The sequence below is a fragment of the Diadema antillarum genome, unplaced genomic scaffold (assembly GCF_040938485.1).
Source record: "Diadema antillarum isolate AM-2024a unplaced genomic scaffold, OU_Dant_1.0 scf00000180, whole genome shotgun sequence".
Lineage (NCBI taxonomy): Eukaryota > Metazoa > Echinodermata > Echinoidea > Diadematoida > Diadematidae > Diadema > Diadema antillarum.
Genome location: NW_027271069.1, coordinates 1,822,191 through 1,894,279, shown reverse-complemented (window position 1 = coordinate 1,894,279; position 72,089 = coordinate 1,822,191). Strand labels below are relative to the sequence as shown.

The 72,089-nt window shown below is 39.7% G+C and overlaps 1 protein-coding gene across 1 annotated transcript; it reads left to right on the top strand.

Moving 5' to 3' along the window:
• Nucleotides 1-18,031: 18,031 nt before the first annotated feature.
• On the top strand, nucleotides 18,032-67,982 carry LOC139723013 (phosphatidate phosphatase LPIN2-like). Its single transcript, XM_071634290.1, has 18 exons — nucleotides 18,032-18,470; nucleotides 37,546-37,796; nucleotides 41,044-41,136; nucleotides 45,477-46,300; nucleotides 46,912-47,044; nucleotides 49,014-49,073; nucleotides 50,639-50,859; nucleotides 56,634-56,870; nucleotides 57,655-57,725; nucleotides 58,070-58,233; nucleotides 58,706-58,807; nucleotides 60,092-60,144; nucleotides 60,562-60,703; nucleotides 61,844-61,992; nucleotides 62,641-62,880; nucleotides 64,371-64,485; nucleotides 64,972-65,075; nucleotides 65,984-67,982. Exons 2-18 carry the CDS (start codon nucleotides 37,617-37,619, stop codon nucleotides 66,147-66,149), a joined length of 3,054 nt encoding a protein of 1,017 aa, XP_071490391.1. The 5' UTR covers nucleotides 18,032-18,470; nucleotides 37,546-37,616; the 3' UTR covers nucleotides 66,150-67,982.
• The last annotated feature ends 4,107 nt before the right edge of the window (nucleotides 67,983-72,089 follow it).

Below are 72,089 nucleotides of genomic sequence, written 5' to 3'. Positions count from 1 at the left end.
TTAACTATTACTATTACTACTATTACTACTACTACTACTACTACTACATGTACTACTAAACTATTACTATTACTACCACTACTACTACTACTACTGCTACTATTACTACTACTACTACTACTACTACTACTAGTACTACTACTACTTCTAGTACTACTACTACTACTACTACTATACTACCACGCTATTACTACTACTATAGTACTACATACTACTACTACTATGACAACTAAAGACAACATAAAGTGGTCAACCTGCCCAATGTGCTGTCTAACACTTCCGTGAAAATAATAACTATAATCTTCTGGCAAGTTTTGCGGAAGCAACTTAGCGACAATGTTATAGATATTCTAAGGTGTAACAGAAATCCACCCCCCCCCCCGAAAAAAAAAGAAAAAGAAAAAAAGTCTAAACAATCTTATCCCTTGCAGATTAATTCATTCTTTTTGCCGTAACCAAAGAGGATAATCCCCTGCGATACAACTAAAAGAACAAAATAATACAATGTCGGGTAAGGAAGCTCCTATTTATAATAATAATAATAATAATAATAATAATAATAATAATAATAATAATAATAATAATAATAATAATAATAGTGATAATGATAATAATAATAATAATAAGGTCATATTTACCCAGGGTAGCCTCTTCAGTGTTGCCACTGCTCTACCAGAGGGCCCTGCCATTATTATTACCCCAGAGTTGCCAGGTACCCATTTATACACCTGGGTCGAGAGGGACATGGTGGGTAAAACATCTTGTCTAAGGACATAAGCGCTGGGCGGGATTCGAACTCGGGTCCTCCGATCGGGAGTCGGGAGTCTTATCCACTATGCCACAGCGCCCCCCCCCCCCCCCCCCCCATAGTAGAGGCCTATTCCCACACGTGCCCCTTTGATTGCAGAAAGGGAGAAAGGGAGAAGATTATGAAAAGTGTTCGACAAAAGCGGATTGCCAGCAAGTGAAAAGGGTGAATTTGAACGGATAATAACTCATTCCATCTCTCGAAGGAAGATGTGGAAAAGAGTTTCGAATAAAAACATATCCGAGAAACCAAAAAGACAGTGAGAAGAGCAACGCACGCATTTTATATATAACATACTTTATTTCCTTTGCAAATTAAAGCATGATTGTGATGAATATTCCTATATAGGATACTATACCTGCCCACAGGCAGGTAAGCATAAGGAAAGAAATACAGTGGACCCGGTCCATCACACCACAATTGACAGTTACACAAATATATACATGTATACAAGTACATTTACACACAAACATGATACATGAACAGCTGTTTCAGGACGAGAAGAAAAAAAACACTAAAATGAACTTATATCAGCATACATTAACCTAAGAAACACACACACACAAATAACTCTAATCATTCGTTCAATTATACGAATCTACCGAAATTCACTTTAATTTGCAATTAAATTGCATTAAATCCACCCAACATAATCATAATTATTTCACACCCAATATTATAAAAAAGCAGGAAAATATACATAATGATAAATACATATGCTTTTGAAAATATAAATCCTGCAAATATACATAATTAACAATACAAAGAGGGAAAATCAAAATGGACATAACCGGCCCGTAAATAATTACTGTATATAAACATAATAACATGATTATACATAATCATAATATTCCTCTCACCTCTATGGTATAATTCATAGTGATGGCGATGATGATAGCGATGATAATGATGATGGTCTTATATGATGATGATGATGATCTTATACCTTGGAACGTTTGTCCCTTGCACTTCTCACAGTGAGTCATGTTCAGTAATCTGATCTAATCTCTGGGCAAGAAAGGTATGTCGCCCTCTATTGTCAATGATTTTATTTAAATTCCGTGCAAATCAACCACTATGACGTATATGACTAGTGTGTGTGGTTTGCCTATAGGGTCTTTGCCAACACACCATAGCACATATTATTAACGCAAGCTAGACTTACTCTTGGTCATGAGTATACGAAACCGGTCATATATTTATAATAATAAATCGTTCCAGAGGTTCATTAATAATAAATGAAGGCCAAGTTACTCTGGAGCATATCGAGTCAACGAATGCCCTACGAATCCGAAAATTAGAAGATACGTTTGCATTCGTTGCTAATAGCAGAATAGTTCGAGTCATCCATGTTTAACGGTGTTTTTTTTTTTTTTTTTTTTTTTTTTTTTTGGTATTCATAAGCTAACCGTATGGGGGTTGTAGAACGATTCCTGACGTTGTGTTGTAGGATCCACTTCTTGCGGTAAATTTACATGTCGCAGTCACTATCATGCTTTCAAAAACGAAAATATGATAATATTGTTCACAAAAAAAGAATCACTGATATCACTGAATCATCACTAAGCCTCTTTCTCAAATACCAAGCACCTGCTCGACTGATATAATTTCGTATACAATCATGGCCAAGTGCACAATACCGTATGTCCCCCCCCCCCAAAAAAAAAAAAAAAATACAACGGGACCTTCCGCAATGATATCTTCGAAAATAGTTAATCAATCCAAATACAAATTCAGGGTATGAAACTACATGTATAACTTACTGCCCACATCTGATACAGAAAACCCCATTCGATTTGCTTCAGTGATCAAAGAGAAATGAGGAATTTTGTAGAGGGTGACAGGAATCTCTTTCTTCACACATAAGAGCATCGAAGTGCTAAAATTAGAAGAATCAGACTCATGACATGCTTTACAACAAGACACATTTCTCTGTAACCGCGTAACCGAATTGAATGGGGTTTTCTGCAAAATAGAGCTAAGATGTTATATTTCAAGACCCTGAAGTAGCATTTAGACAGTTTAATCATATTGGGTATTATCAATGCAAAAATCTGATTGTATTTTTTTTTTTGGCCATACTGTATAGGGGAAGGTGGATTTAAGACGAACTCATAACTTCAGATGCACTTCATTTTCAACAACATTATCATGATTGAATAGAGGGATTTAGAGACATTATTGTTCTTTGGTGTATAATTTTGTGGCAGCACATATACACAGCGGTGCTGATTTAATCAGACAATATATTTTATCATGCAAATAAAACCCAGTATCTTTTTTTTTTCTTACTTTTGTGCGAAAACAAGTACACTGTATGTACATAAACAACACAACTTTAAACAAGAAAATGAATAAATATGACCTTAATGAATTGGAAATAGAAGGAAATACTGATCAGAACATATAGCTTGCTTTTACGTAGACCCGCATCATGATTATTTTCTCGTATTATGAGCGTAGCCCAATACAACTGTAAACAGATCCTTTTGTTTATGAGTATCAAAATTCACTTCCGGATTTATGCTTTGTAATTTCGGAATTGTATGTATTTTATGTGCATTTTTTCGTGAAAATATGAATACAGATTTATTTGAAATTGAAATATTATTAAAAATTGAATTTGATAATTAGCAGCACATGCAAAATTAATAATTGAGTATATGAATATAAGAACGACCCAAGTCCAATTTTTGGCCAAATTCAGTTTGACATGGGAAATTGTAGCTTATGCATAGACTCATCTTGTGTATAAATGATAAGTCCTAATTATCCCCGGAAGTGCCTGAAATAAATGAGTTAAATATTATATGAATGTAAGGATGAAGGACTTGGGTCATTCTTACATTCATATTATAGCGCCCTCTCTCGTCCTTCTCTCATCTCTATAGCAGAATATCATGTATATGAATCAAAGAACGACCCAAGTCCATATGAATCAAAGAACGACCCAAGTCCATCACACAAGATGGCCTCTCCACAATTAATGTTAATGTTAATTGTCATAATAATATATGTTCTAGTTTGTATATACAATGTTGCCATCCCATCACAGTTAAATAGAATATTATTGGACAAACAAAAAAGATATGAAGTTTTTTTTTTAGTTTACTCGAAATGGTCTTCCATGGACTTGGGTCGTTCTTATATTCATATACTCAATTGAGCAATTAGAAGTCGTACAGTCTTAAATACCCGTTCGCGGTGCTCTTCTTACCCCCACTTTCCCCATCACATGCAGGGATCGAGGTGTTATGACAATAAATTATCATACTCCGTAACCATTTATCACTTTAATTCTCCACCTTGAGTCCAGGTCCGTGTTCCATGATTTGCCCATGCAAACACATTACCATTCATCATTGACTCGATAACCCATACAAAGAATTTGTAAGTATCACGATCTCTTTGAAAAGATATAATAATGCTTCATAATATGAACATACAGTAACTGAACGGCGCATGTGACTATTAATGATTATGGCTATTATGTACGTATAAGAAATAGTATCGTATAGAGTATTGTGTTTGGTAAGTTGTAATTTTTGTTCTTATAGTTCGTGTTATGGTATAATTAAATTTTGTTTGTTAAGCGCATTGAAATTCTTTTCAAGTCTGAAATGCGCTATATAAGAATTTGTTATAATAATAATAATGATAATAATAATGATAATAATAATAATAATAATAATAATTATTATTATTATTATTATTATTATTAAGATATATTATTATTATTATCATTATTAGTATTAAGATAATACATTATTTTCAACGTAGCGAGATGTTAGTGAGTGCAAGCGCAAAGACTCTGAGCACACAGGCGCTAAAGTAACGAGATAGCATACTGAATGATTTCGAGGTAAAAAGATTTAATACATATTAAAGGTAAAAGATAACTGGGATCAGTGTTTCCCCAAATACCGCGCGAGAATAGAAAACGAATATATCTAATATTCCTATAGGCCTTACAGGAATTAGACCTATAAACAACTGTATGGATTATGATAATCACACTTTCGATCGTCGGTGTTGTCTACATTCAGCAACGAACTCGGATTTTTTTGCTTTTGTCAGGTACAGTTATGGAAAGGTGTCTCTTAATTTCCACCATGATCCTGCATGTATCTATCCCAGTTTGTTTGATTGTTTTTGTTTGTTTGTTTTTACCAAAACAGCCCTTAATACAGAGGTATATGCCTACATAGCTGTTTCCAGTTGGCCTGTCCATTTCCCCTATCAAATGTCTTTGCAGTATGCATATATTAGAATGAAATAACACTGATCAGTTCTGGTAAACTATCTAGACATTCTAGAGGTGGGAGTTCCGAAAAGCGCCAGGGTGAGTGTGAAAATGCACAGTGTAGGCCTATCACATGACTCCCTCATGGATACGTTGCGCTCCTTAGAAACCGTGACGGATCTCTTCCTTGTACCTACGACCTACAAAAAATGTAGGCCTTTCCAGCTGGAGCATTCTGCTCCATGAGGACGACCGGGGGGTCCCTTGATCATCCCAAGGAGGTACAGTACTAGGCGAGCATCCCAGCACCATGGCCATTGGGCAGTTGAGAGTCTTCCATGGATCTATCTATACCCGCGTGAGCTCTACCGCACGTGTTCGTCGGACAATGGACGGGATCAATAATCCCATTCTCATGGCGCGCTCCTACCCCAGCCTCCCCCGAGCAGCGATTTGACACACGATAGTTATTGTACATACACATAATGTATAGTAGCAATCACATACGAGTAGTCACACATTAGTACACACACCCTTCTTTATATTGTTCCTGGAAATGCATTTGCTGATTATACTGTATAGTGCTAGTAATTGCGATCTAATATGGAAACCACAATCTCAACAATAATGCAAATTGATCAGGAATGGGAAATAATGATTGCGGAGAAAGCGGGACGAAATAATTAACTGGAAAGAGACTCGACTATATATCTGATATTGTTGAGTTGACTTTGATTGACAAACTTATGTCTAGCAGAATCTATACCAGTGAATAGATGAAAGTTATATTTGAAATCATTATACCCATGAAGACAAACATGCCACAATAAAGATGATTTATAATGAATGTTACCACCAAACAGTGATTGCATCATATAGACAAGGAAACATGAACAGCGGGCTCTATCACTGGAACCTCCTATTTGATTCTTTGTCACCCGACAGTTAAATTCAATGTATTTTTGTTTTCGTCTCATTTCAATGTACATGGATAACACAAGCGTCAAAATAATGATATTATTTCTTTATATAACATCACATGAACAGTAGGAATTGAATGCATTACGATTTCATTAAAGACTCGATGGAAATGGAAATTGATTATTGAAGACGACTTCTATTATTGGAGACGTCTCGAATTGGAAATAATTTGGTAAGATATCTATTATCTTAGGTGTGGTAGGCCAGTATAGATTTGGTTGAGATGGAGATTTAGGTTTTAGCTTTTTGCGAGATCATTAGAAATCACTTGTATGAGATTAAAGAGCATACAATAATTATAAGAGGATTTTTTGTTTGTTTATTTGATGAGAATCGGTTCTGAAATAGCTGAGATATATAAAAACGAAGAAAAACAAAGCGATTCTATCAAGGTGGGTCCAATACCCTTTAGGGTTGCTTTGTTATAGATCTTAGTCATTTCAAAGCCAGTATTTTCTTCAAATAAACCTTGAATTCCTCATCAAAACTTTAATCATCCTCATTCATATTTCAGAAGAAGTTTCTCATCATCTCATCCCCCCCCCCAAAAAGAAAATAAAATGAAACAAAATGAAAAATTTTGGAAACCTGAAGCTCCATCTCAACCAAATTATAGATTTCTTAAATAACTCTGTAGATGACAAAGTGTATGCTAACTATTTATTATACCCATCAGGGTGGGCAGCATTTTTCTGCAACTGTATACAAGGTAAAACAGTCTCCTTTTGGGAAGATTTTTTTTGGCGTTTTTCACTCTCTGATGACTTTCTACTCTGTAAATGTAAGCGAGCTAAATTTTCACTCTTTTTCTCGACCTAAATGCGATTAGCTCGAAAAAGACTGTAAATTCAGTCTTTTTAGACGGTATGTATACCTTTTCGCTCCCACCATCGAGGGAAACTTTTCTTCCGATTTCGAGCGAAACGTGTACGAGTGATATTCCACTCTTTTTAGAGCTAATGCCGGGTCCCTGGGGTCTTCCACGAGCTGACTTGTACCATGAAATTCTTTTCGCTCTTTGAAAAGGAGCTGTTTGTTGTGACGTTTCTCTGATGAGAATTCTCATTTCACTCGGTCTGGAGAGTGAATAATGGAGCATGCGCGTATCGCACAGGTTGACGGGTTTCTCACTTTGATTTTGTATCGATGTCGCCAGCAACTCCTTGCGACATACCTTCGTACACGTAATTACAGTGTATGTACTGTACGTAAACAGTGCAGTGCCGTCCGTCACAATAACGTACAACATATCGCCATCATGCACGTCTGGCCGGCATAGGAGAGGACGACTCGGTTCAATCAAGATATGGGAGCAACGAACAAAACTAAGCCATATAAGGTATTCATAATTCTGTAAGAAATTTCTGTGCCAGCTCAGACGAGCGCTGGACTACACTAGACCAATATTTCTAGTCTATTCTAACTCTAAATCGCAATAAAGTCTGCGTAGTACCGTACTTTATCCCTACAGCCGGCTACGTGGGCCTGTCATGATCCTGGACGCGATTGATAGACCCATGCTAGTAACATGTAGTATGATGTACTCTATCTACCGCCAGTACCGGAATATGGTAATTCAAAACAGACTGTGGGCTTTTTCAGAGGGATAGAATAGACCCCATGTGGGATAGACGAAGCTTTCAAGAATACAGGGGTAGGGTCTAGGGCCATAGGCCTACAGTTGAGTGTCTTGTCTCAGTAGTTTTCAAGGGGACTACCTTACCGGACCTATGGCCTAAGGGCCCAGGACGGGCTCCCGCGTGCATATTTTACATTCTAGGTAGCTGTATGTAGGCCTATCTGTGGATGCATGGAACGGGTAACCGGGGTAGGCCTACTGTAGGCTTCCGCTTGTGTGTGAAGCTGCTGTGTGTGTATGTGTGTGTGTGTGTGTGTGTGTGTGTCAATGTGCTCGTGTGTTCAAAACATTTTAGTTTTTTTTGTATTGTTTTGTTGGCCATTTCTTGGCAAATTTGGTTCTGACTGCTCTGATACAGATCTAGATAATCTATAACGTTAGACATATCATCTAGAGGGTAAGTTGTTAATTATACAGGTATGTCAATTATCAGATGCTTATTGGAATACGGTACATTTTCTGATTGCATATGATACAGAATATAGGATACTTTTATGCTTTCAAGTAATTTTCGTTTTACAGGAGGCCCTTATTTTTAGAAAATCACTATACTCGGTACTCTATCGTTTTATCATTATTAGATCTAGTTGCTATTGCATAATGCTTTCTCGTCATATAATTATCTTTGTATTTATTTTGTATTATTCTATGACTTTACTTGTATTTTCAAATTTTTCAACAGTATGAATTGAATTATTTGTGTATTTATTTCGTATTATGTTTTATGACTTTACTTATATTTTCAATTTGTTCAACAGTATGAATTGACAAAATACTCTGTATGATGTGCTACTTTTTTTTTGATGAAAATAAAGTATAATTGGAATTGAAAATGAAGGAGGAATAATGCAAACTCCTAGACAAAACACCCACTTTTCCCAATTTTGTCTCACTGACTGAATCCGTATTGCTGATTGAAACCATTTGACAACCCACTTCATTTAGGGTAGTGATGTACAATAAAGACTGATTTAATATATTCTCATGTTTCACCTCAGCTTTGATTTCATACAGGTCTACTGACGTGCCGCAACACAGATCAGTATGGAGTTTGAATTGATCAATCCTGGAAATGGCTCAAAATTCCTTTCAAGCTGGGGATCTGACATTGCTGAAGAATCTTCCACAGCAGGTAGCCCAGTCTGGATGAGGGCCTCATCTAGCTGATTATGCCATGGATCTAGGTGAGTGTAGCCTCATAGCAAATTAAAATGATATGATTTAGTCACTAACATCACAACAAAAACAACTAAGATATTGGACCACTTTCACTTAACAAGAGAAAGAGGATTCTGAAAATCAGTTTCCCACCCTTACCCATATATAAGATTCTACTTGTTCTTCTCTTGCAGAATGTGACCTGAGCTGTTCAACTTCTATCTATTCTGTTGGATGAAGCACATGATATTCATCTGGGTTCATGTACATGAAAAAATGCTCTTAACAAGAAATGTGCACAAAAACAGAGAATACCCCACATGATTTAATTACAAGGAACACTGTACACTGACCCTGTTGCCTATCTGTCCTTTCTACTGTACTAATTCTGTTCATGTGCAGATTAGTAATTTCGTCCATTGGCCATGTTAATGATCTTATGAATGCCTTTCTTTCCATCTCTCTCTCTCAAATTATTGTGCTTCCGAGATTGACTGTTGCCCATTACAATAGAATGTTTGGCAGGCTTTGAAAGCATTTGAATTTTATGTGAATTTTAGGAGACCAAGGAGCCTCGGTGCTGTTGACAAATCTTCTACCAACATCCTGCATCAAGACGGGGAGGAAAGAGTAAGGAGCCAACAACTGACAGTGCTCTCCTGCATCTCTTTAAAGAAAGATTTGTGAGTTCATTTACTGTCTTCCCTGTGACATTAATACCTGTTAAATTTAACCTGTTGATCTAAGTAATAAGAAACGTATGGTTCTTTAACAATATCCAATCATTTTTATAGATGTTTTGAAGTATACTGTCTCAAAGGCACATTGATGACTGTACATCGTTAGCACATTCTTTATTTTTACAATTATGTTCTAGTCACACCTTTCTATGCCTTGAAATCATGGCATCATACGTCAGAGTGTAAATGCATCTTTATTTATACATTTTTTTGGTGGTGGTGGTAGAGACGATTATAATATTCAAAGTTTGTTTTTAAGACATGGGAATATGTCCATTAAATTTCCCAGACTGTGTTTCAAATTTAGATTACACAAGTAATGTTTATTATCATCCAGCAATGTACGCTTTCTTGTGATGATCCTCTGTCATACACTTAGACGAGAAAGAGAAAAAATACATTTCAAAACTCTGGAGTTGCACATTCACATGTTTTCATTTATATTATTGTACTCTATTATTTACTTTGGTACAGATAATGATGCAGCAGCACAAGAAGAGGACCAAGAGTTTAGCCAGCCCTTCTTGCTGTTTTTTTGCTGGTCAAGTATGGGCGGGAGCACCAACGGTATTTAATTTTTGTTGATGATACGACCCTTCTTGGAGAGGAAGACATATTTCAAGCATTGGATCACCTGTTCACAAAGTCTTGTTCACTTTCATTATGGAATTCCCAACAATAGACTTGTCGATCACAGACTCTTGACATTTTTACATCCTTAATCTATGAATCCCTGCTGATATCAAGCCACCGGTGAGAACGTGCCTCTGCTAGATCGGCCAGATAATGGAGGTCAACAAAGGCACGTATCATGTATGTCTTGTGAATTTGTTACTTGGATTTTCTCTTTTCCAGTTGTCTTGACAATTCACAAAATGTGTGATGACAAACATGTATTTGAATGTATCAGAATATGTATTCTGAAAGTGGTTTTCAATCTTGATCACTGAATGTTTGGATAGATGATCTCAATGCTTTACAAAATGTACAATTTTGATACACTTGTACAGTATGCTGTTGTATTTTTGTACACATGAATTTTAGGATATTGCATTCTTTGAATAATGTTCACATATGGATTTATATGTTATTAGCAATTCAAAATCTAACGTTTCCTTCATATAACCTACTCAGACATTCAGATTTCCTTTGCAAATTCCAGCAAATTGGCAAAGTTCTTCAAGTAGGATGATATGATTGACTTGGGCAAATGATTTTTTGTATACAAGGGGGAAAAAGGAATATTCATGTACTCTTTGCCGTAGGATAATCATACAAAATAATGGTTCAATAAATTTAGACAGTCACTGGTAACTTTCTAGACAAGAACTAATAAAATTCTCAATTCTGTATTTCCCACTAAGCTAACCAAAGAAAAATGAAATAGATGAATAAAAATAAAATAAAACAGTTTAAAAAGTTCAAAAACCTGTACATTGTGTACATGAATTATTCTAATTGCTAAGTTCAAAGATGATATAGCCCTATGCTTCAATGGAGGAATGGTGGCAATTTGACACGTTACTGTTGCTGTAAAATTAATTGTCTTGTTCGTGAATGTGCATTTTATGCAATTCAGTCGTGTCTATCAGAGAGATAGTATGATCCAAAACATACACATATTTCAGCTCTTTCAAATCAGGGGTTGCATGAGGCTTTTGAAACACCCGCCAAATTTTAGTGTCTGTACACCACCCCCCATTATAATTAGAGTTTTTGCTAACTATTGTATCATTGTCAGGAAGAAATTTACCCATGTCTCTTCGACAGTTGTCTCTATTTCTCAGCGACTCATTCATGTGTACATGCACTTGTATTCCAAGTTGGGTTTTCAATACTGCACATGTATAGACAAAATTGATCTGCTTTTAAGTGTGTTCATAAATATACCGCATCCTATTTGCATTTCAGGTTTTAATGTCATCAGATCTGATTTGTTATTCTCTTAGTTTGGAATTGCTCTCAAAAACAGAATGTTATTAATTTTTTAAAATATTGTACAATATTTCACATGTTCAATTGTCTAATATTTGGCGAAATTAGATGAAATACATGTAGTTACATATTTGTTCAAAAGGCCACTTTTGGAAATATATTCACATTGTTTATGGATGTTTTATTTTCAGGAACTTATAGGAACTGTAAATGCTTGAAGCCACTCTGCATAATACATAATTAGTATTTGTTGTTAACAATATCCCTGACATACCAACAAGTTGTCGTACAAGCGTCAGACAAGCTTTAACTATATCAGTTTGTCAAGATTAAACTTTGTTAAAATGATATGCTTAGAATCCTGAATATGTAAAAAAAAAAGCAAAAAAAAATAAAAAAAATACACACACACGAAAAAATGGATGCGAAACAGTACATGCAGTGTATTATTCATGTACATGTGCTTAGAATCCTGAATATGTAAAAACAAAAAAGCAAAAAAAAAATACACATACACGAAATAATGGATGCGAAATAGTACATGCAGTGTATTATTCATGTACATGACTGTGTTCGTGACAGAGTGTATGTATATTTGCATGTACAGTACCTGTACGTTGGAATATATGCATATGTGTGTGTGTGTGTGTGTGTGTGAATGCGTGTATGTGTGTGTGTGTGTGCGTGTGTGTGTGTGTGTGAATGCGTGTATGTGTGTGTGTGTGTGTGTGCGTGTGTGTGTGTGTGTGTGCACGCTTGGACGTATGTAAATACCAGTGCAACAAATAAAAACAAAAATCCCCTGGAACCAAGACTAGTATCCCTCTTTCAAAGAGCGAAAATTCACTCTGAAAAGAGTGAGGATTTCCCCTGTAAATCAAAATGATTTCCCTACCCCTGGAACCAAGACTAGCACCCGTCGCTCGAAGAGCTAAAATTCACTCTGAAAAGAGTGAGGATTTCCACCTGTAAATCGGAATCATTTCACTCGAATGAGGAGCTAAAAGTCACTCTTAAAAGATGTAGATTTCGCTCTTAAAAGACGAAATATTTTCACTCTCTGGTAGAGTGAAAATTTTTCGCTCCAAATTTCACTCCAAATGGACTGGTCCCTAATCACGCTCCCCAAGGAGCGGAAAAGAGAGCTAAAATTAGCTCCGTAGCATTTACAGAGTACGTTAGAAATGCAGCTGTACTGCGATGCGGCAACTGCATGCTTGCATGTTTGGTAATTTTCTATCGAAAAAAAAGATAGTGGATCGAGAGGGGGGGGGGGGGGGGGATCCGAGGAGTGTGTAAAAAGGCACTGGGATTTCTTGAGGTCAGCGCATAGGACTTTCATTTCGTTTATTTCATTTCCAACAATGCAAAACATTTTCATATATACAAGAAATAACATAATATCAATACAATGTAATAACAAAGAAAAATACACGAAGTTAACAATATATACGACTTAAAGGGATGATGTGCAGTTTTGGCTTCGCGTTTCCATTTTTTTTTTTGTGAGATAATGAGAAACCTTTAATGAAATATGAAAGAGCATACAATTTATTTCAAGAGGAATTCACAGTATATTTGCTGAAAAATCGGTTTTGAAATGGCTGAGATATCGAGAAACAATTTTTAGTCCTACGGATATAAAAGAAGTGGCAGACACTTGTTGTTATTAACACCCCAGTGTGTCACTTTGATTCTTGGATATCAGCCGATTCAAAACCGATTTTCATCGAAAAGATTTTTGAAATCCTATAGTATTGTATGCTCTTTAATATTTCACATGTGGTTTCCAACTATTGCCAAAAGTTAAACTATGAATAACCAGGCACCTCAACCAAATCAAAATTATAGGCCTATATTATACCCATCCCTTTAACTGGGTTCATGAGGACCATCTCTTCTCTTTAACAGCAACAAAATCAACAATAACAATAACAGCAACGAATGAGTTTATTATCAATCTTATCGACAAAATTAAAAAGAAAATCTTTGCTCAACATGTTTATAGGGTATGTAGTTCTGGTCGAGGTGAGGATTTAGCTTTTAACATTTTGCGAGATATTCTGAAACCACTCTATGAGATTGATGTCAACGAGCATGCAATTCAAGGGGTATTAAAAATCTATCTGATGAAAATCAGTTTTGAAATAGCTAAGATATCCAAAAACGAGGTAAAACAACGAGAGCTTAATAAAAGGCGTGGCCTGTAGTCTTTTATATGATCACGTTTTGGGATATCTCAGCCATTTGAAAACCAATTTTCATCAAATAAACGTTGAATCCTTCTTAAAATTACATGCTCTTTCATATATTTCATAAGAATGTAAAAAACATGAATCCCCACCTCAACCAGTACTGTACAACCCCTTTAAACTCGAGCATTATGTGAAGGTCATGCTTTGGCCTTTCTTTTTTTTTCTCATTTTCTTAAAGGGGGAATACCTATCATGGCCAATGAAAAGTCAGTGTGAAAAAAAATAGATATTTTTAGGGTCCTATCATGCCTATAGCAACCCTTGCACAGCAATGGAAATTTTGTCAAAATTGGATGAAAACTAAGGAAGTTAATGATATTGTGAAGTTTCTGTATCTTTTTTTTTTTTTTTTTTTTTTTTTTTTGCAAAACAATAATCACTGTTCTTAGACAAAATGCAAATGAGTGAGTTACCGGGGTACTGATGTCATCCCCTCACAATTTTCCATACAGTTTGTAGGCCTACATAAAATTTTGAAATTTCCATTTTGTGTGTGTGTGTGTGTGTGTGTGTGTGTGTTCAGACGGAATTTTGTCCCATTAAATCCTGATTATACACTGTGTCTGACTTATTGTGATTTTGAAGAAATAATAGTCAGCCAAGAATAAAGTTCCACATTGGAGTAGAAAATGACCTTTCGTCATTGACTGTATGGCAATGTGAGGGGATGACATTATCAGCTATGAGGCCTATACATGATTTATAGCTCACTCATCCATAATCATATTGACTGTTCAGAACCAACTGTTTCATAAAAGTTAGTGAAACTTCAAAATTGATTTCATAACTTCCCTATCTTTCAATTGAGCTTTCATTTTGCTTGTTTGTTTACCCTTGCAGAAGATTACTAAAAATCTTGATTAGGCCCATCACAACCATTTTGATGGAGTATGGGCCAGGAGAGATTCAATGAGGTATAAAGTGCTTGGTGTCAAACCATCATAGACCTGTAACAACCGCCTTACGGGTTGTATTAGGTCCGTGATTTAAGCATGACAAAAATTTAATATGAATGAATATTATATCCAACGTAAATTACAATAGGAAAATTGCTGCAAACGTATAACAGATATTTCTGGCTTACACAATATTCACTTAGAATGAATAAAATAACAAAACAACACCACACCCCGGCAACACACACACGCACACACTACACAGACTGCAAAGGCCTACTCACAGAGACTCCAACTCTCCCACTTTCGACGGGAGATCTCCCGCCGAAAGCCCATTTTTGCACAATCTCCCGTTCTCCCGCTTGAAATGATTTCTTACTTAATTTCATTGTATAATTATGTTGAAAAATAAGCCTTAGAGAGGGCGAGAGAGCATCTAGAACCCGAGACCGCAAGACACTTTGTGATGTGCGCTTCGCGCACAGCAAGTACTCAGTAGGCCCTACCAGTTGGAGTCTCCTGTTTGCTAGGGGTTTCAAGGCAGGAGAAGGTGCTTGGGGTTGGAGTCTCTGTACTCACTGTGCGACCTATCGTCAAGACCGATTATTGCATTACAAAAAAAAAACAAAAACAAAAAATAACTAGAGATTGTAATTTGTCATCACTGACAAATTAAGGTGATCCGATTTTTTTTTTAATCAATGATTCGAGTCCTGATCGTAATAGGCATGACAATACAAGTTTCATCTGTGTTTAGAGACATTGGCCGTGTGAGGTTTGGATTCTCATTTAGAAAAGGGAGTCATATCTGCCATCTTTGGTACCAATTCTGTATACACTGAATAACGAAGATACAGCAACGAATACATATGACCTTTGACCCACCTTTACACTCCCAAGATGGCATCTGAGGAAAAAGTGGTTATTTTGTGAAATGATTCTTGCGACATCGTCTATATTCGTGTGCAAAATATGGCAAAGATAGGACAGGTGTTCACCAAGATGCAAAATGCAAAGTCTTAGGTACAACATAAAATCTGGGAGAAATTCACCGAAGGGTAAGTGAGAGCTAGTGCTCGATAAAGAAAAGCATGTCGATTTTCACATTAAAAAAAAATCCCTCCCATAGAGATAACACGTCATAACGAAAATACAGAAAGAAGTACATATGACCTTTGACCTCACTTTGCACACCCAAGATGGCGTCTGAGCAAAATGTGGTTATTTTGTGAAATGATCCTTGTTACATGGTCTTTGTGTGTGCAAAATATGGGAAAGATAGGACATGTATTCACCAAGATACAGGATGAAACATTTATGACCTTTGACCCTAATTTACATACCCAAGATGGTGTCTGATCAAGTAGTTGTTATTTTATGAAATAATGTACGTGACATGAACTAAACATGTGCAAAATATGGGATTGATAGCCATTGTTGTTGTTCATCTATTGCACAGAAAGTAGTAGAAAGAAAGAAAAATAAAGAAAAAAATATGTTATTTTATAGAAATTTGAAGGAGAAGCATAAAAAAATCAGAAAAAGATAAAGTTAGGAAGGGAGATTAAGACTAACTAAAGAAAAAGAAGAAAAAAAGTGTTTAAAAAAATGAAAAAAAAATATTGGCAGGGGTGAGCCTCGAACCAGGGACCTTAGGATTACGAGTCGGATGCGCTATGCAATGACCTATTTCATGCTCCATAGGCCCTGTGTATTAAGCAAAATGACGCTGCATCGAAGCCACGTGCCATTTTCAACCAAGTTTTTCGACGTGATGCCGACGTCGTATGAAAAAATGAAGGGCACAGTTACGATAGCCCAAAGTCTCAGCTACAACATACTAAAATCTGGGAAAAATTCACCGAAGCATAAGTGAGCTAGTGCTCGAAAAAGAGAGTCATGTCAATTTTCACTGCCAGAAAAACTGCTCTCCCATAGAGATAACACGTAAACTGGTCAAATTCTACAAGGATACATTCAATCCATTTTTACGAGGCGATGACGTCATCCAATCAAAATGTTGTTTTCACATTAATGAAAGAACATTTCATAAGCTACAACATACTGAAATATGGGAGAAAATTGGCAGAGGATAAGTGAGATACGCTCGAGTAAACTTGTAATTTGATGACGTCATTTTGAAAATTTACTTTTTTTACTTTATTAAGAAATTTGATATCTTTTAATCATTTTGTCAGCATTGCCTACCCATGAAATGACATGTACAACTCATCAGCTTTCAATATATGTAAAGAAAATGGGGGGTCACCGTCCATCCTGACGAGTAAAATCGGATTTAAAATTGGCAGTTTTTTGGCATAGTTACACTGTATATCGCCATTGACGCGCGCGCGGAATTTCAACTTTGACGGCCCCGTATGACGTCATATTGAGTCGGATTGACTTGAAACGTGGTATAAATATTCCTTGACATTTCAGACATGCGATCAAAGTGAAAAAACTGGAAATTTCAATTGCATATGAGCTGTGCGTGCGTATATGCGCGCGCGCGTACGCGTCCGTCCGATTTTTTCAATTTTTCAAAAAATGCTCCAAATGGTCTGAAACGTGTGCAAAAAAATTTTGAGCTCGATTGGAGCATACAAATATTTCAACGCGCGCGTACGCGCACGTTTTAAGAGAAAATATGAATTTTGAGAACATGAGTAGAATGCGCATAACTTTAAATATATGTGACGTAAATTTCATTGAAAAATTCTATTTTATTAATGAGATATGATTGAGAATGTGTTTTCATATAATGACGTCATAGTGACGTCACGGTCGACTGATCACAATGATACATTAGATTTGCCGTCTTTGGGACATGATGCATACATGATATAATTTTGAAATTGACAGGCAGCGGACTTTCTGAGCTAACCTCTGCACAACTTTTGAGGAGAAATAAAGAAGAAGAAAAACAAAGAATCCGTACAGATACAGAAGGTGATCCGAGAGGATACTCGGATCACCTAACAACATGGGCAAGGTTGGTACAATTGTACGGGTATTATGAGGATTGTAACCATGTACTCTTTCTTGTTCGCGCGCTGGCCTTGAATTACTAGTACATAGTACCAGTAACTTGCGAAGTCAGACCAGGGAGGTGGACCTCCCTGGGCAGATCATGTGGGTTAGTAGCTCCATGGTCAGACCATAGAGTTACAGAGAGCTCCGTGGTCAGACCGTTCGGTCGACGGTACAACATACAGTACTAGACAGCAGACTAGGCGAACAGCTCTCCTCTGCGAAAAGTAAAGCCCGCGGCCGCCCTCTGGAGCTAGCTAGCTCCGATCGATTGTAACACTAGCATAGCACTACAGCTAGCAAGTGTCGATTCAAGAGGACAGTACATGAGTATGAGTTCGTTTACAACTGCGTGCCAGTGCTATCCCTATGCTGCTGAATTCTACAGAAAGCAAGTATAAACAAAGCTGGTAAATATTCAGTGGTAGAAAGTTGACAGCGGACGTGACAGCGGTGTTAGTATTAGTTGGCGACAGATTTCTAGAATCCTACACTCATCTCGTCGGTCGTAGTAATTTCCTGATTTCTTAATACCAAACTGTACATTGTTGACGGCCGAGGGCGAGGGTAGGGTGGTGTCCGCGGCTTTCCGGCCCCATCGCAAGATTATCAGGAGAGAAGCCATATATCGAGCTAGCCGGCCGGCTTCACGTGAATGAACGCAAGACCTGCCCGCGCTTCGCTGTATGAAGAAGAACTCCTTCTATCGCCATCGCTAGAGCAGAAAGAGACCTGTCTGCATCGCGTTTATCTGGCCGACAACTGACGATATTAAACGGAAACGGGTAAGTTCCAGTTCCAGTGTTTTTTAATGAATGCCTATAACGTTAGGTATGGGTACAAGTTATGTATCATCTCATTTGATACGTAACAGTTAGACATCATGCCTGGTGTTGCGTTTTTGCGACCCTTGATTATTTTGTTCTGCACATCGTCTGACTTGCTTTCACAAGATGCAATTTACTAGTATAGGTTTGATTTTGATATTGATTATTTATCACACGCTAGAATTCTAGATGTTCAAAACCACAACTCACATTGTCATTAGCACGTTAGAACTCGTAGAAGCAGACGCCGACATTCTCACCAGTTTGAAGTACCAATTGATACCATCCTCCATACAGTGACTCCAGACTGGATTGTTGTAGTGGAAGTCCACAGGAATTCGTTCTTTCCCGCACAATGAAAGCATGGAATGAACTCCCCCTTCTGAATTCTGTAATCACACAAACTGATCCAGCTAAAATCACTTTTAAAGAGATGTTACTCAATGAAATCATTCAACATCCACCCTATGGCACCTCCAGTTTAAACTCCAGTGGGAGTATTCAGGATGAAGGAGGATCTCAACCGAAAAGGAAGAGTTGTACAGAACTTGTATCAGACAGTAGATCCTAACAAAAACCCTGGAGTCAGTGGGGTACTGGTGCGAGTGGTGGTACTAGATCCATTAAAACGTTAATCATGTCAGTAAAGACGATATACAAATTACAATCAAGAATGCAAAGGATCCAAGAAGCTAAAAAGCGGCTGGTAGATCTAGTTTCGGTTGAGATGATGGGGCTCAGCAGGTTCCCCAATGTTTTTTTATTATGACTTTTTACTAACATTTGAAATATATGAGACAGCTCTTAGGGAGTCTTATGAAATATGAAAATATTGTAACGCTATCAAATAGTGTCTACTCTACAGTATATTCTAACATTAGGCCTACACTAACCAGTTTATTTGGTGAAAATTAGTTTCGAAATGGCGGATCCTGAGATATTAAAAATTAAGTGATCATGATAAAACTATAATAAATGGTGGAACCCATCTTTTTTAGGATCACTTTGTTCTTGGATATTTCAGCCATTTCAAAACTGATTTTTCATGAAATAAACGTTGAATTCCTCTTAGAATTGTTGTACACGTTCTTCGACATTTCATAAAGTTGTTCTACATACTGCAAATGTCTTGCAAAAAGTTAAAAGCTAAATCCTCATCACGACCAATTGTAAGTACTACAACCATCCCTGCTACAGACAGCAGCAGGTAAGTCCTACACAATGTAAATTTTAGTTTCACTGCAAACTACTGTCTGTAACGGCCTGATGTGGTGAGTGTCAAGAAACCAGAAACCAATAATTCTGTGATAACTAAAAATGGGGACAGACAGTTTAAGTTAAATACAATTTCACAGTGTGAAAAACGATCTTGGTCGACAGGGAACCACAAATGGGTTTTATCACTAAATTGCAGCCCCCAGTTCTTCCTTTCAAAAGCGACCACAATCAACTTGTTGATTTACTTGTATTCTTTTACTCTTGTCTTGTTTAGTTTCATTTGTACTGCACCAACGGCCGCTGGCACTGTTGGGCTATAGACATGCAGTCCCTCATGCATGTTACATAGTTGCAGAACTTAAAAGCTAAATCCTCACCTCAAGTCTCAACCAGAACTGTACACACCCTTTAAAAATCCAATTTATTTTAGTGTTAGAAGTAACAGTATTGAGATTAGTCACAAATTTTGTTTCTGCTGGCAGTGTGTTCACTAGATTGGGATTGTTCTTGGGTAAAAGTGAATGATGATTTACAATCCTTTGGTCTGAATGATCTTGTGATTTAAGGGTTGGTTTACCGGTAGTCTGGTTACTGATCCACTTTTAGCATTCCGTAAATATGATGATTTTTATTTGACAGGATGAAAGAATGAGTTTCTTTGTAGATTACAGTGTAGATTCAGAGAGGGCTACGTTGTATGTGATGTTTTGTTCAAAAAGTTCTAGTAGTTGCAGAATCATTCGTATCATATGGTTTGGATAATCCGATAGCATGAAACTGACCAAGTGAGGAATGGAAAAAAAGAGTAATTGACTTCGAATTTCATAGGGATTAGTAAATAGTATCTTGGTCTCAATATCTCATTTCAGTACTTTGGAAATTTTCTTCATGTTGAAATTTTCCCGCATTTTGTGCAACCAGAAACTAGTGCAAAAATAAAAGCATATGAATATTTTTGCTCACTGTATGTTTCTGTAGTTTAAATATCTTGATTCCGCGGAATTAAAAACATGCGGAAATTATCATACCCGGCCGAGTGTGAAAAATTACTCAGTCACTCATTTTCTTGAGATGTGCAAAGTTCAAGAATTGATTTATTAACCCACATCACATGACTGCTTGCAGTCAAATTTGGAAGGACTATAAACTTTATCTCATTGAGGATGAACTGATTTTGCTACAACATCAATTTCTCATAGACGCTTGCCTGAGTATACTCGGGACTTGTCGTCAACGAGTTAAGAAAGAAACATATTGGGCCTACCTACTGTATGCCATGATTAATAGGACTATCCAATTATGTAGTTATCACTCACAGTGTCACTACTGGCTAGTTTAAATTTTGGGTGGCACTGGCTCATGTGTACATTACAATGTGAAAATAAAACTACTGCACTTAAATAACCTAATTAAAAAAAGTCAGAGCTTATTCATGCAGAGGCTCCTCCAAAAATAATTGTAATATTTCCAGAATTAAGACTGAAAAGAAGTAATACCGTCATCGAAGTATACTTGCATGTACATGTGTACACAGTATCCTTTCATCCTTGCAAATGTTGTGATCTGACTATTAAAAAATACGTAAGTAAACAACAAGCACATTGAAAATAGTACTACGGATGGGAAATATTGTAATTTTTCTCATCAAGATAATGATTTCTTAAATTATTATTTGGTCATTATGGTTTTAATTGCACATTCAACCACTGGCAATGTTTTCTTTGCCGGAAAATCTGTCAATAAAGTACAACTATTGTACATTTATGCACTTACTAGTGAAGCAGGAAATTGCTATGATGATGTTTTGTTATTGTAATCTGCCAAATGATACACTTGTGTATTACAGTACAATATCTACCTAACTACAACTGTACATACTGTAAAACATGATATATTCGCGGCATGAAATTTTCGCGAATTGGAGCCGACGGCCTTTTTCGTGGCATGAAATTTTCGCGAAGTGCCACTGGCGTTCGATGCATATAGTGTAAACAAGAACTTTAGCGTGCATTTTAATTTCGCGAATCTTGGCGCTCGCGAAATTCGTGAAATTAAAGTGCACGCGAAAATTTCTCGTTTTACAGTATATCTGTTCAAACAAAAAGTGCACTTTTTGCATTGTGGAATCACACTTTGAACTGTGTCTACAATAAGTTCGTGCAGATCTTGTCAACTGTTAATAAATGTTGATACTCAGTAGTTCACAATGGACCCATGTTTTCGTCATGGAGCGTCGCAGTATTTACACAAAATTCTGCCGAGCAGGAATGGAGAACCTTTGCTTTTATTGATGTGGCTCAGTGCCAGTACATCATATGCAACTGCATCAAAGGCACGTTTTCTACTCACGTGCAGCCTGCATAATGGTGCATAGTAGCGCCATACCCAAAGTCCAGTGATTCCTAATGGCATTCTGTGTGAGAGGTCACACATGGTGGGCAGTGCCTGTTTCCCGCCATCTGATTGGCTGTGCATTGGTGGGCCCACCACTACTCCAGAGAAGAGCTTCATGAACACACCCATCACAACAAACAGGATTACAATGATAATAGCTTTGTACGTCAAGGGGGGGGGGGGGGGGGGGATCTACTATCAGTTGAATACCTGCATTGTCATGGAATTTAGCAGGGTTTCACACACAGTCTACTGTCAGGTCTTGTGTTGTATACATGTGTAAAAGCCTGTGGAAATAATCTGGGAGAAGCAAGGGGATTGTGCTGTGTGTAGATGCTGGTTGGTCATCACTATACACTGTAGGTTAAATACGGCATGGAGCTGTACATATCCATGAGTACAGTAATCAATACATGTAGTAGGCCTACATCTTGTAAACATTTGTTTACAATTTTGTAATGTTCAGATTATGTCTTTTTTGTCTGTCTAAAAAAACACACACACACAAAAGGAAAACAGAATGTAGAGTGTGATATTCCTTGTGCTACAATTGTAGGCACCAATTTTAATGAATTTCAGACTGACACCATCATCTCCATTTATTTCACACCTGACATCATTCATGAAAGTTCTCTTTTTTTCTGTTCAGGTTTTAGTAGGATGTTCATGTTTTTGATGGTAATGGACAGTTAAAAGTATTTCTGGAAGCTTAGGCCCTATATAATACACAAAATAAGATCTGTGATCGAGTATAAGCCATCAATTGTCTGGAAACTTTCAAATCAACCAGTACGGTATTACTGCGATAGAAAGATCAATGCTACCCATAAGCCAATTATGCCCCCATTAGAAACACCTGTGGAGGAAACTTGTGTATCAATTCAAAATCAGGTTGTATGACCACACCAGAAAGGGATTTGAGTGGGGAAAAAAGATTGAATTATGAGAAATGATACCAATACGCCAAAAATACAAGTATCATGTAGGACTGCAGAGATTTATGAGTTACAAGAAGTACAGTGTATTCACTCACACTGTTGATTTTTTTTTTTTGGATTTGATTTCATAACAAGGGCAGTCAATATTCCTTTGCTGATCTTCAAGAAATTTTACACAAATTTATTACATGGGGTGGTTTGAAAGGTAGCCACAATATCTCTGTGCAAAGAAAAATGTGAATACATATTTAGCGATCAATCTAAAATCGTACACATATTAATAGGACTACACCAGAATACATACGTGTAATACAATTGTACATCTTGTATTATTAGTGTGTGCTCACGTTTACTAACTTGTGCAGTGCCCTGATATTATGTACTGTATAGGGTGCATATAACAGTACAGTGATATGTATTGTCTACTTGATTCCATAGATAAAGAGATACGCTTATTGGACTGAGACCATCCTTTATTGTGACTATTGATTAGAATACCTGGGTACCTAGATGGGTCATTGAGGGGTTACAGTGAGCAGGCTGTTACATAATGTGGATAACCTGTGAATTTCCCACTTGATCTTTATCACAGGAAATGTAGGAAAGCATTTGATAGCTTGCTGCTTTTGTATAGTACATTGTTCGAGCCAGCAGGTTGGCCTATTTTAATATGTATCTTTAAAGGCAAAAGTATCGTAAACTAAAGGTATAATAGATATATACCTTGTAAAGTATAAAACGCTGTATGATACGCCATATATTTCGCGAGTCTAAATTTTTGAGAATCGGGAATTCCAGACGTTTTCGCAAATGGTTCGATTCGCGATCTTGGAGTCCTGTACTAAATGCAGAACTGTAGGCCCTACACGCGTACGTCATATTAATTCTGCCTGTTAATCATTTGAAACTTCTTGTATTAAATTGTGGGTCTTATACACTTCAAAAGCCAGGTTTGTTTGGGACTGTGAATTGGTAAACCTATAGGTTTCAAATAGCTATTAAAGGGACTGTACAGTACTGGTTGAGGTAGGGATTCATGTTTTGAACATTCCTAAGTGAGATAATGAAAAGCCTCAATATGAAATATGAAAGAGCATGTTTTAAGAAGGATTCAACGTTTATTTGATGAAAATTGGTTTTCAAATGGCTGAGATATCCAAAAAAGTGCTAATAATAAAAGGCGACATGCCCCAACTTTATTAGTATCTCTTTGTTTCACCTTGTTTTTGGATATCTCAGCCATTTCAAAACCGATTTTCGTCTAATAAACTTTTGATACCCCTTAGAACCGCATGCTCTGTGACATCTCATAGAGGGGTTTCTGAATATCTCACAAAACTTTAAACGCTAAATCTTCGCCTCGACCAGAACTGTACACACCCTTTAATGTTTAGATCTCATCAAACGTTCATGTGCTGATGAAACATCAAGCAGGATAGTGGTTATTCCACGATGCACTTCGTACTGTACTGCAAAATACTTAGTACAATGTATTTTGGGGACTCCCAAAAGCAAATCAATTTGATTAATATTTTTAAATCCTCTTCCCATGTTTTCAAAGGGTTTTCCCTCATTCCACAATTTTACTGACCATCATTCAATACGGCATCTTATTGATCATATCATCACCTTTGGCCAGTTGTTTACTTTTGAGTTTCTCAATCCATGGTTCATTCCATTGACTAATGAGAAGCTTTTCCATAGCTGTTATACCGGTCTTTTGCTGTGCATGTAGTCCTGTTTACATACAAATATTGTACATGACCAGTAGTAGAAGAAACCTTGAGTTTCGACTCAGACACAACAGTACGCATGCCAGTGGATAAAAGAGGGCTACACAATTACCACATACGGTGGTAATATGCGATCATTGTTTGACTAGTAGCTGTGTGGAGCTCCGCCAACATTCTATTGATTTTTCATTCTCAGTGAGCAAGTCATGTGACAGTGGTCACAGTGCTGTGAATGGAAATTCGAGGTCGGAATGCAGTGTAGGCAAGTATGAAGTAATCCAATAACGGTTACTGCCTGTAGTCCTTGTCATGAAAATATGCGTTGTAGGCCTAACTGGACTCCTTGCATTTACAAGCAGTGGTGTTCATGATCGGTTAAAATTTGAATCAAGTTTTACATTGTACTCACTGCACTTTAAAATATGGTGTTATAATCCCTCTCTATGATATGTGGAGTACACTAATGTATCTAATATACAGAAAGGACGTGAAGTTCAGTTTATACACAGCACATAACATGGACTTTCCTGAGTGTGATCTTTGCACCTGTTTTGTGCAAAGTGTGAACAAGGAAAAAAAAAGGTAAGTGTGTGTCAATGTGAGGTTAATGAATGTTAATACTATCTTGAGAGGTCAATCAGAAGATGTTTCCTGAAGTCTACAGTCTACATTTTATACTCTTGCAGAGATAATTCTTTTCTCTGTTAATTAGTATGCCAACTCAGTGCTTCTTGGAAAGTACACCTCTGAGAAAGTAAGATTTCCACAGATTTAATCATTGCTTTTACACCGGATTTGAACATATTCCAAGTTTCATAACATTCGTTAAATTCACAAACACTGTGAAAGCACCCATTGATATAACATGTATAGTCTTGTTGTTGTTGATGCTTTGCAATATATGTAAGCATCAGTTTCTAACAATTGTCCATCCTGTTTCATTTAGTGAAAGTGTTTGCATGGAAAATTGATCTTTGCATGGTGACCTACTCTTTATAGGGCCGTGTAATTTCATGCCAAGTTACTAATCCCGTGGATTTGTTTTTTATACTGGTATCAAGAATTGATTTCTTAGGGTAGTGAAACTACAGTTTTTGGCTTCTCCCGTAATATACTGTTTGTCTAGAGATAGTCCACCTCCATAAAAAAACAGGAACTTTGCAATTCTATATTCCCATACTATACAGGATAGCTCTTGCTTGGACCTGTTGAAGACTAGTCCCGAGTATACTCGGACAGGCGTCTATGGGAAATTGCGTATCGTAGCCAAATCAGCCCGTCTTCAACGGGTTAAATCACAAACGTGTAGACTTGAGAACAAGAACAGAAGTTCTTTCTGGGATGTAGTGGAAATTTTTTAAAGTTATTTTGGGAAGACTGTCTTGGCCAACTGCCAACACTGACTGAGTCAGTTGACATCCTTGTATAAGACTTTACTCATTGATGTCTGGTGAATATTGTAGGGTATTTTAAAAACAAAAGCAAGATCCAAAAGGGCACAGGGAACTATTGCTGTACAAACAAAGAGCATGGTTGAATTCTCAGTAAATGCTAAGGCATATAATGATTGACATTTTAGGGATGATTTTTTTTTTTCCCCCCACAAAACCATAATTTTGTTGCAGAACACACTACAGTCGTCCTTCAAATTCAGGGAGAGAAGGAACTCTGTGTTTATTTGTGTAGTAGTAATGTTTCAATTTTGCAAGTATGTAGGCCTACACTTGCAACTGTCTATGAATTCAAGCTTATCACAAATTTGTAAAACTCTTGGGGATGGGGATCCCCATGAATGAAATGTATATTAAATCACAAATGACATAACAGGATACATTTTCACTAGCATGTATACATGTAAATATCAAATACTTTGTTTATTTCTGCTCCTCGTAGTCTACGGTTTTACAAACATTTGGAATTGAGTAAAGAGGGACTGATTTGATTTCTTTTTACACGTGATGAGAGATGCCAAGTTCAAAAAACTTTTATGAGTGAGATTTTTATGACTCGGCGTCTTGGCGTTCGCGTGCATGCGCACGCGAACGAGGAAGGTGTCCCCCTCTCATGGTAGGGAGCTTTTTAGCTCACCTGAGCCGAAGGCTCAAGTGAGCTATAGCGATCGCTCTTCGTCCGGCGTCCGGCGTGCGTCGTGCGTCGTGCGTCGTCCGTCGTCCGTCGTGCGTCGTGCGTCGTCCGTCGTGCGTAAACTTTTTACATTTTCATCTTCTTCTTGAGAACCCCATGACCGATTTTCACCAAACTTGGCAGGTAGCATCCCTAGGGGGATAGGATCTCAATTTGTTCAAATGGGCACCATGGCCCACCTGGGGGGCCCCAGGGGGGCCCAAACACCCTAAAATTAAGGAATCTTTAAAAATCTTCTTCTCTAGAACCAGAAGTGATAGGACTTAATTGATACGTTGAGTAAGTACATTGATGACTGTAGTTTCAAGTTTGTTCATGGGGGAATCAGGGGTGCCCCCCTTGGGACCCAGGGGAGGGGGGTGGGGAGGGGTCCTAATGGGGCCTAAATTGTACATTTTCATCTTCACTTTGAGATCGCCATGTCTGATTTTCACCAAACTTGGTAGGTAGCATCCCTAGGGGGATAGGATCTCAATTTGTTCAAATGGGCACCATTGCCCACCTGGGGGGTCCCTAGGGGGCCAAACCCCCTAAACTTAAGGAACCTTTAAAAATCTTCTCTAGACCAGAAGTGATAGGGCTTAGATGATACTCTGATTAAGTACATTGTGACTGTAGTTTCAAGTTTGTTCATGGGGGAATCAGGGGTGCCCCCCCTTGGGACCCAGGGGAGGGGGTGGGGAGGGGTCCTAATGTGGCCTAAATTGTACATTTTCATCTTCACTTTGAGATCGCCATGTCTGATTTTCACCAAACTTGGTAGGTAGCATCCCTAGGGGGATAGGATCTCAGTTTGTTCAAATGGGCTCCATTGCCCACCTGGGGGGTCCCTAGGGGGCCAAACCCCCTAAAATTAAGGAACCTTTAAAAATCTTCTCTAGAACCAGAAGTGATAGGGCTTAGATGATACTATGAGTTAGTACATTGATGACTGTAGTTTCAAGTTTGTTCATGGGGTTGGCGGAATCAGGAGTGCCCCCCCCCCCCCCCCCCCCCCCCTTAGGACCCAGGAGAGGGCTGGGGAGAAGTCCTACAATACAGTTGTAATGGAGCCTGAATTGTACATGTTCATCTTCTTCTTGAAAACCTCAAGATGAATTTTGACCAAACTTAGCAGGTAGCATCCCTAGGGGGATAGAATCTCAATTCCTTCAAATGGGCACCATGTCCCTCTTTGGGGGGGGGGGGGGGGGGGGGGGGACTAGGGGGCCCACCCCCCCCCCCCCACATTAAGGAATATGTAAAATCTTCTGCTCTAGAACCAGAAATGATAAAGCAAAGTTAATACCATGAGTTTGTACATTGATGACTTTAGTTCCAAGTTTGTTAATTGCAGATTCAGATCCAGGACTGCCTGCCCCCCCTCCCGAGTTGAGGGGGGGGGGGGGGGAGGGATCCATATGCAGACCTAAAGTTTCCAATGTTCTCAGGTAAGAGTGTGCAAGAATGCATGGAAGGTGAAATTGCGATACTCAGGTGAGCGCGTGACCCGCGGGTCTCTTGTTTAAATTATTAGCTCTTAATGATGCGATCGGGTGCATACTTAAGTGACTATTTTTTACTAATTTTGAAAGGCAAAAGGGAAATATACCTTCAATTGCAACTATCACTTTAATCCTTTGAGCTACAGGTGTATGCTCCTTATTTTTGGCCCAAATTGCAGACTTCACCAGATGCGTGAGAAAAATGGGTGCCATGCCTGATATCGTGAGACAGACCCTAAATGCGTGAGACTTGGTAGCTCTGCGTGATAGACTAATTATGAGGACTGGTACAGCCATTGATGAAAGTCTGTGACGGCATTTGAAACAGGAATCCTAAAACATGCCTGCATTCCTTGTTTTTATCCAACCAAATACTACTCATGCATGCTAACGCTTGTGGGTTTCATGACACATTTGTATTGATCATTTGATTGCGATAGACTTACCACCAAACAATGTGTGTGTGTGGGGGGGGGGGAGGGGGGTAGGGGAGGAATGCAAATTCATCAAAGTGGGCAAGCAGCCAACAATATGTTTGTTTGGGTACGATTTTGAACTTTGCTGCTGATTTCCAGCGAACAAATCATGATCGCATGATCTTTTGCTGATAGCAACTCACAAGGAGATTATATAGGAGTGTACATTTAACCGCTATTGAAATATTTACCCTTTTAAACCGTCGTTGGCCGAATGTAGGTTTCATTATCACAGGTATTAAGTACCACTTGCTGCAACATGCTTTTGTCTTGTGATGCATCCCTTTTAAACTAGCAGTGAATAATTTCCCACTTTAGAGACAAATTACCTTGCATTTGTGAAACTTGAGCCAATATTTTGATGCAATTACAGTGCATGTATTACAAATATCAGTGACTTGCAAAATCCATCAAAACATATATAGATCTGCAGTAAACGACTGAAATGTTTGACATGCAGTGTACAGTAGTTTGCATTTATAGCCCATGCTGAATTGACATGAGTGATTGAAATTTATTTAGCTAGTAACTGAAATAAAGTGTTGAATGCTACACCTGTTATGATGGTTATGATTAAAAAAAAAAACAAACAAACAAAAAACTTTGTATATTATATAGGCCTACCTACATGTATATATGGGGGGGGGGGTCAATAGTTCCTAAAAGGTGTAAAGATCTGATATCAATTCAATTTTTCATATTTGAGTTGCCTTCAAATTTCAAAGAAGCTACAGGTAGTGTATCACTGATTTTAAGTCTTTGTCTACAAGTTACATCTTGTACATACTGACCGATAATAATAAAACAGTACATTTCTTGTGGGTATCCAATTGCAAACAATTACATTTAGAACTGAACTCAAATTGATTCAGATTACAACATAATTGTATGATATGCCAATATGGCAACTCTTTTGAATGGCATTTATTGTATGTTACACAGGATATTTCAAAATTTTGTTGCAGCCCACTAGCACTAATTCACATTTTCTTGCATTCCAGTTGTATGTTTGACACTACCAAACAATTATAAAGACTGCTGCCACCCCTGCATGCCAAATGAATCAATCCATTCTGTCACATGATGTTAGCATGGCTAATAAGTGAACTGCTTTGGGGCAGTCACAATAGTAGTCTAACCTCCAAGACTCTTATTTGGAAATGCTAATCCACCTGTTTCTACATGCAAAATTGTTGTGGGGAATCTGGGAAGTCAATGCAGCTGTACTACAGTAATATTATTTTGCTGATATGGTCTAAAGCATTGAAGGGAATTAAAAACAATTCTAAATGTAGAAATCTCCTCAGCTTACAAGTCAAAAAAAAAAAAAAGGATTATGACTATGTCTACTCATACTATAGTCTGTTAACAAAGACTACTATTGGCCTGCATAAATGATGATCAGCTGATGAAGCCAGAGTCGCACCACCATACAGAGTGGCCATAGTCATGCATATGTAGCAGCAGAGCGTAGTGTTTTGGTGAACTTTACAGCTCGGTTGATGGTGCATGTCACATGTAAATAGTAGGTTAGGCCGTGCGTTAGGCAGAGACGCGCTTGAGACGCTGAAAAGGATATTGGTACTGATCTAACGGTTGGACACATACATGTTATCAGTATGTATGTATGCTGATCTGATATTTAACTATCACATGACTACTACAAGGTAGCAATTGAAACTGTGTCACCTACATTGTACATACGACTCGCGGTAGTCCGAGATTGCAAAGATTGCTTTCATACAACATATATGTGGGTACAAGTTGGTGGAGTAGCAACCTGACTGCCACTGTCTGTGTGACTACCTGGTATATTCTGACTCTGCCCCGACCGTATTCTGTGTAAGTATCACTTGTCTCCCTTATGATTAGTCGGTAGCAAGGGTCGTAACCATCATCTTCAAAACCTTGTCACCACAGACTGCAAGGCCATGGATTTGGCAGAGTTCAAAGGGGGCACATTGCAGTTGAACTGACTTTATTGACGGATGTGGCAGTTCTTGCAATATATCCATCCACTTGTAAAGATTCAAACTTGTGAACTAGGCCCTATTTGAAATGTGAGAATCGGAATCAAACTGCAGGATGCTTCATTTTTGTGAGAGCCTTGCCAACTGTAGCATGTATTTAAATGAAAATGATGTTTCAATTGAGAGATGATATTGTCCCTCCCCCCTTTCCCTATTCTAAAAAGAAAAGAAAAGAAAAGATGTTACGTGTCGAGAGTGTCTTTGATAGAACCCAAGAAACATCTCATTTCACTAAGATTATGATTTCATGTCACCCTTTAGTAGAGAAACAACAGTCAAATCCAGTCTTCCTTTTACTTTCAGACCAAACTGTCTGCTCAAATCTTTGCCAATTTGTCTTACTTTTTTTACCGCAACATCTGTGTCAATTAATCTGTGGAATTATGTTAAGTCCTGTAGGCCTACTGTGTGTATTGCATATATGTTGTAAGTAACTAGTGGTAAAATGTAGAGTGGCAGTATTTGCATGATATCTAGTAGTGAAACACATTTGTTGCCCTTTTCAAAATTGCATTTGTAATATTTATTTCAACAGAACGTCTGAATGAACATCAGGCCTTGAAATAGGAATTTGGAGGGGCAAGGCCATTTAGAAAAGGGCACTTTTCCCAAGAGGCCAGCCATTAAAGGGCACTTTAATAGGTCAGTCAGAGGGGCACCAAAGCCACATTACAAGGGCATGTTGGATGTAAATACGTGATGTGAATGCCCCATAGAGCTGTATGCTATCGGCCGTGCTGCTACACTCCAGCAGCGCACGCACGCATAAGATCTCTCCGCAGCAGACGACGTTAGGCAGTAGACCATACCCAATACGATGTAGGTTCTGTAATACAGTACGTTCTCAACGCATACGCCACGCTCGCTTTGGAGCACTTCCGGCGCCATTTTGCTTTGAGCATGCGGGCATGAATGCAGAGCGAGAGAGATGGTAATGCTCGCAGCCGTCCGACAGGCCGGCATTTTTTAGCATGGCTTGCGACCACTTGCTCCGGCTCGCCGCTGCCTAAGCTAGTAACTCTATGGCCGCTGCGCTGCGGAGGCAGTCGGGACGGTAAAAGCTGGTCGGGCGTACATGTACGTACATGTCGTCTCGTATCTCGGAAAGATACTTTGAGTTTGAATCAGATATATTGGGACGCGAGTGAACTGAAGGTATGATATTTGAGATCAGGAAAGTTGTTCAAGCTTATTTAAAGTGTAGACTTTGAGAAAGGGCATATTATGCGTCATAAATAATAACTTTTATTCTAAAAGGGCACCACGGCCACAAGAAAAAGGGCACATTTTTTTTGGCCGTAACTTTGATCAAGGAAAAAAAGGCATTGCGGCCAACGAGAGGGGCACCGACAGCCATGGCCGTCGGTGGCCGTCGGTTAATTCGAGGCCTGGAACATGATTGTGTGTGCATCCTATGCAGGTGTTGGGGCAGTGATCCATTTTTATATTTAAAGGGGAAGGCTAGTAATTGATCAGTGGGAATCAGTGGAAATGCTGGGAGATGATTGTTCCAATCCTTATGGGATTCATTCAAGAGTTCATTGTATATCTATTGTTGTGTGAAAATGATTTGCTTCAGAATGGTCTCATATTCAAGTAATGTGCAGTTTAATGCTTCCAGGTTAGCGTCCCTGGTCAGTGACGGAGCATTAATCTGCACATTACTTGAATATGAGACCGTTCTGAAGCAAATCATTTTCACACAACAATAGATATACAATGAACTCTTGAATGAATCCCATAAGGATTGGAACAATCATCTCCAAGCATTTCCACTGATTCCCACTGATCAGTTACTAGCCTTCCCCTTTAAACTGTCTTGGATATTGCAAAATGATCTAGATGTACATAGTGGTCTCCACAATCAAAGGTGATAAAATCGCATTAGTACAGTATTTACATAGTCCTTTATATTTGTCTTTACCAAGGACTGACTCATGGCTGATGATAGTGGATATGCCATGAGAGATACATGTATGCTGAAAGGAGTAAAAAGAAATATTAGAGGTTAGATGTTAGAGGGTATACCCTCTATAAAATAAAGAAGAAATGCAAAAAGAGATGTTTTTAATGTGTATAGATTATTGTACACCATAGAAATACATAAAATTGCATTTTAAAGAGAGCAATATACATGTGTACATACCAGGACTGCAACAGCAATGTTCACATGTACATTGTAGGCCTACGTGGTAGTTGTGAGAAATTTGCAAGGTTCCTGATACATGTGTACTCTCAAAATGAACAGCATTCTGGTTATTTCCTACCATTAAACACAAATGTGAACACTTACACATTTATTTATTTATTAAGACTTTAACTCACTCTAAAAATGGCCCTACTCTGAAATTCATGTTGTGTCTACAGAAGCCTATTAAAGTTGTGTACCCTGATTATCTGTGACAGTGAGTTGTCTCTTGGCTTTGGTGTGTCCTTTACGAGCTGAGTTCAAAGGGGGGCTTTCTGTGTAGCCTCTCGACATGACATTCCCAAACAGGCAACATGTCACCTGCAATGATGCAAGTGATTAAGAAAGGCCTGAACTGTGACGTTCAAGTTGATACTGTTGGCATTCAGGAGTGTGGGAGTGCTGCAAACTGTTCAAGGGTGGGGAAAGTGTACATGTAAATGGCATAGACGTACCAGTAAAGTAGTACATGCATCATAGGCTGCATTTGTCAATTTTCCCATGTTTAAAACGTGTTTCAATACCTACTATCAAAACGCTTTTGCAAACGCCTTTTTGATCGCGTTTCTGGAGTTGTTGCATTTGTCTAGCTATCGTGAGTTGAGAGGGAGGTCTTGTCTCTGCACAGTTCCCATTGCGCAGTTTGACTCGCAGTGCAGATAGTTGCCAATGGTTGCATGGGCATGTCCGAGCTATTTCAAAATGACTTTGCATTTATCAACTCTACAGAAACACGTTTCTGATGCAAACGCGAAGAAACTTGCAATCACACTTTTTATGGTGTTTCAGAAATGCGTTTCTTATCCCATACTAGTAAATCAAAACAGCTTTGCGTTCATCAACTGCCTCCAACTCCCGGAAAGTTGTTTAGAAACCTTAACCCGTTTAGGACAAGTCCCGAATATATACTCGGGCAATCGTTTATGGGAATACGTGTTGTAGCAAAATCAAACCGTCCTCAACGGGTTAATGCTGCGGCCAGAAGTGAGTCAATAAATGCACCTTACAATGTACAATTGTAATATTCGATGTCCATAGCAGTGACCCAGATTAAGGGCAGTGGGAGTGGAGTGGGTAGGGCTGTTCGTGTGACCGTAGAGCTCCGAGTGGGTAGGGCTATTAGTGCGACCATGGAGCCCCAACAGGGCTCCTATGGTGTGACTATGCCAATGGTATGCACTACGCATTCGCCGCTGGCTTCATGCCAATGTTTATTGACAGCAGCAAGAGAGAGGGGGCGAGGGAGAGAGAGAAATCTGGTGTAGGGTTCATTCACAGTTGACTCGTCAGCTGTCTATACCCATCTCTGCTGTCACTTTAGACCGCAAAATGAAACATTGAGCTCTCCTTTTATAGCCACAGCTTCATACACTTGTATGTCAATGTAGGGGCAGTGATTTTCCGTTTCAAAAAATTGCCTTTTCCGTTTCAGAAAATCATGAATTCCGTTTCAACATGGTGAAAAAACGGAAATTCCGTTTTCCCATATGAATTGTACATACAAAAAATGCAAATTCCGTTTACATGTATTTGCATGCAAAAATGAACAAAAATTAAATGATTGCTATTTGAAGTTTGTGTACCTGTGTAATCGTGTATACATTCATACATGTTATGCATAGTGTATACCTGATGATTTCCAACCTCTGTACATACCACACACCCATGAAGACAAATGAAATGAAACATCAGTATGACAATTTATTTATTTCGACTGTCAAAACATGCACAGGGCTGTCACTTAACTTTTTTCCTTGGTTGCCAGCCGGGCAACCTATAGAGTTTTTTAGGTTGCCAAATGGCGGTTTAACAAATAGGTTGCCACAGTGATAATGTTCGAAGAGTATTGCATAATGTGTAAATCTGCAAGGTTAATTATGGCGATGATAAAGAGGGCTGTTTACACTGCTGTTTACACGACTGTTTACACTGCTGTCTACAAATGAGAAAAAAAAATATACAAAGTAAAATAAGTCTCTGAGTCTCAGCTAGTGACTTTATGCTAGTCAAGTGTTTTTATTCCTTTGATTAGAAGCTGCAAACAGAAAAAATGATAATCAGTTTAATAAGCAGTGTTGATAAAAACTTCAGCACTAAAAGAACGATCAATCTACCTGAATCTTTCTTCAGTCAATACATTGTAATCCAGTTAATCATGCCGTGGGACAGTATAGTCAGGTATCCTATTACCGAACGGTATCCTATTACCGAACGCGTACTTTGTCAATGGAGCGCGTACAACAACTCGAATAGGCATTCATTGCACTACGCGCTGTTATCTCACAGGGGAAGCCAGTGCCGAAAATTGCTAAACTGCAGCAAAAAACAAAACAAAACTGTAATTTACCTCAAATTTACGTAATAATTGCTAAAATTTCGATGTTCGTTGTCCTGCGTTAATAAACATTGACCGAAAATGCAATGTACTATTTTCCCCATACAGAGGGCGCACGTTCGGTAATACAATACGATTTGCGTCGGTAAAAAGAGACAACTTTTGTGGAAGGGTTATTTGAAATACGGATTTTTTCTAGAAGTTGGCTTATTTTTCAAGTATTTTCGTTACAGCTAAAGTCATCAGCATTTCAATTATCTATAAGGATATTTTTGGCTGAATTATTGCATAATGTTGCCCGTTTGGAGCAATAAAACAAAAATCGTTCGGTAATAGGATACACCTCCATACATATTTGTGTATCACTATCAAAGCCTGGCCTGCAGTATCAACAACTATCATTATGAATGTCCTCTTTCTTGACTTGCTAGTCAAGTGACTTACAGTGTACTACTGTCTAGTCAAGTCTTTATATTCCTTCAGAAGGTCTAAACAGATGAAAAATTTCAGCACTAAAGGAACAATCAATTTATCTTTCTTCAGTCAATTATCCAGACAAGAAACTAGCACTCATTTCACTCTGATCTTTCCCCATTCTGGCCTCGGTCCCCCCCCCCCCCCCCTCCCCCCCGAAAAAAAAAAAAAAAAAAAAAAACGAGGAAAACACACACACATTGCAACACAACAAAAACCTCTCCCCTACCCTACACCTTCCCGATTTCCGTGTTTCTGTCAGGTGAAACGACATGTTCAAATACAAAAATAAAACAACAGTAGATATTGATTGAAACTCAACACCCATTCATGCCAGCCAGGCCAGATTGAAACTCAACACCCATTCATGCCAGCCAGGCCAGGCTGCCATAAACTTCAAAGCACATTCCGACAGCTGGCTGGTTGGCCGAAGAATTTGCGCGCGCGTGTCAATTTCTTGACTGGAGAGAGGGCCTGGGAACAGCCCCTTTCCCTGTTCATCTCCAACACCCCAGACAGTTCATGACCTCCAAGAATGCGCCAGTACGCGCGGTTTCTTCTGTTGATTGGTCTCTCTCTCTCCACCCCACCCATGCCAGTCTGGCATGGCACCTTGGCATCGTGGGATTTTTCTTTTTTCTGCGTGAACTTGGACTTCGATCACTCTTCTCTCCTGAATCATGCATTGTGCGCTGTGCTCTACACACGACATAGCAGGCAGGCATAGCAAGTCACCACTCCACTCACCTGCTGACAGCTTACCGCGAGCAGAAAACAGACAGTTTCTTCTGTTGCCGCTACTTTTACTGCCAAAATACTGGCTTTATCATCACACATTATGTTGTGTTTTGGAATATAAATGGACTTTCTTCTATGGTTATGATTGTTGGTGTTGGATCAAACTGAGTAAGTGTTCAACAGTTATTGAAATCGTGACATCGCTAGATCTAACGCCGTTAGACATCGCTAGAACTTGCAACTAACACAACTTGGCTTAGAAACTCAGTTTCCGCAGTCTGTGAATATCGTGGACATGTAATAATGATTAATTCACAGCTTCTGTTGGATCTATTTTTACTTTCATGTGTTTTATTTTGTTAAAAAGTGATTTTCCGTGTGGAATATTTTTTCCGTTTCAAAAGGCCGTTTCCGCGTTTTCCGTCCGTTTTCCGCGATCGCGGAAAATCACTGTCCCTATCAATGTCTGTATTATTGCCAAGTACTTGGACACTAGCAGTGCAGAAGGATTATAGGATCATGGAACTACACATAAAGCTCCAAATGTTGTGTGCTGTTTGTTTGTGTGGTAATGTTAACGGATGTTTTAATGTCAGTGATTGGTACGAATGGGACATTGACATATTGTCTTCATTACAAATTTTAATGGAATTATGGACAACAGGCATTTGAAATAAATTGTATCATGTCATCAATTTTAGAACATTACTGTTGAGCATTACATTGTATTTTTTTAGGTGAACTACAGGACATGAGAAAACCAAATTCACTGAAAACAAACATTTTCACCATTAATGTTTAACATCTGTTCCTTTGAATTGAAAGAGGTGTGAAATAATTGTTTTAATGTCCTCTTTGTTTCTCTGCTTTTCCATTTTAGGTTATCTAGCTCCAAGAGGATGAGTTGCTAGATTTAAAGGGTGAGATCTCACCACCACTTACACCATCACCATGAATTACGTGGGTCGCTTCTTCTCCAGCGTCAAGACCTTCTACAGCGAGATCAACCCGGCAACGCTGACCGGTGCTATCGACGTCATCGTGGTGAAACAGCCGGATGGCTCCCTCGTGTGTTCGCCTTTCCACGTCCGCTTCGGCAAGATGGGGGTTCTGCGGAGCAGGGAGAAAGTGGTGAGGAGCAGGGTCAAGGGTCTTTAACCCGTTGAGGACGGACTCATTTTGCTACAACACGCATTTCCCATAGACGCCTGCCCGAGTATACTCGGGACTCGTCCTCAACAGGTTAAGGGGTTTACAGATTCCTTTGCTCTCCAGAGATATGTCATTTTGGAGGCAGATTAAAAGGGTGGTATGATATTCCCAAGTTTTGAGAGAGGTTTGAATATTATGTCATGATGTAGTGTATAGATAGTATGCATGTATGCATGCAACTTTGTAATAGGTTTTTTAAGCCGTTCCTCCCGCAATTCTCCGAGCGCTTTCAATGTCCCCAAACAAGATTCTTTTAGCCCACAGCGAATGGACAGGTTGGTAATCCACCTGTGCGAAAGCAGTCAAGCGGTACATGGTGCCCCCTTTCCATGGTCAACTACATGTGCCATCAAACAATGGAAATGTCGATTGGGTGCAAGGTATGAATAGAGCGTGCGCTGATGGGTTCACAGACTCTTTTGTTACACACAAAAGATGCTCCTGAATGGGGTCAACAAAATCAAATATCTACAAAGCTCAACCTTGATCGCTCTGTACATCTTCATACAAGTTTTACAGCAAAACAAATGCACACTACATTGGAGAGAAGGCAAATAATACTGCGATACACACAGTTTTCATACCGAAGGAGTATGGAAGCAGATGTTGATTGAAGAAACTCTAATCTTTCTATTGAAGGCATTTTCGTGGTAGCGTAGCGAAAATCAACATGAATTTAGGCCACAAATGTAGGCACTCCAGTCTACATTTTGGGAACCTGGTATACCTGGTTTCCATATTAAGTTGACGCCACGGCAACCTGGTACAGTGTATGCCAGATTCCCTTAAGGAACAGGTTAATACATACTAATCATTGCCATTTTAGACTGTATTACATCATTCACATAGATATATCTGTGACTTCACTTTTGACTAATTGTACATTTTTATGCCTCCGCCACGAAGTGGTGCCGGAGGCATTATGTTTTCGGGTTGTCCGTCCGTCCGTCCGTCCTTCCGTCCGTCCGTCCGTCCGTCCGTCCTTCCGTCCGTCTTTCCGTCCGTCCGTAATGAATTTTGTGGACAAGGTAACTATCAAAAGCTGTTGAGGTATCCTGATGAAACTTGGCATGTATGTGTATTAGGGGGTGAAGTTGTGCCTATCAACTTTTGGGTGCATGTGCTCAAGGTCAAAGGTCAAAAGGTCAAGGTCAAATACATAAAATTTCACTATTTCCACCATATCTATGCAATGCCAGAAGATATTTTCTTGAAACTTAGTGTATACATGTATTACCCAATTTAGATTCTCTGGTGAAAGTTTGGGTCATGAGGTCAAAGGTCAAAGGTCAAAAGGTCGAGTAAAAGTATTAAAACTTCTTTTTTTTCTCTGTAAATTGGAAAATTGTTCAAGGTATCTTCATGGAACATAGTATATATACATGTACTGACTGGCAGTGATTATCTAGAGAATGTAGGGTTCATGGGGTCAAAGGTCAGGGGTCAAAGGTCAAGTGCAACACTTCAAAATTTTACTATTTCCCTCATGTTCATGCAATGCCAGCAGGATTAGTATTTTTTTTTTTTACACTTGGTGTATGCATGTGTAACCTAATAGAAATTCTCTGGAGAGTTTTTTTTCTTTTTCTTTTTTTATTGCCTCAAAGGTCAAAAGGTCAAAGATCAAGTGAAAGTGCTGAACTAACTTTTTCCTCCATATCTCGGAAGTGGCTCAATTTATCGTGAAACCTACTGCATATCTATGCATGTTCTACCTGAAAGTGATTATCTTATGAATTTTAGGGTCTAAGGCCAGATGAACATGGTAACAATTTACTATTCAGTACAGAAATTGCACTTTTTCTCCATACCGGTACCATGAAAATTAGTCAATGCATAAATGTATGAATGGGTCAAAGTCAAGTTAAAGTCCTTAAATCCCCAAATACATGCTCTCCTATTCATCCAATTAAACCAAGTTCAAGGAAGGTGAACATTTAACACATTTCTGACAAACTTGTCATTTCAATATTTTGCCAGTTTTGTGAAAATGTAATCACACATTGTCCACATGGACTATCTAGACCTATTAGGAGAATCATGCATTATGGCGGAGGCATACCAGTCGCCATAGCGACATTTCTAGTCTTTTGTGCATTAAATCAGAAGATATCACTTTCTCACTGCTGTGGCTTTCTGCCGTTGTTTCGCCAAACTCTACTAGGTCATGTTTATTGCCATGATTATGATGTCACGCAGTCAACTCTGTTGCTGTATTATAAGGTCTTATCCCTACATTGTTCTGGTTGCTTCCTGTCACCATCTGCTTTCAAATATCGGTTCTTGCGCATCATTTCCTTTCATTTTGAGGTGTGCTGGCTATTTTTATTTCTTTTCTCAAAGATATCTGTCAAATGAGACCTGTAATAGCAAACAATGGTGTTTCCCCACAAACTCTTGCAACACTTGATGCAACTCTCAATGATTATCTCTTTTTTCAATATATGACCATTTGTGACTGTGCATCACAAAACCAACAAAAAGTCACACACCCCGGTTTTATGTGAATACTCTAATAACTTTTGAAAGAATGACGCCACTGCTTTGAAAATTGGTATCAGTTGTAGATAAAACGTATAAATAGAGCATGCTCAATTTCAACCTAATCTGCTGATCCCCTCAATGTTGTTATGGAGTTTTACTTCCTGTTTTTTTGTTTTTTTTTGTTTGTCCCATTCATTGCGTAGAGCGCAGCTTGGTATATGATGAAGCACTTGAATCATTATGAATAAACCCTGTACTTCAGAGTCTCTTTTCTTGTAGTAGGGCCAACAAACTTTTCCAAAGTGTGTGCTTTCTTTCCAGTATTTGGATAGGTTAGCAGAGTCCATTTGAATTGAGTTATACATCATTTTAAAGCTTATAATCCGCTTTTTCAGGATTTGCCCTGATGCAGCGTCACATTTACAAAGTAGAAGGAGTGATGATGTTGATGACAGACTATGGCAACGACAATAGTGATAGTTGATAAATAGTATTGATTGTAGTGATCGTAATAATGATGATGCGGCAAAAAGATGATGCTGATAATAACACTACATGATACAAAGAAAGACAACATAAACCCACTACCTAGTGAAGATTAGAGCATTATCTTTGAAATGTTGATGGATATGTGGATGTGTAGAGATGATTAAATACAAATGCAATGATTTCTTCCCTCCAGGTCGACATCCAGATCAATGGGGAGCCGGTCGACCTGTTCATGAAGCTAGGGGAGAGCGGAGAGGCCTTCTTTGTAGAGGAACTAGAGGAAGAGGTAATTACTGACGGCCACTGCCCAATGTCCACTCTTGATGGGCAACCTGAGCCCTAACATCTCCCTCCACTCTTGGTGCTATGTTGAATTACCAAAGTATCTGTGATCTAGCCCTAGTAAATATAGAGTGCAGAAAATATGTGACCACAAATAGCTTCTTTTTTTTTTTGTTCAATGTTAATGGGTCTGTACTAGTCGTTTTCAGGGAAATGACCTTTAAGAGGAAACAGAAAACAGCATAATGAGCTGTCTTGTGGGATGACCTCGTTATAAATACTGTGACTTGTAATCTGATGACACAGCGGGGAGGGTAATTCAAAGGGAAGGAAAAAAGTGAAATACATGCGAAGAGCGTGAAAGGATACGTTGACCATCATTAACGGCATGATATGAGTGCGACAATGACCATGATAGGTTACAATAACAGCTGTGGCATGAAATTAATGAGGAAGTTCTATTTTTATGCGTTCACCCGCTGTCTTCACTTTGTATTGTATGTTGAGTTTTTGTAACGCGCAAACAAAAATCATATATGGATAGATATCACTAGAGCATATTGTTACATGCTCGGCAGAAGGCCATAGCATGAAACTTCACCACAAAATTGAAGTTTTGTCCGTGACATAGTTTGACAGAGTTTTGAAGGCTCCTTCATATGATGCAACGATCGTTTTTGTGATTTTTCGAGCCCGCAAGCCGGAGGGTTGTTGTGCTGGGCATTCAGCAAATTATCTTTGGCTGGAGATATAGGGGGGAGGGGGGAAGGGGGAAGGGGAGGGGGGGGGGGGGGCGAGAGGGAGAGGGGAGAGGGAGAGGAAAGGAGATTGTGAGGTGAGATCACAGAAAAATGTGTTACAGAGGTAATGAGGTGAGTTAAAAACAACAAACAGGTCAGTATGAATACGCAGGGTATATGTGTCATTGTTGTGATAACAATGTCCTCGTCACCTAAGTGCAGATAGGAAGTATACTGTGAGTATGGACAGCATACCGAATTTAAAGGGGGGGGGGGGGGAGTATCGAGGATGTGTGTAATATTATGCCTGACAGGAGGTGATTGTTCCGTTTGATGCCGTCAACTGAAGCAAAGACCCTTCTATTCATATGAAGCCACTGTGACAGTTAGATAGGAAGTCACGCTTGGTGGTTGGCTTAGTGCCAAGAGCCGGAATCCTGTAACTAGGGAATAGATGCCCTTCTTTCATGCATATATATCCTGGTGTAGTATAAATGAAAAGAGGCAGAAAACAACAACAGAATGAAGATACCAAAACAAACTCTACTGTATCTATTTCATTTCAGCTTCCGTTGAACTTGAAAGTAGTGTATATGTATAGGTATTTGCCAGTGGTGTGTTGGGAGTAGGGTTGGATGAGCATCCAACAAACTCAAAGCACACTAATTCTAATAGAGTATCTTGAATACAGAGAACTGGCTGTTTTAATGAGCTGAATACTCAAGGAAATCTGGGCTGGGCTTTTCTAAAGGGAAGTTGCCATGATACAGCAGTTCTCCGTAAATGGCAGTCAGTTCCGTGTATGGGAGTCCTTCATTAGCAAATAGTTAATAGCATGAATTAATGATAGGAAAGTTAAAATGAAGGTCACCTTTTAATTGGTCTACCTTCCTTGATGTTGCTTACTTCCTGTTAACAAAAATGTCTCTGGGCATTGCAAGGCAAAAGTTGTGGGAGATTATTTAACAATTTGATCAAAATTTTCGTCCCAAGTTCTGTCTCATTCCATTGGACTAAAGAGAGAGAGACAGAAACAGAGACAGACAAAAAAAAGAAAAAAAGAAAATTGAAAGAGGACCAGAAAAAAGTATACTAACAACATGTATGAGATGTCTTTTTTCTGTGTTTTTTTTTTTTTTCATTTTGGCATTCTTATGAGCAAGACAAACTTTTTACATAGTTTGGTTTCATTCTTTTGACTTGTAAAATTTGTTTATTTTTTTTTTGTCCTTATGTATATAGTCATGGACAAAGATTACAGCAGAATTATGGTTGTCATTTGGTATTAGACAAAACTAGCGTATGACATTGCTGTATGGTATTAACATGTGGCTTATGTGGTGTGATGATGATTTATTGATAATCAGGCAGTGAGCAGTTCAAATTTATTTTATGAATTAGCATGTGACAGAACTGCCATCTTTAAGCCAAGTCTGACAAAACAAAACAAAACAAAACAAAACAAAATAAACACACACATATTCCACAGAGACTTCAGTGTCTTGTAGATAATTTCTCTTTCACAAAACTTGTAAAGCCCAGTTCATACTGAAATTAAAGAATAGGTTGTTCCTCACTCTGACACCAATGTAAGGCCAGTAGTGGACAGAAGGGTTTGTCAAATTGTAGGGTAGCCTTGAAGGGGGACTTGGCTTGCTATGAACTTGCACCACTGTGGTCGCATCGAGAACAGGAAAAACCAGGCAGGATGTGCCGTTGGCTGTGTACGAGACCGCAGCGGGGGGTGAGAGAATGTCGAAACTCGTGACGAAGAGACTGGATCATTTCCTCTGCTGTCGCAATTACCAGCGAAGATCCCCCAACATGGAACTTTCACAATCTCAGAAAACTTGAATCACAGTGCATGTGACTCAGTATTCAGGGTCATGGTGCACAATGTTATGGCTGTGCTGGTGCAAAGTCCAGGGAACATCATTGCATGGTTCTCATACACAGAGTTATTTTGTCCCATGAGGGACCACAGCGTCAAGAGAAAGTATGCAAAACTTCAGCTGCAAAAACAAACATACATACAAACAAGATTAAACAAAAACAGGCAAACAAATAAAATCAAGGGAATTTATGTTTTCGAGATATATGTCATATTTTCCATTTCAAGGGGACCGTGGAATGCCATATTATATGACTTTCTTATTAAAACATGTACAGATTATGTTGACCGCTCTAGCTCATCTAGGTATACAGATATGTTCATGCTGTGTACACAACCTGTATTCATGCAAATTTGTTCCTCAACACATTGGTCCTACCTGTTTGAACTATCAACCTTTTGGACACATTTCACAAGGATTGTCTCATCAGTTTCTAAAAACATGAAAACACTTTTCAAGAACAACAACAACAAAACACACATGAAGTACAGTTAGACACCATACACAAACACCACAAGACAACTAATGCAGAACAATGTATGCAGTGTGTTATCAGGTCATTAATCACATAATAAGTAACTAAATGCACACATCCTCTGTAGACATGCTACATATAAAAGGAAAAGGCTTGTCAACTCTGCAAACAAGGCTCCTATCTAAGCCATGACTTGTGAAATGACAGTTCAGGGTAGACCCAAAGCCTCCGTAGGCTGCCTGTAATCCATGGCCTTCGTCCTTCTGGTCCAGGAATTACTGTAAACCTCACTCTAGTTTGTCAACGGCCCAGATGCTGTATCAGCCCAGCCACTAGCAATTCTACCCCGTTGAGGGCGGGCTGGTTGTGCTATAAGACACATTTCCCATAGACACCTGCCCGAGTGTACTTGGGGACTAGCCTTCAATGAGTGAATGTGCCTCTCACCCACTTTTCCAACTGCTGAAAATGCAGAGAAAAAATGAGAAATATATAATATGTGTTGCATTTGTCTTGGGTGGGAAGAGGGGGATATAAAACAAAATATATAACAAAAAAGGATCCATTTTTAGATGATGTTATGGTTTAAACTTTTAAGTGCAAATATGTACAAATGTTCAGTATGCAAATGATGACTCTAGTGCATGTGGGATGGCATTGCGATTTTCACAAGCAAGGTGAAGAGTGCGAGTAACATTGACCCGGAATCTTTGCTGCTTAAGCTATGAAAGTATTCAACATGACAAGCTCTTGTGACATAGTAAGAGATGTTAATACTGTGATGACAGTAGAATAGTGATTACTTGTAAGCTATTTGAGAGTTCACTGGGTATCAGGAAAACCTTTTAATAAAATGTTTTTCAGGAGACCCAGCTGTATAACTTCCTTTGCCAGCAAGTATGCTTTACTTCCAGGCTGAGGTGATGATAGTGCATTATTCAGCTCATTCCCAACAGGTTCAGCTCTGTAGAAAGTGTAGTGCTTGAGTAGTTAATTTTGAATAATTGTTCATTACTTGCTATACAGTGCAGGAAAATATGGTTGTCATAGGGTTACATGAAATTAATCTGTTCAGGACAGTTTGATTTTGCTACAGCATGCATTTCCCATAGACACCTGCCCAAGTATACTCGGGACTCATCCTCAACGGGTTAATGTTTGATTTGGCAGTGCAATACCATGATTTATATTAAACTTTGTTTCCTTTTTGTGTTTATCTCTTTGATTCTCCCATTAGGATGTTGTTCCAGAGCATCTTGCCACGTCTCCAATCCCATCTGTCAACCACCTCTTTGAGGAAGGGATGAATGAGCTGCATGGGAAGCAGTCGCGGCACTCGCGCTCCGAGACGGAGAGCAGCCGCGAGTCGGAGAGCTACGATAAGACCATCAGCTCTGCCAACCTGCGGAAGGGCGTCGCCCCACCGCGCCCCCAGGATGTGACAGTTGACATGCAGTCAGTTGAGGAGAAGCTGGCCGACATTAGTCTGGAGAACCAAGGAGGAAAGGCTAAGGAGAAGAAGCTCACTAAGACCAAAAACACCCTGAAGACTCTTAAGGATGTTGAGGCAGGCTCTAGCCAGGAGGAGGACTCCTCACACATCTCTGAGCACCGGGCCAGCCCTGGTCCCAGCACCTCCCAGGGCACCAGCGCCATCTCCATCGATGAGACGGTGAGGGGGAGCAGCTCGCGGAGCCGGCTGCGCTCCAAGAGGAGGCGGCGGAAGAGCGGCAAGGCCGGCACGAGCAAGTCGGAGAAGTCGTTGCCGCAGAACATGAGCGTCCGGCGCATCGCGTCCATGTCGGAATCGAGCACGTCGTCGTCCCAGCACTCCGATGAAGAGCTGGAGGGCATCTTCCCCATCGACGATGTGAATGAGATCGATGCGGACGGGGGACGCACAGAGGAGGAGGAGGAGGAGGAGGGGAGTAGCCACATGAACCGACCGGTCAGCTTGCTAGGGACCGAGGACGACAGCCGAGAGCAGTGGTCAGAACTTGGGAAACCAACTCACAGACCTTTCCACGTTTTCTCCGACGGGGATTATACCCCGCTGGTGAGGTGAGGACAGAACTATTGTTTAATTAGACACAAAATCTTAAAACCAGTATTTTGCGTTGTGGGCACAACAACCAATATTTCGTGGCATATGATGTATGTCTTTCTTATCTGGCTTTGGACATCAAGATTCCAAGCTCAGGGGGAAAAATATGCACTTCTGTCTTCTTGGTAAATGTCTTTGTTCAATAGATTTTTCAGGTTGCTTCGTATCAGATGCAAATAATGTAGAAATCCTTATTCGTACAGCTTTATTTCACATAGAAATTTCAAATGAAACAGACAAGAAAGGGACTGGAATATCCAAGAAGCCAAGAGGAAAGATAAAATGTATTTTTCACCAACTTTGTATCATATTGTTTCAAATAAAAGAAGTAAAAGGGTGCGTTGAAAGCCAAAAGTCAGGATTGTCAATTTTTGCCTTGTTTTGACTGGAGGAGCAAAATTAATTGAAGTGATTTTTGTCTTTAATCCATAGTACAAACAGCAAAGTCAGTTGTCAGTATTAAGTGAATATATTTTCCATGGAGAATTTGATTGTTAGATCTTTCTTGTTAAAAGATTTGTCCACCTTCCCCTTATCCCATTTCCACCCTCGCATGATAATACTACAGCCCCCAGGCCACTCGCCCGTCCACACCCAAGAGTGACACGGAGGCGGACCACCAGAGGCAGACCAGCCTGAGGAGGGCCAACAAGGCTGCAGGGGCCGACAAGATCGAGTGGAACTGGGGCGAACTGCCCGAGGTTAGTCTCAGTCCCAGTCTGAAGTATTTTTGCAGTGGGAGCCCTCCCTCCCAGTTTGAATCCAAGGGATGTTTGTGAGGACTGTCACACTTAGGTGTAGTAGCTCTCGATTGCATAACAGTGAAACTGGTGATGGTTTCTTGTAAGTCAAAAAAAGAACAATCATCCTTATTGACTAGTGATGCTTAGAGGTCACAATATGCCATTCTTGATTCAGAAAGATGGATTACGCTTCGAAGTGTAATTTTGTTATTATTGTTGTTCAACCAAGATAATTTTTTGCTGTTACTTCTTTTCATTCAAGGATATTAAAAAAAAATAGTGTGCCATTCCTCACTATTCTCAGCCTGAAAGTTTCTTTGATTGGGATTTTAAGCGAGTCAGTCTAATATGGCAACTGCTGTCTCTTCAAAAAAGTGCATAAAATACAGAGCTCACTCAAAGCTAAAAAGTGCAAACAGAAAAACTGACCAGAAATGAATATTATTTATTAGTGGAAAATTGAGCAAAGAAAATGGGATTCCATTTGGAAAATGGAATCCCATTTTCTTTGCTCAATTTTCCACAATTTTTTGCTGTTACGCATAAATCCGTATTCTCTTGATGGATGATGTTACATTGATCACTTAAGATCATAAACCATGTGTTTGTTTTTTTTTTTTTTGTAAAGATACTTGAAATATTGTAGAATCCTATAGGTAGATGTCATTGTTGTTTTCTTGTTTTAATTTTTTCCATCTTTTTAAATTGAAAGGGCCACAGAATGAATTGTTTGCACTTTTGTGAGTGGGAATGTTTGGTATGTGTATGTTCAGGTTCATATTGTGTGTATGTGTGTGTGTTTTGGAGGGGTATGGTATGATGTGTGCTTTTGGTTTGTAAGGGGAATATTTTTCTGCACAAGTACATCTTCTTGTAAGAGTTTGCCCTAAGTCTGCCCTTAATCATACCATTGCAAAAAGCACAGTACAAGAAATATGTATAATGGGCCTGCATGATACAGTTTGGTATTAATCCATTCAATTTTTACTAACATACATTTTAGGTTATCCATAGCACATTTATCCTCTGCAGTTAGTAAAGAAAATAGCACACGCAATGAAGTAATGATTTGGGTTGTACCAGCAGATTGCTGAAACCAAAATTCCAATTCTACCTGCATGAATCTCACTGAAAGGTAAATGCCCCCATTTGTTTCATCAAGCGTACTCAAAATCTCAAAAATAGTAATGACAAATTGAGTGCTGAAAACTATAACATGTGTAGTAAACATGTTATATTTTAAGAATATCAGTGTATGTACCTAGGCTTTTGAATGAATTTGGGCATTATCATTTATATGGCACATGCAAGCCTGACCACTTGTAGCATTCTTGAGATGAATCATATGTTCACACCAAAACTCTCTAAAGCTGCTATTAAATACTAACAAATATGCTGCTATTACTGCTTATTTCATACATTAAGTATGCTCAAATGATATGACATTGTATAGATGATGTATGATGAAGAGATGCCAACTCTTTCCCTTTTTTCAGTATTTTGTGCCCTTTTATGACAAGAATACTGCAGTTTTTGTGGAAAATTCTTCTTTTTCCCAAATTGTGTTACTGCAGCATGTCCATTGCAGCAAATACATTTTTTTTTTCCCCACCTAAAATGCACCTTTTCGTTCATGAGAAAAAACTGAAATGCTATTTTAAAGTTGGCATCCCTGATGATGAGGTACATAGTATAGGGCAAGCTAGTTTGAGATGGCAATGACGGAGGCAGCAAGAAAGAGAGAGAGAGAGAGAGAGAGAGATACACGTAGTGTGTATGTGTGTGTGCGAGTGAGAGAGAGATGGAGTGCGTGTGTATGTTTGTGAGAGAAAGAGAGAGAGATATAAACTCAGATGTCTCCTCCAGACAATTTGACATGTGGCACTGCGTAACGTGTGTTGATGATTATCCCATTCCTCCATCGTAGCGAAGAATCTCACAGCCCACCATTAGCATACAGATCTCATCAGCCGAAAGCACATCTAAGGTACCTTTATTTTTTTTTGCCGCAGAACCCCTCTCTGTCTGCGTTCCTCCTTGTATCGCAACAAAGCCGTTGCCTGTACCTCAGTTTGATATTTCCACCCATATGGAAATGAGTTTGCCCTGTCCCAGTTGCTTAATGATTTTGAGGTTGCCTTGTTGTATATCAGCTTGAATTTTTTCAGTTTGGGTATGTTCGTATTTGTTTGAGCTTTTGTTCGAATGGAAGCAGTGTACATAGCATTTCATGCAGAGAATCCTTTGCTCTTCTAGCATATAGTTTTCTCTTTTAATTTTTATGATTTTTATGATTTTTTTTTTTACATATTTGAAATGTTGCAGTGAATGAATCTGTTTGTTTTTGTTTTGAATGCTTGTTTTAGTTTGTTTGTTTTATAGAAAATGCAGATGCTTGCTTGCCTTATGATTTTATATTTATTGCCTGACTTTATTTTGTTTCACTTTTTTTTTTCCTCCAGCCAAATACTGCATTGCAATTGCTTGCAAGGATTTGTTGCTTAATTGGATTAAGTTTTTATTGATTTGTGTTGTTTCTTTTAATCTGTACTGCTCACATGAAAGACAATATAAAAAATGTTTCTTCGTAGTCTGACTTTATTTTGACTCTCTGTATTGTAAATATTGCTGTATTATCATCCATGGCATGCATTTTACGTGGTAAATTATTCAGCAAATTTACAAGTTGTGGATTCTATGCACACTGTCATCATTCTCAAAGGGGACGCACATATTACATTTCGTGTATTTGCATGATTGTAAAATGTTGGCACAAAAACATTGATTATTAAACGCAATCTACTCCTGTGTATACACGCATTGTATGTACTGCACCAAAAATAAAAAGAAGAAAAAAATTGCACACCCAAAACAATGCCATAATCTTATTTTGAGTAAATTTTGTATATAATTTGCAATCAAAACACATCTGGCAGCAATGTCTTTCAGAAGAAATGTGTTGTTCATGTACTAGATAAATCATCAACCAAAAAATGACTTTTGCAATATATTTTCATAAAATAAACCATTGAGAATGTTGGGAGATGATGATATCTCAGTTTCTTCTAATATTATGTGTTTAATTGTGACCAGAGTTACCCTAAAGGAAATATGGTGAAACCTTGCAATTCCAGAACTTTCTCATTCTCAATGTGACAATTGTATTTGTTTTGAAACTGTCATTTCCATTTTCTTGTCGGATTCTCTGCAATTTGAATCAGTGCCAAATTCCACAAGCTTGTGAGCACCATATGTTGAGTTTCGTTATTCGGTCAAGAGTTCCAAAGATATCACAAGCACGATACATTTAAGATATGATCTATTGCAAGCCGTGCATGATTAGCATATTTATATGCCCCATAAACTGGGGTGTGAGAGAGAGAGAGAGAGAGAAAGATATAGCTGTGATACAGATCATCTTAAACCGTGCATGATTAATATATGCTCCATGAACTGGAGGTGACAGAGAGAAAGATATTACTGCGATAGAGATCATCTCAAAACCATCGCTGACTGATTTGTATTTGCTTGCCTCCTTGTCTGTAAAAGCAGCAGCCTGCCGAGAGCAAACGTGACCTGGATCCCCTCGCCTCCACCTCCTCCTCCCCGTCCCCCTCCCAGGGGGGCATCAAGGGGGAGGAGAGGAAGTCCATCTGGAGTAAGATCTGGAGCAAGAAGGAACAGGACCCCAAAGATGGTGGTGGGATGTACCTGCAGGACCTGGCCTCGGAGGAGATAGACCCCGAGGTTTACGCCCTGTACTTCCCAGACAGGTATGGTACAACAACTAACTATTCTGTTTAACCCATTGAGGACGTGGTCCCGAGTATACTCGGGCAGTGTCTATGGGGAATGTGTGTTGTAGGAAAATCAGCTCGTCCTCAACCGGTTAAGGGGGAGGGGGGGGGGTGTCTCACTGAGCAGCGAATGTTTGCAAACGTAGCCCATTTTATCAAAATGTTGGATCTTGTCAGGGTTCGTAAACAGTTGCAATCAAATTCGTTAGCAAATAGCTAGTTTTGATTGTTATACATTGTATCTAACACTACTATTTATGCCGAATATTTCGTAAGGTTTTTATTTTCATGAATTTTGCGAGTCAGGTGCCATTTGCAAGATTAAAGACACACAAAAATAATGACTCAGATCCCGATATGAATGAGACACACACATATACATTCTCCGTTCAGTACAGTACTCCACGATCGTGAGTTTAACTACTCGTGAAGTAGTTAGGAAGTCACGATTCATGAAAATTTAGAGTCCCCGAATGTTTAGCGCATACGATATTTGCCATTTTGATTCCACGGAAGTAAAAAAAAAAAAAATGTTGCGAAGAAGCTGCTGTAATCTTGCTAAAAGTCAAGTGAAATAGAAAGATTAAATGAGAACTTACCTGTTCGAAGCTTTAATCTCGATTCTATTAAGTAATAGGAGGGTGATATTACGTCAGGAGAGAGCCCGCCATGTGTGCATGCGCAGTAGAACCAATTTTCGAAGAGTGAAAAATGGATTGTCACTAGATGAAAGATAACGGGAACTTGCAATCCTGTTCGAAACAATGCCGACTTACACTCCTGTTAGAACCGCAGGGTGGGTGTGGAGGGGACGTAATATCACCCTCCTATTACTTAATAGAATCGAGATTAAAGCTTCGAACAGGTAAGTTCTCATTTAATCTTTCTATTCTATTGCGTAATACTCGTGAGATATTACGTCAGGAGACTTTAAAGCCTGTGACGATACATTTTTCCCCCAGACATAACATAAGTTATGTGAATAACTGAAGCACCTACCAAGAGGTCATTAGTATTCTGCTACACGAGTGACAGCCTGCGAAAAGCTCATTTTGGCGTCTTTTGGCTTATTGTAGAAACGTCGAAACGTTCGTTCGTTTGACCATCCGGCCTGTTCAAGTACTGCAGTCACTGGTACATCACCCCTGGTCGCGGCTGAAGTTGATGCTGCTCGAGTGCTATGCGCTTTGTACTTATCAGTGTTGATACCTGCTGATGTAAGCACTTCCTTCAGCCAACGAGCAATAGTTTGTGATGATACCCTTTTGTGGGGTTTCTTGTAGCTGATGAATAGCTGTCGTTCATCCCCCCTGAGCATACTTGTTCTCTCGATATACTCTCTGAGGTACCTTACTACGCACAGGCGTCTGTCTGGAGGATAAGATTCCAGGGTAACCGAAAACCCAACATTCCCTGGTCGGTTCTGTTTGATCAGTTTTTCAAAGTGAAAAGTAATTGAACTGTTTCTCAATTGTAAATGATCAAGATCCATGAATTTCAGAGACTGAATCCTTTGCGCTGAAGTCAAAGCAATGATCATGCACAGTTTTAATGTTAATTTCTTCAGAGACAGCGACTTTGCTGGTGACATAATACGCAACAATCTAAAAACAGGACCAACATCCCAGATTTCTTTGTATCTGGGCAAGGGAGTCCGTAGGTGAAAAACTCCTTTCAGGAACCGACAGACTAAGGGATGTGTACCAACTGTACACGAAGCGTCAGTTAGTGTCAAGAAAGATGATAAAGCACTGCGAGCTTGGTTTATGGTGCTGTAAGCTGCATGTTCCACATGATAGAGTTTACTGAGGAATTTGAGGACATCCGTAACATCTGCATAGTAGCAGTCGATATTGTTCTCACGGCAAAACTGGTACCATTTTTAATGTAGATATTGTATTGCGCCTTGGTGGAATCTCTCCAAGAAGCAGCCATGATGTTAATGATGTCCCTCGAAATTCCTTGGTGCTCTAGTGGTGTGCACATAGCCTGCAACAAATAAGATCAAGAGTTGCATGTAAGGGATGTGGTGTGTTCAAATTTGGGAGTGTTAGGAGTGTCTTGCTCCTGTGAAGCAACATAGGTTTCCCAATTGTCATTTCTCGCAAGAGGGGAAACCATGCTTGACTGGGCCAGTTGGGTACAATGATTATTCCATCTGCATTATCCTCCCTTATTTTTTGCAGGCATTTTGCAATCAGACAAAATGGGGGAAATGCGTAGAATTTCAATCCATTCCAATTGAGAGTGAATGCATCGACTGACACTGCTTCTGGGTCAGGTAACCATGAAACATAATTCTGTACTTGCTTATTCAGTCTAGATGCGAATAAATCAATTTCAGGTTCTCCAAATCTAGCAGTGATGGATTGAAAAATGTCCCTGTCAAGCATCCATTCTGTCCTGTCATCAAACTTTCTAGACAAGCGATCTGCTTCTTCGTTTAGTTTGCCTGGTAAATGTGATGCCGTTATCCACACATTGTGATCAATACACCACATCCAAATGTCTCTCGTAATGTTATTACATTCCACTGATTTCATTCCTCCCATGTTGTTTATGTAGGAAACTGCAGTGGTGTTATCCGTGCGGATGAGAATGTGCTCATCGTTAGCTCTACTACATAGTGATTGCAGCCCAAATTTTACGGCTAGTAGTTCAAGATAATTTATCTTACTGTCTTTGACATATCTTAACTCTTCTTCATTCCACCTACCCCCTGTGGAATTGTGTAGGTCAGTGGCACCCCAACCACTACCACTTGCGTCTGTACGAATTTCAACAGACGGATTGGGTCTTCTTAGTGGCATGAATGCCGACTGGACATTGGAAACCCACCAATTGAGTTCTTGTTTAGATTCATGTGATAACGACATTCTCCTGTCAAAGTGACCTCTGTGCAATCTTAAGGCAACAACTTTCTCTTTCTCTGTGGCCCTATAAAACAAAGGCCCATACTGGACTGCTGGCGAGGCTGCCACCAGCTTTCCGATCACTTTGGCAACTTGCCTAATTGTAGTGCTCGAGCTTAATCTGAGCTCTGAGCAGAGCATCTTAATTTCATGCATTTTTGCCTCTGGCAATCGAAGAGTCATGTCTTCCGAGTTCAAGATAAAGCCCAAAAATTGGATCACTTTTTGTGGCTGTAGTACAGACTTGTCTGGGTGTACTAGAAATCCTAGGCTTTCGAAGCCCTGAGTGACTGCTTTAACAGAGTTCTTTGTCTGTTCTACTGTGTCCCCAATAATGAGTGTATCATCTAGATAACAAACCACAGTGTGGCCTTGCTGCCTTAACATTGCCAAGAGAGGTTTCAACAATTTCGTGAATAATCGAGGAGCAGTGCTCAAGCCATTAGGCAGGGCCTTATATTGCCAATACTGGCCTTCCCAAATAAATTTGAAGAATTTTCTGTGAGATGGGTGGATTGGGACTGCATAATATGCATCCTGGAGGTCGACTGATGCCATGTAGGCATTTCTTGACAAGAGCTGTGAGGCAGTATGGATATTTTCCATTTTGAAATGTTGGTAAGGTAAATACTTATTCAGATCTGTTAAATCTAGTATGAGGCGTGTACCTCCATTTTTCTTAGGTCTTGAGAAAATATTAGAGACAAAGTCTCCTGTTTCTCTGGAGCATTTTTCAATGACCCCCTTTTCAGACAGTTTATTAATCTCAATAGATAGAGCTCTTCTATCAGTTTCAGAAAGCCTGTAGCTTCTTGGGGGTTTGTTTCTGGATGGTGGCAACGTGGCCGCAAATTCTAGTTTGTAACCATTTATGACCTCTAAAATAGATGGGTCAGATGTAACAGCTCGCCAATTATCCTGAAAGGCATACAGTCGACCTCCAACTTTGGGAGAATCATGTGGGGTTTCTAGAGTTATTTCATCTCTCACCTCTGTAAGGCTTAGCGTTTCCGTTGTGTGTGAGGCGCTGGAGGCAGTGGCTTCTTGTTGCCTTGTGCTTGGCTCTGGCGGTACTGCCTCGGGTTCCGCTCTAAAAAAGGCCGGTCACCAGTACCAGAAAAAGGCCGAGTCGCAGTGGCAGGGGCACGAGATCTGGACCAGCCTGCTTCCTTGTAGCTTCGGTGGGTAGCACTAGCGAACCCCGGCGAGGGCCTAAATCCCCTGTAGGGATGTGGGCTTGAGTAGCTCTTTCTTTGTCCCTTCATCACCCCTGACGTAACTTTCTGTTCTTCCATAAGGTCCTTAACCTTCTTGCTGAGGTTGTCGCCAAACAGTAGTTTGTTGGTAGTACCAACCATATTCTCTGGCTTGCACAGCCTGGCACATCTTGAGTCTAGGTCTGGTTTGATTAGCTCACGTCGTAAGCAATTCAACTCAAAAGAAGAACTGCAAAGTAGGGCCAGCGCATCTTGTTGTGGGTCCGTGATGTTGCCCGATGGAAGTGAACGGACAAAGGCATTAATGCCCTTTGTCATTGATTTCTGAATTTTTTGTAGTTTCAAGTCTCTTGACTTTGTATGTGTCGGAAGATTGTCCCAAATGAAGGGGTTCACTTTTGGGGAATCCATAGCTTGGCAGTTACTGGGCAGAGCATATTTAGCTGCTGTCTCCTCTAGTGCTTTGTTTTCCAGTTGATGTGTGAGCAAATATGTAGCTGACTGAGCAATTTCTTCCTCTATCGGTTCCCCGATATCTGCGTTCACTGCGAACTTCGCCGCAATATGTGGAACTTCGTCTGGCATGATTGGGTAGCATTCCTCGTCATCCGCGATTGAATGCGTTTGCCCCATACCGGCGCCCGTGTATTCACAATGCTCGCCACTGTATGGCTGCTGTGTACTCGTATGTGAATACGTATCATCGGTAGTGTGTGCAGCCCGTGGCTGCGGTGTAACTGCAGACGTATGCAATACTCCTGTAGAGTTTGCAGTACGATTTTCCGCCGGTAATCGCTGAATAACTGACTCCAGCAAGTCTTCCAATTTACTCAGTCTAGTGTTCACATCGGAGCTTGTCGATGACTGGGTTTTTGCCGGATTTGTAGGTTTGCTCTTCTTTACTTGCGCTGTGCGCTGAGCAGGTTTCGATTTCCCGCCATCTTGTGTAGCCGTAGGGGCACACAGCTCTGTGAGCTTCCCCTGTGCGGCGGCTGGTTGTCCGCCCGTGGCGGCGTGTGAAGCTGCCGTGGGCTCACGTGGAGCGGCAGCGCGAAATTTCTCTTTCACCGAGATCGGCGAAACCGATGAATCCATGATTTGATACTCGAAACTGCTTTCGATGCTCGAAAACTGTTTTGTCTGCCCAATAGCAGGGTACAGTTCTAGTGTCTTGGAGCAATTTTACCCCAAAACACATTCACTAGATGGGCAAAATCCGAAGAAAAATGCCAGAAAAAACGGAGGGATAAAATCCTCCGTCCGAATCTCAGCATGCACGATGACGTATTGGTTCTACTGCGCATGCACACATGGCGGGCTCTCTCCTGACGTAATATCTCACGAGTATTACGCAATAGAATTCATCTTACCCGGCAAAATGTTAAAAGTTGCTCCCACGAAAATTCCCACTTTTACAGTATTACTTTCTTCTATGAGCACTTATCTCTTTTACAGGTATCATGACTTTATACAATGCATTCAAACATAAGCAGCCCAGCCTGTAAATGCATAGGGGTAAATAACATACTACTTTTAGCTCAAGTTTACATTGTCCACTCTGTAATTCAAATGTCACTATCATTAGATTGAGATTCATCCGTACATTTCCTATTCCATGCAGTGCCACCCAAGTGCCACCGAATCGCATCCGTGCGATCCAGGAAGCCAAGGACGAGGACAAGTCGTCTGACCTGGGCAACTCGCTGCCCCAGTCGCCCAACACCGTGGTCACGCCGGTGGTCAGCGACTCCGAGTCGCACCACAGCACGGCCGACTCCCACTACAGTGCCTCGGACCTCCACCAGTCCAGCGGCAGCAACAGCCTGGTCTGCATACGGCAGGGATCGGAGGATGCCAGGTAAGAGAGGGAGGATGGAGGAAGAAGAGGAGGTTGGAGGTGGAGGAGGAGGAGGAGGTGGTGGAGGAGGGGGAGGAGAAGGAGGAGGAGGAGGAGTTGGACGGGGAGAAGGAGGAGGAGGAGTTGGAGGGCGAGGAGTTGTTGGAGAAGGAGGAGGAGTTGGAGGGGGAGGAGTTGTTGGAGAAGGAGGAGGAGGAAGAGTTGGAGGGGGAGGAGTTGTTGGAGAAAGAGGAGGAGGAGGAGTTGGAGGGGGAGGAGGAGTTGGAGGGGGAGGAGGAGTTGGAGGGGGAGGAGTAGTTGGAGGGGGAGGAGTAGTTGGATAAGGAGGAGGAGGAGTTGGAAAAGGAGTTGTAGAGGGAGTAGGAGTTGTTGGGGGGGGGAGGGTGGAGGAAGAAGAGGAAGTAGGAGGAAGAGGAGGAGGAGAAGGATATGGAGGAAGAGGAGTGGGAGGAGGAGGAGGAGGAAGAACAGGAGGTGGAGGAAGAGCAGGAGGAGAAGGGAGGAGGAGGATGATTATAAAGTGAGGAGGAAGTTGGAGGAGGAGAAACAGACAGACAATATGCAGTTAAAACGGAGAGATAGAGAGATTGACAGGTTGATTGATGATGGATGGAAAGATGAATGGATTGATGAAGAAAGAGATCAATCTTTAAGCAAGACTTTCTTGGCCCTCAGAATGTTATTACTGTGTATCAGTATGTCTATGGAATTAGGCAGCTGTGAGAGAAATAGAAAAAGATGATATTGGAAAACTGATTGTTGTGTTTCTATCTCTTTATTTTAGTGATAACCTGCGAGGCATGCAACTCTCTCTCTGTGGTGGCCTTAAGGAAGATGAAGATACAATACCCATGGGTGAGTGTCAAAAGTCAAAGGTCAAAGATCAAATTGCACGTGTTATAATGAGACATCCCTGGATAGTCCCACACAATGTTTCTCATGTCAGCATAATGAAATATGTGTGTCTTTATTGATGAAGGATCATGGTTAGGTATGCTTGCACTTGCAGCATAATGGACATTGCTAATATGATGTGAGTGTGCAGTAGATTTAATTGAGTCTGCATTGATGTTTGGTTCATTAGCATTCACACAGTGCACAAGGAATGAAAACAAATAGAAAACCCATCACTCTCGCCCATCAGATCCAGTTGAAAGGACAAACTTTCGATATTATTATTTCTCCTCGATGAATTTCAGATGAATTTCAGAAGCACCTGATAACGTACGAGGAGTTCTGCAAGGACCCCACCATTCTGTCCAACCCCAAGCTGGTGCTGCGCATGAACAACAAGTTCTTTAACTGGCAGATGGCAGGACCAGTCATCGTATCTCTGCTTGCCTTCCAAAAACCCCTTCCGGAGGTGAGTTCGTGAAATGTTATAATGATGCAAAATAGGAAAGAAAGATAGAAAGGGAGAAAGAGAGAGCGTGTGTGTTACCAGGATTGGTATGGACTAGTTGATATGGTGTGCTCCTGTTAGAATGAACACAGTTATAACGAAATTCCGGTTACAACGAAATCAAAATTTAGGCCGCACCATTATTGGCTCTATGTTTTTTATTGTTTATCTACTTATGAAATTTAGCCCAAACCCACTCAGCCTCACTTTGGGGGTTAAGCATTCCATAGTTACCTTATGCACACAATCCTGACTTACGAACTCAGACCTGTGTGTCATTTGTATAATGAGAGATTGACAACCTTCTCAAGTGTGTTTCCAGTGAAGATATTACAGAGCACTTTCCTCAATATTCCATTATCCCTTCAATTCCTTTCTAACATATTACTTGATGTATTTTTCTCGGCGCTGCCTCTCCGTGTCCACCTTTCAGGAGGTAGCCACAAATATCATGAAGGAGCAGATGCCGAAGGGGAAGAGAAGCCTGGCCTCCTGGCTGTGGGGTAGCACCCCCAAACCCACTACACCAAAGAAGGTGAGTACCGGAAGGGGATTAGCTGTAGCCCCTCTTCAGAACAAAACATGAGAAAGTCAAACAAGACAAGATAATATAGTCCCTATTTTGGCTCCATATCAGAGCAATTACCCCCCCCCCCCCCCCCCCCCCCCCCCAACCGGCTAAATACTGGTTAGTGATAAGGTTAGAGTTAAGAATAGGGTTAGGGATAGGTTTAGGGTCAGGGGAAGGGTTCAGGAAAATTGTTAAGGGGTTAACTGCCCTAGAACTTTTTGGTTTATCACAAAACATAAGATGCCGAGACATAAAACAGTAGCAATATGGAATATAAGAATGCAACATGAAGATATGGGACAAGATAGCAAAATAGTGCAAAATACAAGTAATGCAGTGTTATCAGTACGGTAGTTTGACTTGATGTGAAAGGAAAATCCAGAGAACGAAAATGAAAAAGATCAAAAGGGTCCCTCAGAGGAGATGGTAAATTACCCAATATACTTTTATTGTGGAGTTATTATCTGTGTGAAAATGCTGTAATTTCTACTTTTTACAAGACATGTTAGAGCCCTGTGATAAAAAAATTCTGGCAATGATATGGCTTAACTTAGTTCATTGGTCCTTACACACTTGGAAAGAAAAGTAAATGTACAATTCACTCCCCCCCCCCCCCCCCCAAAAAAAAAAAAAAAAGGAAAGAGATGATGAATTTAGGAATTGATGAATGATTGGTAAGAAGATTAATAGATTTATAGGTATATGACTAAATGAAGAGATGAGACTTTCCCCTTATAATCATTGATTCAAATTTACCAGAGTTAAAGGGACTGTACAGTACTGGTTGAGGTGGGGATTTTTGTTTTGAACATTCCTAAGTGAGATAATGAGAAACCTCGTATGAAATATGAAAGAGCATGTAATTTTAAGAAGGATTCATTGTTTATTTGATGAAAATTGGTTTTCAAATGGCTGAGATATCCAAAAAAGTGATAATAATAAAAGGCGACAGGCCACAACTTTATTAGGATCTCTTTGTTTCACCTTGTTTTTGGATATCTCAGCCATTTCAAAACCGATTTTCGTCAAATAAACTTTTGATACCCCTTAGAATTGCATGCTCTTTGACATCTCACAGAGTGGTTTCTGAATATCCCGCAAAACATTAAAAGCTAAATCCTCACCTCGACCAGAACTGTACACACCCTTTAAGCAGTGATATTTCAAAATACTACCACCAATGGTTCATTGTGAATGGAAACATTTTTGATGAAACATGCTTTTTATATTCCATTTATTTTGATCCAGGAGCAGTCATTGGGAGCAATGGATGACATAATTCAGACTGAAGACGATGACAGGTACATATGTAGTCAAAATCTGATTTTGTCTTCTATCTTCTTTTTTTTCAGCTTTATAACCTCTTGATATCTCTTCATATGTCTGCATGTGATGCAAATCCAAACCCATAGAATGAGGTTACAGTTGCACTTATTATGAAGTTGAGAAAGATTTTCTAATTGAGGCCAACCTGGTTATTTGCCAAGAAGATGGAAAAATCCTGCATTATTTGGCCACTGTCACCTTTTTCTTCCTGCAGTTCAGCTTCGCATCATCTGTATCGATATGTTTTTTGCACCCAGACCCTTATGACAGAGTTACATTGTAGATGGAAAGTGTAACCATGATTAGAACAGTGTTAACGTTTGGCAAAGTCATACTGGATGTTGGCAGCTTTCATTTTATCCCTTCTATTTCACTTTCACATTCCCGGCCAGGTTACAGAAATACTCGGTGGAGTCGGGAAACAACTCGGCAGACGAGCTGGAAGCCCCGCCCAGTCCTGACAAGCCGTCGTTGAGGCGACGGACGGGGACAGAGAGGTACCGCAAGATCATCAGGCTGTCTTCTGAACAACTGGTGAGTGAGGAAGAGGAGCTTTTGTTTGCTTTTCGAAAGCATCAGGGAGTGGTTAAGGGTGTGTGTGTCTGTGTATCTGTGTGTGGGTATGTGTGTGTGTTGGGGTGAACATGTGTTGCCATTGTGTTTGATCCATTATCTTTGTTTTAATCCCATAAGTTCTCTACCTGCAATGCACAGCCATACTGCTTTATTTTAAATGCTGCTACGCAAACAAATGGTTCCTTTTTTTTTAGTGTATATCATACAGTTGTAGAGCTACTTTTCTCCATATTATTTACGAGACATACATTTTCCAGGTTTTCAATTCACCTGTAAGCTCTCAGATTGGACATCCAGGAATGCATAGTAACATTCAGGAATGAATAGTAATGCTGAAGCTCCACCTTACAAATTGAAATACGATGTCTCCTTCTGTTTTGATCTAAATAGTGTAATTTTTGAGGAGTGTCAAGTTTCTGTGATTGTTTGTATGCTTTATGGCTTGCATTGACTGTCTTTTTTGTTCTCACCCTGACATTACCTGCCCGTATTATTCTCATATAAACTTAAAACAAATAAGCTATCCCAAGAGAATACCATCTAGATAGCTGCATAATTGCACTTCAGTCTTGTTTGAGATGATGGTATGGATCGTTTGAACTATTCAAAGTGTAGCTGGCTTTGTTAATTTTATGCATAAATAGCCAAGCGTTGTTTCTATTCTTAGAGGCAAGGTTATGAATTGGCTAGTGATACTGCCCACAACAGAACATGTTCGTTGCCCTCTGGCACTTTTTATTCCCCTCTCTTCAATTTCCTTTACTGTTAATGCCATATATTTAGAAAGTCTTAATTATTTGTGAATCAGAACTTCCCAACAAGTTCGCGAGTGGTTAGATTCGCAGTTGTGAAGTACAGTTCTGAATGGAGAAATGTATGTGTGCACATCACAGTTATATCGGGACCAGAGTTAATATCTTTGCATGTTTAGAAATTTGCGAATGGCACCCTACTCGTGAAATTCATGAAAATAAAAATCTGGTGAAGTATTTGGCGTATTATACAGAATCTTTGATGCAAGTCTTACATTAATTTTCTAAGCTATTATCATCGATGGCCCTCCTCATCCTTCCATTTTTTTTTCTTCTTCTTCTTCAGGAGAGTCTCAACCTCCAGCCAGGTCCCAATGAGATCCGCTACTCCGTCACCACTCGCTATCAGGGCACGTCAGTCTGTGAGTCCACCATCTACCTCTGGAGCCACTGTGACAAGATCATCATCTCAGACATTGACGGCACCATCACAAAGTAAGTCTGGATTCAGGTGCATTGTGCCATTTGTAGAGATATACAGCTGAAAAGTCATCTGTGTACGGCAATGTATGTTTAATGAGGCATGTATTTGCACCGTGAAATCATATGCACAACTGTACGTAGAGAAGGCATTGTAGACCTCAACATCTGAATGAATGTTTTGATGTTGATCAACCAGAATGCATGTTGAATGTTGCGCAATCAAAATTTGAATTCGGAACACTCATCTCCGCCTCCTCCTGCCCAAGGAAAGATTTTGCTATATGTGGTACTTGAGGCATCCAGTTCTTTGCATAATTGCCCCTTGCTGCATGCAATAGTCTCTGATATAATGTGTATATTGTTCTGTGCACCATGTATAATTTGCCAGTGATAGATTTTTTTTTCTTTGAATTTTTATTGATCAGATGAAAGGGTTGAAACATCAGAGCAAGATTCAAATGATGAAGAAAAAAAAAGAATACAAAGATTAACAGATTTTGATACAAAAATTTTACTCTACAGAGACTGGGCTAATGATGACAAACAAACAAGCAGAATCAGAATGCATAGTCCTTTTTCTGTTACTTCCTCTTTATGGAGTATTTTGTGAAACATACACAGTGCGGCCATAATGAAATACATTTTTGTTTCTCATCCCAGGTCGGACGTCTTTGGCCAGATCCTGCCTGTTCTCGGGAAGGACTGGACCCACATCGGTGTGGCGCAGCTCTACTCCAACATCAAGCACAACAGCTACAACTTCCTCTACTTGTCCTCGCGGGCCATCGGTCAGGCCCGCTTGACCAAGGGCTACCTCAACAGCATCCAGCAGGACAAGGCTTCCCTGCCGGACGGGCCGCTGCTCCTCAACCCTAGCTCACTCTTCCAGGCTTTCCATAGGTAGGGGGGAAGACATTCCTTGTCTTGTCTGCATTTTGTGTTCTTTGTGTGTAGTATTTCCCTTCTATTGTGCTCCATAACATCTATCACACCTCCTTCCCACATTTGTTATAATTTTTTTTTGTTGGTATTTTCTCCTCTTACATAATTATAATAGTTTACACAATACTGGTATGTTACAGCTGTTATACTTTAGGTATATGCCCTCTGGGGTATAATAGATGCGTAGCAGTATCGATATCTTCAGCATTTCTTTCATGTATTTATGAAGTCATTATTTTTAACCCGTTGAAGACGAGTCTTAAATATACTCGGGCAGGGGTCTATGGGAAATGCGTGTTGTAGCAAAATCAGTCCGTCCTCAACGGGTTAAGTAAATGCTCTGTAGGATCAGTAATCAGTCTGTGCCAATCCACAAGTGGTATTTTTCTTCTTGTACTTGTGGCGTGCTAAAGTTTGATAGCTGCCTTTAAATACTTTTGATTATGCTCCAACCAGCCTTTGCATACATTCTCATTTTGTACCTTATAGACTGATATGAGATATGATGTAACTGATATGTATATCTTTATAGTAAATAGGTAGAGTAAAATATCTGTTGTGATAGTTTTAATAGATTGCATCATGTGATTGTGGAAAAACTTCCGTATAGTAGACGGTCGTGCCACTATACCGAACGCTTACAGCACGCCTACGCTTTATCTACGCAGAGATTCGCGCACTGCTGCAGCCAGGGATGTAGTAGGACAAGGCCAAGCATTTCAACATATGCGCGCGTAGAGCACTGGATGCACGAATGTAACAGTTTAGTATACGCAAGGTCTGCTCTGCAACATGCACACGCGGCTATGCGCTACGTAAACAAGGTTACAGTTAACTCTGTGTGCAAGAAATCGCAGTAGGCCTAAGGTGAGTCTAATGTTAGATCTAGGGCCTAGACCTAGGGAAATTCATGTCGATTGGGGGAGCTATTTACTACAATGATTAGGGCATGCTCTACAGATCTTTAGTACTGGACTCCATGGAACTTTGAATGCTAAATTATCCCTTGTGTAGTTCGGCCGAGGTGAAACAAAACAGCACTCGGGATAATTTAGTATTTGTTGTAATACAATCCAGTATAGTGCATCGTAGAGCATGCCCACTTTGTATAATATGGTTTGCATACATTGCCTTTGTGGTCCTACAATGTATTGTATGATGTTCAATTGATGGTTTGAAGCGTGGTTTAAATGTTATTTTTTTATTCTGAAATGTAATTATAAATGTTCAATTTCTATCATTTCGTATTAGCACTCAGAGCCATATGGGTAGAGGGTATTGAATATCAAATGTATTGCATTGTATTGTCTTGTCTTGTCTTGTCTTGTCTTGTCTTGTCTTGTCTTGTCTTGTCTTGTCTTGTCTTGTCTTGTCTTGTCTTGTCTTGTCTAGTAGTAATGGTCAGGAGATCTCATAGTTTGTCTTTCTGTCTCCTGATGTCCATACAGTGAGGTCATCATACGCAAACCCGAGGAGTTCAAGATCAAGTGTCTGAAGGACATCGAATCCCTCTTCCCAGAAAGTATAAAGCCATTTTACGCTGGCTTTGGCAACAGGATCAATGTAAGGGCTTATCACACTTGTATACCATGAAAACACCTGTAATAGTGCTTCATAGTCACATACCTTATGTAAAATGGCCCTCCCTGCCATCATACAAAAAAAAAGAAGAAAAAAAGAAAAGAAAATATGCATCATGAAACATACTTTGTGTGGTATTGGATGCATTTGCTGTATATTTGTGCATCTTTAAAGTTCATTTTTTCATAACTTGTTTGTGCACAGAGTTTAAGGTTTTTCTGTTCATCTTAGAATATATCTTTTGTATTAGAAATTATGGCAAGCTGTATCTTACAGTAGTGTAGTTTCAATTCAGTATCAGTTTGATTTTATGTCTGCATTTTTTTCCATGTAAATTATCATAATTTGTAGCACATGTGCAGTGTATTTTAATCAAAATGTGCATGAGAAATTTAGATTTAAAGCAAAAACAATGGAATCATAGCAGGAGAAGAATTATCATTTGTTTTTTTGCCTTCTCAATTATAGGATACGTGGGCATACCGAGCTGTTGGCATTCCCGTGTCGCGGATCTTCACCATCAATCCGCAGGGTAAAGTCACCCACGAGATGACGCGAACATTCCAATCATCGTAAGTACAATTGTATCTATCACCCGACCACTCTAGACCTATAACCTCATATTTCCATCAATATTTGCATTGCTGGAATTGACAAGGATTTTTTCCGCACGTCTCTTTTGAAGCTGAAGATTTAAAAGATATCTGCAGCATGTAGATTCATTTGCATGGATCAGTTGACAGATTTACAGAAAAAAAATTAATATCCTGTTCAATACTGTAAAAGTGGATATTTTCGCGCGACTAATTTTTCACGCTTGGCCGGGTAAGAAGGGTTTCGCGTGTTTTTAATTCCGTGGAATCAAGACATCACTCTCAGGAACATATGGCAAGCAAAAATATTCGCGTGCTTTTATTTTCACGCTAGTTTCTGTTTGCGCAAAATGCGTGAAAATGTCAACACCGCGAAAATTTCCACTTTTACAGTAGTTGGCCAGTCCCTGCATGTTATTGAGGTGAGATGATAATGGCATGATGGCTCTCAGTACATGTCAGCATGGTAACTAGGCTATTGCAGTGCACAAGGCATTAGCATGATTGGTGCTACATTTCTAGTGGCTTTTTATTCAAGTGATGGACCAGCACTTTAGAATTGCAGTGCATGAATTTCGATTTAATTCACAAGATCATTGTGATATGATGGTATCTTCCAAATGGAGCAGCCGCCCCTTGTGCTGAGAAAGCAGCTGTGTTAAAGAATGGAGGAATAATTATCAAGCCAAAATGTCTTTAGGCAATTAGTAACATTTCATATTGTACTTTATGTAAGAATGCAAAAAGCATGATAAATTTTCTTGAAATTTATTTATGGTTTAACCATCCCAGGAAGTGCTAGCATATACCTGCAAAGGGAAAAGACTTTCACTGGAGAAGAAAGTCTCTATCATACATTTTCTTTCTTTGTCTTGATTGTTGTGCAGCTACCCAAAGATGAAGGACCTGGTAGACCATGTGTTCCCGCCTCTCAGCCGGCGCACCAGCATGGCCCTCGAGGCACCGGCCGAGTTCAGCGCCTTCACCTACTGGCGTAACCCCCTCCCAAACCTTGCCCCAGACGACGACCTCCTCAAGGAGACCTCACCCTGAAGGTGGACCAGGGGGTGGGTGGAGGAACCGAAGGAGCTCATTAGCAGCTGATGATTGGCCAGTCTTCTTTAATCCTTTCAATCTCGATCCAACTCGTGCTGCCCATTGGAAAGGAAATTTCCTGAAATGATTCACAATCCAAAAGCTTGATTGTTCAATGGGTTAAGAGAAGAACCGATCAACGGCTGCCATGCACAAATCAGTCGGCCAGTCTGGCCGTCCACTTTCAATCCTGATCTGAAATGAAAGGAGGTGGAAGGCACCTGGGAAGGAGTCTGCTGCCCTCCGCGCCAAACTGTGATGGTGAAATAAGACGCGGAGATTGCTGATGACCCCCATCGCTCTGGGGGCAACTTACAGCGATAGGGTCTGGAAAGAAAAGAGCCTGAAAACTTCAACAACTCTGTCTGTGAGACCCGTAATGAGGGCATTGTTGCAGTCCGGTTGCTGCTATGCGCACCAGTGGGACAATGGACCACAGAAAGTTCTTTGAAGTCGTCTGTGTATTCAAGCCTGAAGACTCGTGTGATGGCGATTACGCATCGTGCCTTTGTTTGTGCGATGCGAGCTGTGCCCCGTCGACGTTGCAGAATGGTGGAAAGGGCAGAATTCATGCGAGGGAGCTCAGTTTTATGACATCATGCAGTGAGCAGCTTTGCGTCGCCGCTGACCGACCCCGCCTCACCTTTCTCTCTCAGACTTTGCGTCGAGAACGGCAATCCAGAGATGAAAGTTCTAATATCTCGCATCACCACCACTGCAAAAATAATGCTGTTTGTCGATGGAGATTGATTTCATCTTTTGCTGCTGACCAGAGTGCCTGCTATGCTCTATCAACGATTCACGTTACGCTCGCAACTTACCGGGTAAAGTGAGCTTGTAAACTACATTATGTATGTGCTCATTAATGCTCACCAGTAAACGTGCAGAGCAAACATGTGGAATTTGGCATTGCTTTCTATATACGGTACAAGTGTTGTATTATGATATATCCATCTGAACTTGTTGGAAGCTGATACTCATGTGCTGCAGTCTAATTGGAAACAAAATGTAATCCCTCCCTTCAGAGTTGCCGTTAGCTTGTCGCATTGCTCGTTTGCAATCACTGACCGCTGCAATCATAAGAAGCAGAAGGCAATAAGTGTTCTACTCTTGAGTTTTGGTATAAATGTTTGTAAGTCAGTGATGCTATGGCCTTTGAAGGCTGTGTTCGCTTTATTAGGGAGCATTGTCAGTACGTTGTATGCTAGCATCATTGAGCCAACGCGTTATTTGCCTGTCTGTGTGTATGGCTGAGAAATTGGGCAGCTGCTTCATTTGAAGCTGACAGCTCTGCAGAGAGTGACCTGTTGGGGTGATGAACATATTCATAGCTTTGCAGGATTAAAGCAATATGTGCTGTAGTCACTGGACAGTAATGACACACACAAAAAAACACACACTCCAAACAGAGATAAAGAAATGTTTTAATGGAATTTGTTGTGCAATCGCAGCTTTAAAGGAGGAATGACTCCAAAGAGAAAGTTGTTATGATCAAGTGTTGTCGTATGAAAGCAGCAGATCAAACTCGGACTATCTCTGATCTGTGTCATTGCTGTTAGTCTTACGAATGTTTGCTTGCTTTTTCACTTGGGTATATACACTGTATGTGTATATTACCGATATTTTCTAGAGAAAGTACACAAACTTAGCGTGAGCCTCTCGAGACATGCACTGTACTTCCTTTGTTAAAAGGTCATGTCGTGGAGAAGATATGGAAAAAGTGCTGCTACCACACACTGTCAATTACATTCTATGAATGTCAGCAGTCTTAGGATGATGTATGCGCTTTGCCTGATGTACAGAGAAAACGAGTGTGACAGGTCAGTGCTAGGGCCAGTAAACCAGCTACCTTTACCTTCCTTGAAAAGCATCAGTTGACATCTGTCCACTGCCTAATGTGTCTGCAGGGATTTGTGAGTTGTCAGTTAAGACAGCTCTAAAGACTTTTGCCAGTGTTTATCTCAATCAGCTGTATTTTGGAGTAATTTTTGTGTCTGAAAGTCTCTGTAGATGTCTGGAGATTTATGGAAATTTGCTGAATGGGAAATAAGAGAGAAAGAAAGTAGAGAAATGCTGCACATATGAGTGAAATACATTACTCCCACACCCCAAGGGGTTCATACAAAAGTCACTATCTATGCATAGACTGCGCTGTGTAGCATACACATAGCTGCTTTGGCTTGTTATCTTCCCTTTTTTTAATTAGTGCAGGGTGATATGTGTGCAGTCTTCCACAGCAATTGGTTTCTGATTAGCACAGCATTCATCAATGTCATTAACTTTTTCCAAAGTTTAAAGAGAAGAAAACAAAAAATTCTTGTTTGCTTTAGATCCTATGTTTTGAGATCAGGTAATCATAATGGGTGTATGTGTTACCTCAGCTACAGGCATAGATTTTGTAAATGCTTCATTTTTTTTTTCCCTTGTCATATATTGCACACTTTTTCGCCATTTACCTCGTCAGGACCTGGAGGAGAGATACACTGTATGTCTGAAATCGCTGGCTGGAGAGGCAGGAAGTTAGCAAACATTTTTGAGGAAAATAAACAAGATACAAATTGTGACAATTTATATTGCATCGGGAAAGGAGAGCAGGCTTTGGTACACTTTATAATGACTGTGTGGATTACATCCATGCAGTCATGAGAGCCATTCGAATTGTAGGAGTTGGTTGGATGATCTGCGTGATTTGAATTTGAAATTCTTATCACAAGGGATATGACTGGGGTGGTTTGGCAGAAATCAAACTTTGCCCAGTCAGAGCCATAACGATGCTAATGTGGTTGAGTGCAAAAATTAGTGGGCTTTGTGCCCTTTCTGCCCTTTAAGTGAAGACACTTACGGCTGTTGTGCAACTTCTGTCAGATGAGTGGCAATAACTTGAATACATAAGAGGGAATTTTAAGATGAGAGGGGCTGGAGAAGGGGTGATGTTCTGCTTGTGCGTTGACGTCGAGCTGATTGATAACCGTCGACGTGATTTTGCCACGCTGTGTGCACTGTGATTTTGCCAGTGTAGCATTCTCCACGTGGGGTTTTAAAGTGCAACTATTAATAGAATCAGAGTTCAGTATTTGCAATTGGTTTGAAAACAGTACGATGCATCACTGCTATAATCAACTCCAGACACTGAAAGATTGCAGATATCTCAGATGTTGCAATACTTGAGAGGTAGAGACGCGCTTTGAGTGGGAGCGACTATTTACGTTCTCATAAAATGGGAACCATTGAAATCGTACGAGTGATTAGAGTTTGTATCGACGAGTGAGTCGGATGAGTTTTATCTGATTAGACTTTTACCCTCTGAATATTATATGATTACATGCAGTCATACTGTGCAAATCTTTAAGAACTGTTGGTTAGGGGTGAATAAGTTGACGTCGTGACTCTTGACCTTTGCTGATTGTGTGAATGTTTACTTGTATTGCACTGTGCGATTTCCTCTTGCTTTGCTGTGTAAGTTTGAGAATGTACATGTGCGCGACATAAAAGGTGTTTTGGAAATTGATGCAAGAGAACGTAGGCAACTCATCGTAGTCTTTCACCTTGAGAAGTATCCCTCCTTTCTAAAGCTGTCACGAGGGATGATTTCTATCTGAATGGAATATATGGGGAATGAGCTACAACAATGGACATTATCTAAGACATGGACTCTGTTCTCAGTATTGTCTATTAGTTTTGAGATTATATGGAAATATTTATAAATATAGTTTCCTTGTGTGATGCATAGATGGTGAACTCTTGGTGTGTGTTTTTGTTTTTTGTTTTTGTGAGTACCGATAGTATAGCATTGTGAGCTTGTCTTTTTACAATATGTATGTTACAGATATTTTTGTTTTTTATTAATCTTTAGAAAGCTCTTTGAGTGACTAAAGAAATACCAAAGGATGGAAAGTCATTCTTTGATCTCACATATTTTGGACTGCTTGGTGTCGCAGAGAGGCAAATAATTTCTGGTAATAACAGTCAAGGAATGGGAACACCCATTCCACCCTTCTGTCTGAAGGGGATATGACAGATTAGATATCTATTTATATGTCAATAGAGCATAGCTTAAAAGCTTTTTATGCAATAGTGTGTGAAGATCGCAATGACTGCAGGCTGCCGTAATTCAGAATGAAACAGCAAAGATGTGTTGCTAAAAAAATTATATTCATGCAGCATGTGGATAAGTCATGTACACATTGACTAATATACTGTATGTCAGAACTAGTACTTCTTGTCATGTCAGCTAGTGTACACACTACTTTTTTGTTCTTTAATCTGTGTGCACTGTTGTAGGATAGAAGATGTCATAGGAAAAGCCTTGTAGCGAGACTAACTGAGATAGAATCCTCTTTTACCAATCTTTTAATCACATTTCTTGTAAGAGTCCTCAAATCACAGCATCATAACGCTGGTGGGGTGACAAGACCTTGTATCTGCAATTTTGGGGAAAATGACTTTTTTGGATTAATGGTCAAATAATGCAGTAAGTGATGTCCTGTCCAAATCCCAACTGTCTTACTCCAAAAATGAAGCCACCACGGCATGTCAAAGGAAAGGCTTTCCCCTTTGCCACAGTGCTTTGGCCGCCATTTTTTTTTGCTCTCCTGAACATTTGACATTTTGTAGATATGAGGTCTTGTTGCCCCAGCGACGATAAGCCTGCTGTATTTTCTGATTAAATGAAAGTTGCTTCAGCCAATACCAAGCATGAAAATTCTTGAAATTTAGCCACCGTGTCAAAACTAAGAATGCTAAAAATGATATTAAAAGAATAATATATGGATATGAAATCCTGAATAAAAGGGAGAAATTCTCCCTCCCCAGTTAAAAAACAAAACAAAACAAAAGAAGTCCTCTTTTGTGGTTTTAGCTTCAGCTTATACCAAAACATAGACACAGACAAATTATAATGCACAAGTTTATGGCATACCAAGGACTTTGTTGTACCAAGGTTGTTTGGTGTCATCTTGCTTGTGTAAGAAACCAAAGTGTCTTGTTTTTTTCCTTTAAAATTTCCCTTTATTGATGTACTATTATGAGAAAGAAATCACACAAAAGAGTCAAGTTTCTGAACACAATGTAGATGTCCTGTAGACATGCTATCTGTATGGGTATGTTTGATAGAGCATTTCATTATTATATATCTTGACCTTCTGCTATGACCCGTAGTGTTGCGTTGAGAAATTACGCGCCGTCGGTTTAACAAGATTATTTCATGCAATATTCAACTTCAATTCTGTGTTTACATGGAGAGTTACAGAGTTATACACAATACAAGGCATTATACTTATACAACTGTATCTCACTCAATTGGACACATTATATTTTATGATAAGAATGTAATAGTTGTATCTGCTATGGGTGGTATGTTTTGCAAAAGAGTTGCTTTATTTAAGTGTTGTGAAGGGGTATCCCTCTCAAAGTATCTGTGCATATATTGCATGTGCTTCCATTTTTGTTTCATTATTTGTTAATGTTAAATACCACACATAGTGTCTTATGAAAGTACATATTTTGATTTACTAGTGCCATTTTGTTTGTGAGGAAAATCGCAATCATTGTTCGTATAACATTAATAATAGAAGAGTGAAAGGAGTGCATTTGTGTTCAGAAATCACCAAAGTTTATGTGTGTTTGCATATATATAACTGTTTACCACAGTGGTGGGTGTGTATTGTAGCAATGTAGTTTTAATAGCTTGTGGGAATCAGTAGTCTTCTTTCAAGGGTACATTGTGATTTCTTACGCTGCAAGCCACTAGAGGCGATTTCCTGCAAACTCTAGTTTGTATGTGTGTCGTGGTGAAAGCAGTTGCTGCAAACAACGAGCCGCCTTATGATGTACGTTCGCAATGCCACATGCATGATTGTACTACAAAGATTGAAGCAGCAGTAAGATGCGAAGCAAACT

Coding starts and splice junctions, on each gene's coding strand:
- LOC139723013 (XM_071634290.1), top strand. CDS start 37,617: ATGAATTACGTGGGTCGCTTCTTCTCCAGCGTCAAGACCTTCTACAGC. Junction 64,486..64,971: donor GCTTTGGCAACAGGATCAAT/GTAAGGGCTTAT, acceptor TCTCAATTATAG/GATACGTGGGCATACCGAGC. Junction 65,076..65,983: donor ACGCGAACATTCCAATCATC/GTAAGTACAATT, acceptor ATTGTTGTGCAG/CTACCCAAAGATGAAGGACC.